Below are 72,089 nucleotides of genomic sequence, written 5' to 3'. Positions count from 1 at the left end.
TCTTTCCAGGCTTTGCCTTTGGTTTAGGGTTAGGGAAAAAAACCTCTAAACAAGGTTAACTCGACCTCAACTTCAACCAGCCCAGTTCTTGGAATGGAAAGAATGCCTCTAGGTCCCCCTCCCCTTAACCTAACCCACCTTGATTGTTCAGATAAGGACTGACCATTAACAGGTTGTAATCTGGCTCCAACTGGCGACACCACATGCTTATGGTAAACCCTGCCTTTTGCACATGCTTACAGTAAACTCCGCCTATTGGCCACCTGTGTGTGGTCTGGTGTGACCGTACAATCCTTTGTGTGTGTTAGGATCCCATTGGTCACCTGCGCATGACCAGGCTTGAACTCATGGATTTTGCCTTTAAAAACCAAAGAATGGGGGCTGCTCGGGGTGGCAGTATCAGCTCCCGAGCCTGTGCTGCGGCCCTGGCCGGTCAGTGTAGGAGCCTTCTCAATAAAGTTGCTTCGTTATTAACAACTTTGTTGCGGTGGGCTCTGTCACTCCGGATGACTAGGTGGGCTTGCCTGGCTGAGTAGGGGTCTTCCTACTACATCATAACCATTCCATTCCCTCTCTCTCTGCATCCTTCCACGTGGAAGGGTATTGGATTTCAGAAGAACATAGGAAAGAATAGGTACGAGTATGCAGAGGATGGAAGATATTGTTGGGGATTTGGGGTAATGGAGGGGCTGTTAATGCAGCCCCATAATCAAACTTGAAGTGAAATATGAGATAGTTCATTGTTATGTGGTCAAACTTGTTTACATTGAAAATAGTCATTTTCTTGGAAGTTCTTTGACTATCTTATTTTCAGAAAGCAATCCCTGGTTCTTTCTGGATTTCTCGTTCCCAGGCTCCCATCTTCTATCACACAGCTTAATCAGCCCTCTCTCTCTCAGGCACCCCCTTTTCTTAGGGGGTTTCCAAACTAGGTTTCCCTTCACCTTCACCATGGAGCAGGTAGCTCGCCACTTCCTCTCCTGTTAGGGTCCGCTGCTGCATATGTGAAGACAGGTTCATTACTTTGCCAAAAAGGCCATCTTCTCACCCCTGTGTAGCACTGAAGAATGAAGACATTGCCATCCGTGTCTTTCCTCTGTTAATGCCCCCTCCCGGCTAACTCCTTCAAAGTTCTGTAAGTGGAAAAATTTAAGGCAAACATTCCTTTTCCCATCGATAAAAGTTACTTAAGATCCGATCTACATCTAGAAATGAAGTAGTTGCTAGTCAATTTTAATACTTAAAAATACTTTATATTGAAACATGAAACCTTTACTGAAAAGTACACGGTTCACAAATCTACAGGTCTTTATTTATTTGTTTATTTATTTTTGAGACTGGGACTTGAACTTGAACCTGATGCTTTCACTCATTAGTGCTCTACCAAGCCACACCTCCAATCCCAAGCTCTTTAATTATTAGCTGGTTCTACTTGTGTAACCAGCACCCAGAACAAGAAATAGAATGTTACAAGCATTCCAGAAGCTTCTTCATTACCTCTCTCAGTCAGTGCAGCAGTTTTTATTGACTAAGAGCCTGTACATGTTGCTTCTGTATTCTCTCTAAGGGGTAAAGGCTTTGCCAGGAGGAATGTGGTTTTATTGTTGTGCTACATTTAGTCAGCGGTTCAGACATGAAGCACAATGTCTAAAATTAATTTGTCTTCAAATTATAGAGAATGCAGTCAATCTTGTATATACAGTGGTTTGCAGACTCAGCAGGGAATCTGGGAAACATCATAGGCCTTTGTGTTTGGATTTCTTTCTTTATGTGCTGATCCTCAGGCTTGAACTCTGGGCTCTGTCCCCGAGTTTTATTGCTCCAAGCTAGCACTCGACCACTTGATCCACAGCTCCACTTTGGCTTTTCTGGTAGTTAATTAGAGATAAGAATTTCAGGGGCTGGGAAGGTGGTTCAGTGGTAGAGCGCTTGCCTTGCATGCCTGAGGCCCTGGGTTTAATTCCTCAGCACCACATAAGCAAAAAGAAAAAAGCCAGAAGTGGCGCTGTGGCTCATATGGTAGAGCGCTAGCCTTGAGCTGAAGAGCTGAGGGACAGCACCCAGGCCCAGAGTTTAGGCCTCACGACCGGCTCCCCCCCACCAAAAAAAAAAAAAAAAAAAAAAGAATTTCATAGGTTCTTGCCTGGGTTGGCTTCGAACTGTCTTCCTCAGATCTCAGCTTCCTGAGATCAGGCCTGTAATCGCTCAGCCCATGTTTTAATTTCTTAGAGTCTATGAAGTCTTTCTTAAGTGGAGTTCTCTCCCAGTCATCTAAGAAGCAAACTTTTCCCTGAGTTACATTAGTCAGCTTTTTATCATGATAACAAAATTACTTGAGCTTATCAACATAGAATGAAAGGTTTACTTTGGCTCATGGTTTCAGAGATAGTAGTTAGCAGTCAGTTGACTTGTTACAGTGCATCTGAAACCATTCTTTGTTCTTCTGTTCATCCCTGTTGCTTTTGGCTGAAAAAAAGCCTACTTTTAGGCTTCAGCTAATTAGCTATTGGAGATCAAAGTCCATTACAATGTTTCAGCCAGAGAAAGATGAGACATGCCTTTGGATAAAAGCACTCCTACCAGTGTGGATGGATTTCTGCTCATCATGTCATTGTGCACCCCTTTTCTCCCATAAAAGCTCTTTGTGTGCCGAGACCCCTGAAAATGGAGACCCAACACACACACACACACACACACACACACACACACACACACACACACACACACACACACACACACCTCTTCTATTTTCTTCAGGTCTTTGAATAAGTCTATTTCCTTCCACTATTATCTGTCTCCTACATCTTTAGCTGAACAGGGATCAGCATGAACTTTAAATTCTAATAGTAGGTTCTGTTGCTCTGGGGCCTGTGCCAAATATTATGGCAGGAGCACATGGTGGAATAAAGATCTTATGGCAGCCAGAAAGAGAAAGAAAGGAAGAGGCAGCTGGATTCCCAATACCAGGTCACGCCCCTGAGGACCTCACTTTCTCCCACTGGGCTCCACCTCCTAAAGGTTTCATCCGATCCCAATAGTTCCCAGGCTGGTGACTAAACTTGTAATACGTGTGACTTTGGGGAACATTTATCCAAGCCATAGCTGGTTCTATGGTTATGATCTATTGCGTTGGTTCTACGGTTATGATCTATTGCTCTACCAGCAGAGTGGAAATTCATTGATCCCAGAATCACTAACACCACTATTTTACATTGCACCTGTCTCTGTCTGAAGCTGTGGAATTTTCTGCCTTTGTAGATCTTATCACTGTCAGCACCTTAGAATTACCTAAAAAATTAAATTAAAAAATAATCCTCAGATCCTACCCTAAATCAAAACACCAGAATTTCTTGAAGAATGGGATCTAGAATGGCCAATCTGAAAGTTTTAGGTATTTCTCAAATGTAACAAATGTTGAAAAGCAGTCATATTTAGGCCCCAAAGAAGAATGAAATGTCATTTGCAAGGAAATGGGTGGATCTGGAATCTCTCATATTCAACAAAGTAAGCCAGGTTTGGAAGGACAGAGGTCATATATTTACTCTCATTTATGGATACTACACTTAAAAAAGAAGCATATACATGAACACAGAAAGGATCATATATGCACATACGTATAGAAATATATAAAATACATATATAAATATATATGTATCTGTACCTCTCTTTGAAAAATATATATATATATACACATATGCAGTTAATATATGGTATATCCATTGTTAGATGCCATGGTTAAGCTCCTCTTAATAATTAACGTATACTTGAACAAAAAAGGAGGCTGGGTGCTGGTTCATGATTGTAATTCTAGCTTCTGAGGAAGTTGAGGTCTGAGGATCATGGTTCAAAATCAATCCAGACAGGAAAGTCCATGAGACTGTTATCTCTAATTAACTACCAAAAAATCCAAAAGTGGAGTTTTGGCTCAAGTGCTAGAACACTAGCCTTGAGCAAAAAAGCTCAAGGCCCAGGACAAGTGCACAAACAATCACACACACACACACACACACACACACACACACACATACAACAATACTTAAGAGGATCATTTGGTGTATAAGAGCCAGTGGGAAGGAGTTGGATGAAGGAAAAAGTGAATATGATCTATAAACTTTATGTGTTTGTGTGAAAATGAAACAATGAAGCTTGCTGAAACTGGCTTGGTTGGAAGGAGAGGGAGGGAAAAGACAATGTGATTCTAGGTTAAAATGCATGTAACACAAATGGACATGGCAAAAATGAAATCCCTTTGTGCACTGATTGATGCAGATATAAGACAAAATAATGAAATAATTGCAACTTCTCAACCTTTCCTTGGAACTCCCTTCCAGCTCAATTGAAAATATCAAGAGCAGATGACCAAAAATTTAGCTTAGATTCAATTTTTTCTTGTCAGTTGTGGGACTTCAACGCTTGGTCTGGGCGCTGTCCCTCAGCTCTTCAGCTCAAGGCAAGCTCTCTACCACTTGAGCCACAGTGCCACTTCCTAGATTTATTCTCTAATTAGTTAAGATGCTAAGGCATCTTTTTCTCTTATTCCATTTTTAGATAAAAGTCTATACTTAAGTAGTGATGAACCGGAAAAATACCCTGTTATTCAACTATTTACTTCTATTAAGCACTGGGCAGGAATGACCAGATCTTCTGAAATCCCCTTGCGTGTGTGTGTGTGTGTGTGTGTGTGTGTGTGTGTGTGTGTGTGTGTTCATGTTTCAGTCCTGGTGCTTGAACTCAGGGCCCAGTTATTGTCCTGGGCTTTTTGGCTCAAGATTAGCTCTCTCCCACTTGAGCAACAGCTTTACTTTCAGCTTTTTGGTTTTTAATTGGAGATAAGAGTCTCATGGGCTTTCCTGCTCAGGCTGGCTTTGAACCACAATCCTCAGGCTTGTCAGCCTCATGAGTTGCTGGGATTGTAGGCATGAGCCACCAGTACCCAGCCCCTGGAATCCCCTTGGTAAAGACCTGGCCACTAGAATCTACTCCTAGAGGAGATTGTCTTCTTCTGTACACTTCAGTGTGTCTTTCTTTCTCTGGTGGCATTCAGCTCAGGACAAAAGGTCTACTTGAGCAAAGCCCCACAACTAGCATATACACAAAAATGATTAGCTTCCAGAGTGGCATTCTTGACAGGTAGTGGAACCCCTGGTAGGTAGGGACTGATAGGAAGTCCTTAGGTTGCCTGGGGCATGAAGTATTGCCCAAGAAGGCTCTTTGGTAGTTCTTGAAAGTGAATGTTATGAAAGGTGTCACTCTAGTCCTTCCTGTTGTCTCTTGGCTCATTTTCTGAGAAGCAATCTTTCTTGTTACTGTTCAAGCTCCTGCTGGGCTAGAAGCAGGGGAAAGATAGCTCTTACCATGAAGGCTTGTCTATGATGTTTGAACTTTGAATCACGAAAATAGAGAGCTAAAATAAACCTTTTTTGTTCCATAAGTAGTTTGTGTCAGGTATTTCATAATAATCAAGATAGCCTATTTTCCCCCTCCTTTTCAGTTGCTCTTCACGTGCATTTTAATCTAGTGTTTTTCTCTGTATGGATTGGGAAATGGATACTACATGGGTGATTTATTATTAGAAAAAGGACACTTCCTGATACTCCTTCCCCTCCCCTCCCCCTTTAAAAGCCGGCTTTGGGGCTGGGAAGGTGGCTCAGTGGTAGAGTGCTTGCCTTGCATGCATGAGGCCCTGGGTTCGATTCCTCAGCACCACATAAGCAGAAAAAGCTGGAAGTGGAGCTGTGGCTCAAGTGGTAGAGCATTAGCCTTGAGCTGAAGAGCTCAGGGACAGCCCCAGGCCCAGGGTTCAGCCCCCATGAACAACAATAACAACAACAAAAAAAGCCTGCTTTAAAACTGGTCTCAGGGCAAGTAGTTCTCAAGGCAGATCTCCATAGAAAATCCACAGGGAATCACCAATCTCACCACAGATTGGCCTGGATGCTAACCACATAGCCATCATCTACTGCTCGCTAGATACTGTATGCTCATGGTATTACACAATACAGTCAATACTAAAAAGTATGATTAATTTCATTCCATGGATAAAGAACTCAAAGCTCAAAAACATGAATGGCTTGCCCTCGACCACACAGGCAGTAAAGGAGTGAGGCTTTGAAAACAGGTCTAACTGATTAGACCTTGTGATAAAGTTGGTGTCTCCTGTTTGGCGTCAAGGCAGGGCTGTTAGCCCATTGGGGTTGCTCTTTGCCAACCCAGGATTCTCAGAGTCTCCTCCAGTTGCAATCTCACTCAGGTTTGCTCTCTTCCTTCTAAGCCTCACAGGAAAACAGTTACTTACTGCTCTCCATCCAAAGTGGTAACAATACTATACTGTGTATATGACATGATCATCTTTGGTTCTTCTGGATAATGCTCTCAATACACGAGAGCTTTCTAAAATCAACACCTTAATCAAGATGATTTTAGGGACCTTGAAGGGAGAAGTTTAAGAGGAGCTTCTAGAGATTTTCTCAATGGGTCAAGCAAGACTCTTTATTGGAGAGTAAGAGGAAAGGAAGTTAATTAACAAAACATTGGAAATATAAATTCTCTTACATTCTCTGGCTGGGGAACTGTGAATTAGAGTAATTAACAAGAGGAAAATGGAAGTTACTAGCTTGGGTGTTGGGCATAGATGTGGAGAAACAATGAGTAACTCACTAGGGTAGTTACAGCTTGGGCCTATGTAATATCTTAACAAAGACGATCAATTTGTAAGAAATGACAACACCAAGGAAAAAGTCATAGGATTCTAAAGGGTGAAAAGTAAATACATATGGAGAAGAATTGGAATAGGATAAATTTGTGAATGTCCATCTTGGCATTAAGTTTCTATTTTTTTATGGCCATAAAACATCTCCAGGAAAGGAGATTGATTTATTGAAGTCCTCACTTCTCAGAAATTTTGCTTTTAATCAGATAAAGGAAGTTCTAGGAAGGAATCTTTATGCATTTATTAAATATCAAATACCTTCCACTAAAAATAATTCTGAGCTGGGCACCAGTGGCTCATGCCTATAATCCTAGCTACTCAGAAGGCTGAGATCTGAGGATCGCAATTCAAAGCCAGCCCGAGCAGAAAAGGTCATAAGACTCTTATCTCCAATAAACCACCAGAAAACGGGAAGTGGCACTGTGGCTCAAGTGGTAGAGCATTAGCCTTGAGCTGAAGAGCTGAGGGACAGCGCCCAGGCCCAGAGTTCAAGCCCCATGACTGACAAAATAAATAATAATAATAATAATGATAATAATAATAATAATTTATATTTTCAGGGGGAATATTTTGGTATATGAAAATGTCGAAGATAAAAAGAATTGATTAGTATATAGCTTTAGAGAATGTAGAATACAACACTACATGAAGCAACAACTACATCTCTCAATATAAGTAAAAAGATGAGTTGTAGATATATCTAAAATGTAAAATTGTATAGATTGGGTCCTCTGCCCTTCCCCATTTAACAAGCACTGCCAGCCGTAACCCTGATGCAGGATAGTGAAGTTTAAAGTGCACAGATTGGGCTCTACTGAATACCGGACCCATCAAGATTGCCTTCTATGTTGACCTCAGTTTCATGGTGTGCATGAGTTAGTATGATTCCACTGATGACAAATTCCCTGACAGTCATGGCTGAGAATGTAATGTTGAGTTCCACCTGTTGGGTGGAACTCAAAGGAACTCTGTCCTTTCTGATGATGCCTCCATGTTGGTGACAGGTATGCACCATAAACATAGCAACTCCCTCATGATTATCAGCAGCCCATCCTGTATCACTGACTGCTTAGTCTTCTCAAGATCATCCGTGACAACTCCGATATCACTGAGGGGTTCATGACCACAGTACATGCCATCATCACCACCCAAGATGGATTTCAAAGACCTCTCTGGAAAACTGTGGTGTGAAGGCCATGGAGCTTCCCAGAACACCATCTGCTTGTCCCCTGGTGTTGCCAATGTAGTGGGCCAGGTCACCCTACAGCTGAGTGGGAATCTCACTGTCACGGCCTTCCATTTGCCATTCCTCCCCAGTGTATTCATTGTGAATCTGACGTTCCCTCTGGAGAAAGCTGCCAACTATGGTGCCCTCCAAGAAGATGGTAAAGATCATTCTAGGGCCACTAAAAATCATTCTAGGCTACAGAAAGGACCAGGTTGTCTTCTGTGACTCACAGTAGCAACACCCACCTTTGATAATTGGGACTGGTATTGTCCTCAATGACCACTTTGTTAGGAAAGGAACAGTGGTGTAACAATGAATTTGGCTATGGCAACAAGATAGTATTAGGGTTACTTTGGCCAGTAAGGAATAAGATCTTTGAATGACCCATGCTAGCAAGAACATGAGATGACCTCAGCTCTACCATCTCAGCTGCTCAACATACCGAGAAGCTCTTCTCTTTCTACTCTCGCAGATCCCTGATGAAGGGGGAGGGGCTGAGGGAGCCCTACTCTGTCACATACAGAAAGTCCATCATCCCCTCCTCAATTTTGTACAGTTGATTTAAGAATATATAATTTGGAAGTAAAAAATACAGCTTCATGTGTGGGCATAATAAAAGGTACATTTATGACAGTAATTATGGCTGGGTGAGAAGAAAAGAACCAGGGAGGAGCACAGAGTGTCGTAAAGTTGCCTTTGGTGTTTAATGTCTCATACCCAAACATCTAACACATAAGATGCTTGACACATTTGATAAAACTTGGTGCTCCCTTTATTATCCACCGCTTAGATGTGTCTGGCTAAATATTCCATAAATTTCTTTACAAGGGGAATCTACTAGCTTAGATCCCAGAAAGATCAATGAGTATCTAAGTATGAGTCAATTCGGAGAATCATTCAGTGTTACTAGGAGCTCTCTGACTCTTCTCTTGGATCTCTAGTTGCATGCTTATTTAGGTCCTTTATTGATGACTGCACAAGGGTTCCTAGCAGGTCTAGGTCTGTGTCTTAATCATCTGACATCTCTTGCAAAATGTACTTCTCTCTTCTAATTACTTCAGTAAGAGTCCTTGAATTTCATCTTACTGAATCATGTGACAATCCTTAAAGTCACTTTTACCTGAGGAGTGAGTTGATTATCAGGGCCTTGGTTATATGCCACCTCCAGAATTAGTGAGATAGGAGATAAATGTTCCAGAAATAACATTAAAAGAAAGGTTTTCTAAAGAAACAAAGGAGAAACAGATTAGAGGCAATAAGAAGCAACTAGTGTCTACTACACAAATCTTTCCAAAAACTCTTACCTGTGTTCTGCATCCATAAGTATAAAAAATACTTTGCTCTATCACTCCTAAGTGACAGTAATTTATAGGAAAATATAAAAAAAACGCACACATTTATACATACAAAATTATAAATATAAACCAGAAAATTTAATTGGCTAGTAGGTAAAGGGAGGTAAAGAAATAATTTATCAAGATTAATGTCAACAAAATTAATATAACAAAATCTACTAATGTAATTCATTACATTATAAATAATATGAAACAATACACCATAGGTGAAACTATATAGATAATTCTATGAAAATTAAGAACAAGAATCTGGATGTTGATGGCTCATGCCTGGAATCCTAGGTACTCAGGAGTCTAAAATCTGAGGATTGGTGTTCAAAGCTAGATGGAGCATGAAAGTCTGTGAGACTCTTATCTATAATTAACCATTAAAAATCCAGAAGTGGAGTTGTGGCTCAAGTGGTAGAGTGCTAGCCTGGAGCAAAAAAGTTCAAAGACTGTTACAAGTCCTTGAGTTCAAGCCCCAGGACCAGCACACACACACAAAATTAGGAATGAGAAAAATCAGGCCTGATAGCATACACCTATAGTCCCAACTACTTAGGAAGCTGAAGCAGAAAGATTACTTGAGCCCAGGAACTCCAGGCTAGGCAATAGAATATAGAAAGAGCCCTGTCTCCTAAAAATAGGAGAAAAAAAAAAGGAAGAAAGAAAAAGAAAACGGGGGGGGGGGGGGGGGGGAATGTATGTTACTGTCACCATTATTTGTTTTTCCAAAATGCTTCAATGCATGAAGGGAAAAAGTATATAAAAAACATATCACAAATAGATAGAGGGAGGGCTGGGAAGGTGGCTCAGTGGTAGAGCGCTTGTCTTGCATGCCTGAGGCCCTGGGTTCGATTCCCCAGCACCACATAAGCAAAAAGAAAAAAAGCCGGAAGTGGCGCTGTGGCTCAAGTGGTAGAGCGCTAGCCTTGAGCTGAAGAGCTGAGGGACAGCGCCTAGGCCCAGAGTTTAGGCCCACGACCAGACCCAAAACAAACAAACAAATAGATAGAAGGAGAATTTTTCTAGTAATTAATAGGTGGGTAGACTGAGTTCAGTTCATTAACAAGGAGAACTTTTTCTAAAGGACAAGTTCTCAGGATTTCTCTGGAACAGGGAAGTGGGAGTGTTAGGTACAGAACCAGGTTGTTCTAAGAACTCTCTCAGAACTAGAGAACAGGACATGGACAATGGAGCTGTCAGTAGTGAATTGGAGGAAGGTCACATCCAGGTAGCTCCATCCATGGGAGCTGGCATCCTAGAACTGGGGGTAGGAAGCCCTGACTCTCTAGATAGAACAAAAGAAAGGGCTCAGACTTCTTATGAAGTGGATTTATCAACACCTCCTGGTGCACTTGAACCATAGACATGTTTGACATAAGCACTCTGATGACCGTAGAAAGACTAGAAATTTAACTGTGGTTCATCACTGCTCAACAGGAGGGAGGCAGGCAGCCTATCCAAGTAGATATTTCTCAGAGTATAACATAACAGTGTGGGAAGGGCACCCACAATGTCTTTCATGTGTTTCAAACAATATATAAAATAACTATTTATTTATTTATTTACTTACTTACTTACCTACTGCTGGTCCTGGGGCTTGAAATCGTAGTCTGAGAGCTGTCCCTGAGCTTCTTTTGCTCAAGGCTAATGATCTACCAACTGAACCACAGCACAACTTCTGGCTTTTTGGTAGCTTATTGGGGGTAAGAGTCTCACAGACTTTCCTGCCCTGGTTGACTGCAAACCGAGATCCTCAGATCTCAACCTCCTGAGTAGTTACGATTACAGGTATGAGCCACTGGTGCCCAGCTAAATCATTATATTTTAAATATCTTCATGAAATACATTCTGTTTCATTTTTGAACTTTTGCCATGGGAGCTATTACTTTATTACTCAATAGTTTAGTCTAATGGTAGACTAAAGACCCAGAAATTCCAGCACTTAAAAGTCATGGGAGCTGGGCGCTGTCATTGGCTCACACCTGTAATCGTAGCTACTCAGGAGGCTGAGAGCTGAGAATCATGGTTCAAAGCCAGCCCAGGCAGGAAAGTCTGTGAGACTCTTATTTCCAGTTAACTACCAGAAAACCAGAAGTGGTGCTGTAGCTCAAAGTGGTAGAGTGCTAGCCTTGAATAAAAATGCTCAGGGACAACAACCAGGCCCTGAATTCCAAGCCTCCCATCTGACAGGAAAAAAAAGTCATTTCTCACATGTTTGGTGTGAGAAAGTCAACATACTCCATCCCGTCTTTTTCAATAACTAAAGTAATAAAACCTGGAAATACAGTAAGCATGGGAATTCAGTTGCGAGAAACAGAGAAGCAACATTTTGAGAGGTCGAATTGGGAGTCTGTATTAGAAAGCCAACAACTGCAAGCAGACACATGTCACCAGAAAACGTGCAGCCTTGAATACACTGTTAGAAAACTGAGCCATGAGAGTAGTCGAGTAAGAGCAGAAAAACACTATCAACAAACCAGATCAACTCCAATGGAGAGCTGAAGTGGAATGCCATGGTGACCAGAGGAGGGAGCCAGATGTGAGACATGGTACAATGGCGCCTGAGCTGGTCCAGGCCTAAACAGGATCAGGGAAGGGGGCCCATAGGGACACAGGGAGCTTGGGAGTTCATGACCCAAGACTGGCAGGTCCAGTGACCTATTGTCCCAACCTCTGCCCCTGCCTCTAGGAATTCAGGCACTCCATCACCTGGGGGGTGAGACTTCACCTTTCTCCACCATGAAGACAAGATGGTGCCAGTTAAACCCAATCCCCTATCATCCACCATGCAGCCAAGATGGCCCCAGTTAGACCCAGTATCCTTATTTCATAAACAGTCCTCTGTAAGAACTTGGACAAGTAAATAATGGCACATCATTTGGGAAAGAAGGATAGCATTTGAAATACTATGAAAAGCAGTCAATTAACCTTTTCTTTTTTTCTCTCCTCCGTTGTCTTTTGTGTAAGCTCAGTGACCTGGAAGTGGGCAATGGAGTACAGAAAGAGAGAGGTCCAGATGGCTCCCAGTCGCCATTGCAGGAGTGAGAGAGGCAACGTCTAAGTTCGTAGTGTGGAAATCTCTCTTTGCACCTTTTCTTTCTCCCTCTGTGTTTCATGTGTCCTAGCCTCAAGCAATCTCACAGTGGCAAAAATAGCCAGTGGCCACAGAAATCTGCACCAGGTTTTAAAAAAAACCTGTTGGGGGAAAGAATTCTCTGTTCAGTGGAGCGTTAGGTTTGAAGACATTGTGTCCAGTCACCTTCTCTCTCCTTTTCTCTCTCACTCCCCCCCCACTCTCTGTCTCATGCTCTCTCTGTATGTCTCCCCTCCCAATGTGAGCACAAATAGGCACTCAGTCATGAAAATTCAGGCACAGCATAAGTAACAAAAATCTCAGCTTTCTTATCCGAAGGCTGACATGAGAATCTATGGGGAATCAGAAAGTGCCAGGTAGATTATTAGCAAGAGAGGAGCTCAGAAAGATGTTTTACACAGTTTACCACCCACTCCCAGGAGTATAAGATTGAGTCTCATCTTCTCCAGCATACCAACCCCTGGGAATGGAAGCTTGATTTCCCCCATACCAGATTAGCCACTGGGAGGTACATACACTGGATAGACTCAGATACCTCTATAACAATTGAAAACAGAATCCAACTCAGACCCACACCAAGAGAACTTGCTTCCTTATTCTAATCAGGTATGCTCCTTGTTTAGAAAAAAAAATTAATGTTTTCATAGGATTTAAGATTCATAGTCTCATAGTCTATTTAAACTCTGTCTAAGGTGCAATCTAAAATTACTCAGTTTACAAAAAAAATTGGAGAATTTCAACTCCAAAAATTAAAGGAGTAAATTCGAATGATAAGATGACAAAGATTTTGAAGTTAGTTGAGAAAAACTTTAATGTAGCTATTTAAGAATGCTCTAGCAAGCAATTGTGAACTTTTTCCCTCCTTTCCTTCTGGTATAAGTACTGGAGTTTGAACTTGAAGTCTGTTGCTATGTAACTTTAGCCCTGCCCCCAGCCTTGCTAATTATCTAGCAAAGGTTTCTGCATAAGCTGTCCTAGAACTGTGATTCTCCAGATCTCAGCCTCCTGAGTAGCTTGAATTACAGGTGAGAGCCACCAGCTCTCAGCTTATCTACACTATTATTGTGTACCTTTGGTATCAGGGTAATGTTGACCTCATAAAATGAATTAAGAAGTGTTTTCTATTTTCTAAAGGGGATTATAGAGAATTGACTTAAACACGACTTAAAATGAACACTTTCCTAAATATTTGTATAAATTCAGGAACGAAACCATCTGGTTTTCATGCTTTATTTTTGAAATTTTTTTAGTTATTTATGTAATTTCTTTTTAAAAATTATTATCTTTAAGTAGTTGTACATAGGAGTTGCCATTTAACAAAGCAGTTTATGAATACAATATATCTTTTTGTTGTTGTTGTTGTTGGTCGTGGAGCTTGAACTCTGGGCCTAGGTGCTGTCCCTCAGCTCTTCAGCTCAAGGCTAATGCTCTACCACTTGAGCCACAGCGCCACTGCTGGGGGTGGTTATTTGGAGATAAGAGTCTCATGGACTTTCTTTGCCTGGGCTGGCTTTGAACTGTGTTCCTCAGATCTCAGCCTCCTTAGTAGCTAGGATTACAAGTGTGAGCCACCAGTGCCCAGTGAATACAACATATCTTGATCAATGTCACCCCTTTCAACATTCTTACCTACCCCTCTCCTGCTAACCTCTCCTCTCACTTTTCTTAATTTTGTAGGGTATATATTGGATTTTTGCCTACATTTACCACCTCTTCTATAATTTCTTTAGAAACTGGGTGGAATTCATATCATTCTTTTCTTAAAAGTTGGGTAGAATTTGCTAGTAAAACTATTAGTAAGTGTATTTTTTGGAAGAATTTTAAGCAGAATTATTAATGAAGCTACAGGGCTATTTACACCATCTTTTTAACCATGACTCTGTTTTAGTCATTAGTGCTTTTCAGGATTAGATCAGGTCTCTAAACTGTCCAAGTTATGTGACTGGAACAGTTTGTTAACTTTCTAATGTATGCAAGATATGCTAGTAATGTTTTTTCTATTTCTTTTCTGAGAGTAATTTATGAGCCTCAACTTTTTATTCTTTGGAGGCTAAGATACAGAGGTTATGATTCAAAGCCGGCCCAGGCAGAAGAGTCCACAAGACTCCATCTCCAAAGTAACTAGCACAAAAACTTGACTGGAGGCTTGATTCACGTGGTAGGGTACCAGCAGAGCAAGCAAGCTGAGCAAGAGTACAAGGCCTTAACATCAAATCCCACTGCCTCTTTCCCTCTCCCAATAGTTTAAAAAACCCTTAAACCATTAGCTTAAAGAAACATAAATTTAAAACTCTCAAGAAATTACTAGCACATGGACTATGAATTTGTAAAATAAATAATGCAACTAAACGAACTGTAGTTTATCTAGAAATGTAAGACTGATTCAATAGCCAAAATTAATCAGTGTCTTATAATCTTAGCAAATACAGAAAGTGGAGATAGAAGAATTGTCCTTCAAGGCAATCCATTCTCAGAAAACAAAGATGGGCTGGTACTGGTGGCTCACACCTGCAATCCTAACTGCTCAGGAGGTTGAGATTTGAGGATTGCAGTTCAAAGCCAGCCAGGGCAGAAAAGTACATGAGACTCTCTTTAAAACACTTTTATTTTGGGGCTGGGAAGATGGCTCGGTGGTAGAGCGTTTGCCTTGCATGCATGAGGCCCTGAGTTTGGTTCCTCAGCACCACATAAGCAAAAAGAAAAAAGCCAGAGTGGCGCTGTGACTCAAGTGGTAGAGCTGAAGACCTGAGGGACAGCGCCCAGGCCCAGAGTTCAGGCCCCATGTCTGGACCCAAAAAATAAAAAATAAAAAAATAAACACTTTTATTTTTATTTTATTGTAAAGATGATGTGCAGAGGGGTTACAGTTACATAAGTAGGGATAAGTACATTTCTTGTCCAACATTGTTTCCCCCTCCCTCCTTTCCTTCCTACTTTCCCTCCCCAACCCGGCTTTTCTCTCCCTGCCCCCCAAGCTGTAAAGTTCATTTCCAACATAGTGTCTTGTGAGTATTGCTGTTGCTTTGGCTTTCCATTTGTCTTTTGTGACAATTTTGTTATTCTCCTTCCCTTCTCCAAATAAGATAAACATATATACAAGACACAGCGTACCAAAATAAAAAATATGACAATAGGGGATAAACCAAAGAGATAAAAAATGAAAGAAAAAAGGAAATAACAAAAACAAAAACACCCTCTTGTTTCTATATCTTGGAGTTCATTTCAATTAGCATCATTTTATATGGTCATATGTACATAGCTATTGAGCTATTGTGATCCTCTGCTAGGACTATCCTAAGCATATACTAATTATTACAAATGAAGGAACCATGAAGCGTATGTTTCTTTGGTTCTGGCTTACTTTATTAATGTGATTTTTTTCCCCCAAGATTTTTCCATTTCCTTACGTCTAATTAACCACCAGAAAACCAGAAATGGTGCTCTGGCTCCAAGTAGTAGAGTGCTAGCCTTGAGTAAAAGAGCTCAAGGACAATGCCCCAGCTCCAAATTCAAGCCCTACTTCTAACAAAAAAAAAACCAAAAACTAAGATGGACAGGGTAGGAGAATACTGGCCTTAGCAAAAGCACATGCCCCTATTTAAAAAATAATAAAGCAAAAAGGGATGGGTAATAGCTCATGTGTTGTGTTCTTGTTTAGTAAACATAAGGCCCTGTGTTCAATCACCAGCAACACTAGAAAAAAACTTAATGTAATCCATTGAGTTGTCCAAATAAATATGTGTGAATTCCTACAGAGACAGGAAACAGGAAATGAACAGTAGGCCCAAAAGTCTTTTCTTAGGGGAATTATTTAACAAAATTAGTAAAATGAAGGTATTGTGCAGAAAAAGTGTGTTATACAGAAAAATGATGTTAAGAGGTATAAGGGAATTTATCAATGCTCCTATTATGGGCTGGGAAGTAACATTAAGAAGACAACATTTGTGCAAGTCCCAGGAGACAAGCAAAACATGGCTCATTGGGTATATGAGAGAAGGTTCAGTTTGGCTGGAACAGAGCGCAAGGCAAGAAATTGCAAAGGCGAAATTGGAGGGCTTCCAGTAAGAGAACAAACACTTGTAAAGGCAGTAAGGAGCCTATGGGTGGCTGAAGGAAGGCAGGATGACTCATTTCAATTAAAGATACCATTTTGGCTGCAGTGTAGTGTGAGGGACAGACGCTGGAGGCAGAAAGGCCAGTTGTGCAGATGATACGGTGATCCAGCACTCGGATGGAGGAGGATGACTTCAAAGAAAGAGAGTGCAGTGCTGCCACAGTTGCCCAACAGTATTGCAGGCTGCCAGAGATAGGCCTAGATTTACTGTTGCGGGGTTTGACTTTTTTTCTTCCTAGTGTGAATAGTGCAGTGTAGCAATTCTGAAGCTTTCCTAGGACCTGAAAGAACTTTTCATTTTGTATTTATATTTAATAACATTTGCCCTATCAAAAATGAGAACAGAAGAAACTTTAGTATTTGTTCTGACATAGCAAGCACATTATAAAAATAACTAGTTCATTTTAGATTACCTTATTTTTAATTAGCAATTCTGCACATTCTTTAGTTGTCTTAATGTTTAGACAAATAAAATGTATAACGTAAGTGCATTTATTTAAAAAAGAACCAAATTTGAATAAAATGATCTTCCTTCTGTCTCTCTCTGTCTCTGTCTCTCTGTCTCTGTCTCTCTCTCTCTCTTTCTCTATTTCTTTGCTGCTGGTCCTGGGGCTTGAATTCAGGTCCCAGGCACTGTCCCTGAGCTATTTTGCTCAAGACCAGTACTGTATCAATTAAGCAACAGCTCCATTGTGGGCTTTTTTGGTGCTTAATAGAGATTAGAGTCTCATAAACCTTTTTTCCTGGGTTGGCTTTGAACCACAATCCTCAGACCTCAGCCTTTTGAGTAACTAGAATTACAAACATGAGCCACTGGTGTCTAGCAACTGTCTTAACATTTAGACCAAAGCAACAGATAATATGAATGCAGGTGCTTAGAAAAAGATACATAAATTTGAATAAAATTATGATGTGCATTTTTCCATGCTATCTATGTATGTATATATATATATATATATATATATATATATATACTGTAAAGGTGAGGGGTTATATATATATATATGTATATATATATATATACTGTAAAGAGGGGTTACAGTTACCTAAGTCAGGTAATGAGTACATTTCTTTTTGAACAGTGTCATTTCCCTCATTTTCCCTTCTGACCCCGCAACATATGTATTTTAATAATTGGAAAATAATATATATATATATACACACATACACAGTTTATTCATATTTGCTTATAGGGGTACTTTAAAAGTGTTGGTAATGGGGCTGGGAAGGTGGCTCAGTGGTAGAGCGCTTGCCTTGCATGCACTCAATTCCTCAGCACCACATAAGCAGAAAAAGCCGGAAGTGGTGCTGTGGCTCAAGTGGTAGAGTGCTAGCCTTGAGCTGAAGAGCTGAGGGACAGTGCCCAGGTCCAGAGTTCAGGCCCCATAACCAACAACAACAACAACAAAAGTGTTGGTGAATGGTGGGCTCCATATGAGGCGCATGGTTATTTCTGGAAAGAAAAAGAGTTGACTAGGATTGGGGAAGGAGATTCCAGTGGACATCAACTGTATATTTAAATTGTTCATTTCAAATTAGGTCAAATAAATCAACAAAATAACTGTTGCTTGATTAATGAAGTCTAGGTTAGCTGCTGAAACAATTACCATATCCCAATAATTTAACACAATATTTTATTTGTTGCTTACGTTATACTGAGAGTTAGCATGGGACTTCTGCTCCAGACAATAGTTTGGGAATACAGGTTCCTTTCATGTGCAATGCCTCAATATGTCTTATAATCTTGAAGTTTTCTAATTTTTTTCTCCTCAAACTGAATTACAAGATTCAAAAGTGAGAACTATCATGATTTTTTTTTTTCATTTTGAGCAGCTGTTCCTAAAAATAACATACCGTATGTGTGTGTGTGTGTGTGTGTGTGTGTGTGTGCATGTGTGTGCTAGTACTGGGGTTTGAACTTGGCCTGGGCACTGTCTCTTATCTTTTCACTTGAGCTACAGCTCCACTTCTGCTTTTTTGGTGGTCAATAGGAAATATGAGTTTCCTGACCAGGCTGGCTTTGAATTATGATCCTTGTATCTTAGCCTCCTGAGTGGCTAGGATTATAGGAGTGAGCCACTGGTATCCTGTATGTGTGTGTGTGTGTGTGTGTGTGTGTGTGTGTGTGTGTGTGTGTGTGTGTGTACACATATATACACACTTTTAACTATATTTGGTTATTTGATTCGGTGAATGCAAACAGCCATAGTTAATTTATTGAGAATTTGACTCTTGTTCTCTGGTCAGAAATAAATAGAAATAATACTTAGTAAACATCTAGCATTCTCTAACTCTATTAAGTGCATATGAGAATGCTGGCCCAATGTTGCCAAAATTCTAAGGATGTGCTGAAATTTGGTTTTCTCTTTAAATATGACATTCCCTGGAAAATAACTACTTTAGATCAAAACTAAACAAAATAATGAAAAGAATGACATTGTTTTGCATTGTAGCAACTCTAATATTTGAGCTGGTTGAAAATAGATAAATTCTCATATTGGGTGTTTCATTCTGATTTGCTACGAGCTTTATGTACCTTCTGGAAAACGCCATTGTGTTATCACGAAAGAATAAGTTTTAAAAAAGTAAATACTATTTTATTTTTATTTATTTATTTTATGGGTCATGGGGTCTGAACTCTGGGCCTGGGCACTGTCCCTCAGCTCTTCAGCTCAAGGCAAGAACTCTACCACTTGAGCCACAGCACCACTTCTGGCTTTTTCTCCTTATGTGGTGCTGAGGAATTGAACCCAGGGCCTCATGCATGCAAGGCAAGCGCTCTACCACTGAGCCACCTTCCCAGCACGTAAATACTATTTTAAATAACTACAAAAATAGTTGAGTCTTGTGGACATCCAGAAAGATTCTCATGAATCTCTAAGAATCTGAGGACTAAACTAGAACTATTGCACCAGTGCACGATAACTTGAAAATATTGTGAATCTCTGAATGAGGTTTTGATTTCATGGTCAAAAGTAAGCTGCTAATGGCTTGAGACTTCAAGAAATACTTTATGAGTGGTTGGTGTTGTCTCACTGACATCATTCTCTAAGATTAGAACTGAGCTTGACCATTTATTTACTCATCAGATATTTAGTTTATATTTTGTGTCAAAAATACTCTAATCATTGAGGATATATAAGTAAGAAAAACAGAAAAAAATCCTTTTATCAGTAAGAACTCTTTTGGGGGGAAGATGAGTGAATAAAGATTATTAAATAAAGTGTTAATTTGGAAATATAACGCAAAGAATAGGCAATGCTGGAGAAATTTGTAAATTTAAATAGTATGAAAACAAAAGTACCATTAGGAAACAACATTTGAGCAAAAGACCAGGTGAAAGTATTATTTAGATTATCTGATGAAACAAATTATTTTCATAACTTCCTCTTTCACTTTTGTGCATACCTTAATCACATATCTGTTGCATATGACCTTCACTGCAAGTATAAAATGAAAACACAAGAATTCATGTTCGTTGAGTGCTTTTGTGCTGGGTGGTTTATGAAGTTTGTCAAATCCACTAAAAACCTGCAATTTAGGCACATACATACAATTCTTGCCATGCTGAGGTAGCAATTCTTAATGAATGGAAATAGCTGCTCTGTAGTTGGGTCAGAGATTTACATGCACCTGCTCTACCACAAAATCCCTTTCACGATGAATTAATGCACGGACGAATTAATGCACGGATGAATTAATGCTAGTCTTTCGATCTAACAGAGGGAGCGGGAAGTCAGTGATATCTGCTCATGTCTTTTATTAACTTTAATTAACTCAGTCTTCCTGATAATCAAGAAGAATGATTGTTTCTGAGATGGGCGAGCAGGCCGAGGAGGCAGTTAGTTATATACGGTAGAACTGGGTCCATATGTAAAACAGACTGCTTCCAGGTGCAACGCTTTTCCCACTGTAATACGGCTGTCACGAACAGCTGCTGACATAAGAACTGCTTTTCAGGCCTTCCCTCCCCAGTCACGGGTCAATTAAGCGACCAGGGGGGTGAGGTAGGGCTGGAGAAGGAGGGGCGGGGGGGGGGGGGGGGGGGAGGAGTAAGCGCGTTCACCCATCTGCGCTTGCGCAGGGAGGAACACGCTTTCCGGAAGATGTCTGGGCCTGTAGGTGCGCGCAGGCGCAGAGCTTCCTCTAGGCGGAACGGAGACGTCCCGGGCTTCGGGCGACCCAAACACCCGGTGCGAAAGGAAGGTGGCAGCCGTGGAGGCGCTGCGCATGCGCAGGCAGCTCTCTGGGGCTGAAGGGTTGAGAGGCAAACAGGGACGGGCGGCTGGGCTCGGCTCCGAGTGGGGTCAGGATGGACGAGGACGTGCTGACCACCCTGAAGATCCTCATCATCGGCGAGAGTGGGGTGGGCAAGTCCAGGTGAGGCGAGTCTGCGGGCCGCGGCGAGGGCGAGGCCCGCGGCGGGGATGGCCGCCGCCGCCGGCACCGGGGCCGCGACGCGAACGGTCACCGGCCCCGTCGGGCCCAAGTTCTGCACACCGCCGTCCGCCCGCTCCCGCCAGGGAGTCCACCAACTCGAGGCCGCGGCTCGGCCGGCCGGGTCGCGGCTGCTGGGGCCCCGGGCGAGGCGTGGCGTGGCGTGGGGGAGGTTCGAGGCCGGCGCCTCGCCGAGGGCCCCGCGGGGCCGGGCGCCCGCTCACCTCGGGCCCGCAGCTGGGCCTCCGCGGGGCTCCCGGGGGCCGGCTCCGAACACGGGCCTGGGGGGGGGGGGCGGTGCCACACACGGAATTCGGTGACACGCTCATCACGCTCAGGTCAGCTGAGGCTCGGCCTGTTGTGATGCCTTTAATTCAGCCATATGGGGTGTGTGTGTGTGTGTGTGTTTTAATGAGTCAGCTGTGAAAGAACTTACTAGGTCCGGGTGATGGAAGGGGCGAGCACGGAACGGGTGGATCCCCTTTTGAAGATTTAAAAAGTGAGGTTTGATCACCCAGGACGGAGCTCGGAGGACAGATCAGTGGGGTCCTGTCGTTCGTTTTCCTCTTTTCCGGGGGGTGGGGTGGGGACAAGACTGTGAGTAGGCAGAGCTGGCGTCTTAGGTGAGAGGTGGAGCCCGGTGGGTGGGGCCGGAGGGCGATGATTTCACCCCGGTCTTTGCCCCGTCCTCCAGGTGAAGTCATCCTGGTCCGACTGTGTATGAGTTGGTGATATTCAGGGTCGAATGACTCTTTTTAAACCGTATCTTCTTAGCCCTACCTTCTCATAGTGTGTGTGTGTGTTAGCTCTACCTTCTCATAGAGTGTGTGTGTGTGTGTGTGTTAGCTCTACCTTCTCATAGAGTGTGTGTGTGTGTGTGTGTGTTAGCTCTACCTTCTCATAGAGTGTGTGTGTGTGTGTGTGTGTGTGTGTGTTAGCTCTACCTTCTCATAGAGTGTGTGTGTGTGTGTGTGTGTGTGTGTGTGTGTGCGTGTGCGCGCGCTTGATCTCAGGGTCTGGGCGCAGCCCCTGTATGTGGATTTTGTTCCTTTTTTTTTTTTTTTTCTCCTTTTTTCTCAAGGCTAGCGCCCTACCACTTCGGCCACAGCTCCATTTCTTGAATTTGGCGCTCAGTTGGAGATAAAACTCTCACCAACTATCCTGCCTGAGCAGGCGTTGACCTCCTGTCCTCTGATCTCAGCCTCCCCCGCTGTTAGGATTACAGGCGTGAGCCACTAGGCGGACAGCTATACAATCCCCTCCCCCCCCCCTTTTTTTTAAAGAAAAAAAACCTCACGTTTCCATTTCCTGGATATAAAATCATTTTTATGATCACTGTTTTGTACAAATGTTAAAACGTTAATATCTTGTTTTATTAGGAATTCCACAGTCTCATGATCTTTTCTTTTTTCCTTGAGATAGGGTTCTCATTTTAGGTTAAGACATGAGATAACTAGGTGTTTTTTGTTTTAGTTTTGCTTGAGACAGGGTCTTCTTTGTAGCCCAGATACCCCTGCCTCAGCCTTCTGAAGGGTTGGATTACAGGCGTACCACCATGGCCTCCTTAAAGATTGTTGTTTATGAATTCATGCATAGTGATTGGTCACTGCAATCTAATGCATGATTGCTTGACACTTTATGTGTTGGATAGATGATGAATTGAAGTGTTAAAATTTGTTGGAAAAAAAATTTGTTGGGAGATTAACTGGTGGTATAGTACACCATAATAAATAAACAAAGTTCCCTTTTTAGAGTAAGTTCTGCTAAGTGGATGTATTCAGCTCCCTGGTTCACTCCCCTTACAATGGTGTTTGGGCCTAACAGTGCTTTTGTTTTCACGGCCCATTATTTACCATTCACCACCACAAAAATTTAAGGTTGTCTATTTTAATAAGGATTGCATTTAAGGAGACAGTTGTCTTTGAGCTAGATACACATTATTGGTCTATCTCATCTAATAACAGCCTTGAACCTTATTTTTGTATGAGAACAAAGGGTTCCACTATAGTAGAAGCCTATGACTTTAAGGCCATAGTTTGTTTTTAGTACAAAAACATTTATCACAGACATGATCTCAATGTGTTCTTCTACCCAGTACTTTCTGTTTTTTTACAGACTGGAGTAAGTGTGTGAGATAGCACTTATGATGTTGAGTAATTATTACACAAAAAAGGATTTCTTCGTTTTGTTTCATTTTTTGGGTAAAACTAGGGTTTGAATTCAGGGTTTGTGATTGCGAGACATGCATTGTACCACTTGAATGGACACTCCCACCTCCAAAGAATATCTTAAATAATGAGAGCAATGGGTTTCTTTCCAGTGCATTTCATATAGTTAGTGTCTAGCGTTTGGGATAGTAGCCAAGAGATCACGATTATGAAACTAGTGCTGCCCCTTATGTAACCTTATGAGTGATATTGGACAAACTAGATCTTCACTGGAGGTGTGACCGGGCTGGCATAGAAACTTTTCAGTCTGACATCAATTGTACGGTTTAAGGTTATGGTTCTGTGGCTAGCCTTGGTGAAGTAAAAATGTAGCAAAGACTGTCAATAACTGGTAGGGATTATAGAAACCTGTTACATACATTTCTATCTCTTCTCTACCCTTTCCATTTGCATTCTTTAGATGAACTTCATTTGTAAATTAAGAAATACAGCTTATCTATTATCTGTTTATTATAAAATGGGTCTTATCTCAGGGACCTACTAGTAGTTACTTGTTCTCTTGATGCTCTTCACTGAGAGCATTTTGCTCTCTAACTTAGAAAATATTATGCCTTTAAAATACAACATAAAAATGGTGATTCTTAATCATTTTCTGGTTGTAGATTTCTTTCCAAATCTAATGAGAGAAAATGTTTCTTTGCCTAAAAAAATGGATTCATATTGTATGGAATATATTTTAGGCTAATGACTTAATCTCAGATAAAGCTAAGATCTGGCTTACGTTCAGAGCTTGTATTAAAATTTATTGTTTGCATTGTAAGAATTCTTGTCTTTTCAGACAAAGTATCACTAACAACAGGCATGCATATCTTCCTAGCTACTCTAGGAGGCTGAGGCAGGAGGATCATAAGTTTGAGGTCAGTTCAAAGCCACGCTGAACTACATCACCCCTATCTCAAAAAGCAAAGAAAGAAAGATATTCTGAAGAAAATCTGGAATTTGGTTCTTCTGTTTTACTTCAGTTTTGTAGCATCTTGTGTTTAGGGCAAATGAAGAAAACAAAATAAAAAAAAGGGAGAGTTAAATATAGTTAAAGCTATATTTTAAAAGCCAGGTTCTGGTGGCTCACCCCTGTCATCGTAGTTACTCAGGAGGCTGAGATCTGAGGATCGTGCTTCAAAGTCACCCCTGGGGAGGAAAGCCCGAGAGACTCTTATCTCCAATAAAGCATTCAGAAAACCAGAAGTGGCTCAAGTGTTAGAGTGCTAGCCTTAAAGAGCTGAGGGACAACGCCCAGGCCCAAGTTCAAGCACCAAAACTGACAAAAAAAAAAAAGATGTATTTTACCATCTACTCTGTGGACAGAAAATATACCTAGCAGTAATAACCATTACTCATAGATTTAAATGCTCGGAAAAAGTTGTAATAATTCGGAAATCTGATAGCTGTTTATTTGATTTCATTACTGTAAATAAATCAATAGACTATTCTACTTTAGAAGTTAATATAAAGGAAGATAGATTATTTTGTAGACTTAGGGCTTTAACAAAAGCTTGGATTTTATTCTTGAAGAATTCATAATGAACATTTCTGCCATATATTAAGTAAAATAATATTGAGAGACATAAAAATACAAATACCTGGGGCTGGGAAGGTAGCTCAGTGGTAGAGTGCTTGCCTTGCATGCATGAGGCCCTGGGTTCGATTCCTCAGCACCACATAAGCAAAAAGAAAAAAGCTGGAAGTGGCACTGTGGCTCAAGTGGTAGAGCGCTAGCCTTGAGCTGAAGAGCTGAGGGACAGTGCCCAGGCCCAGAGTTCAGGCCCCACGACCAGACCAAAAAAAAAAAAAAATACAAATACCTTTTTACTCTAGTATCTTTCTTGCATGCACTTTAGCTCTCCCCTTTCCTCCCCTCCTTTTTCCTACCCACCTCCAAAGTTTTGTCTATCATTTCTTTCTACCACAATCATAGTCCATGGTAGCTACCTTCTGTTGGTTTTTCTCCAGCTTTTGCCGTCCTTGGCATTTTATTTTATTTTATTTATTTATTTTTTTGGGTCCAGTCGTTGGGCCTGAACTCTGGGCCTGGGCGCTGACCCTCAGCTCTTCAGCTCAAGGCTAGCACTCTACCACTTGAGCCACAGCGCCACTTCTGGCTTTTTTTCTTTTTGTTTATGTGGTGCTGAGGAATCGAACCCAGGGCCTCATGCATGCAAGGCAAGTGCTCTACCACTGAGCCACCTTCCCAGCCCCAGTCCTTGGCATTTTAGAATGTAGAACAGGTTTATCATTCTTTGTCATCAGAGGCTTCACTAGCGACCAGTTGCCTACTTGGCTTCATATTCTGCTTAGTATTTTTGTGTGCTTACTCTGGCAGTAACTGCATCTCCTACCTTCTATTCTTTTTAACTTCTCACATATATAATAGCCCTACTACTAGTTGCAAAATGATATGGCTTTTCACCTTTTGTTTTCACTTCAGACTGGATTGCACAAAAGGGTTTTTAAGACTTAGAAAAAATTATATTAAGTGAAGTAAGCCAGGCCCAAAGAAACATAGGTCCCATAGTTTCCCTTATTTGCAATAACTAGTATATGTCTGAGACAAGCAGAAAAGGTCAGATAAGATGATGTTAGGTGAAATGAACCCCAAGATAAGTATTCAAATGTTTTTTCTTTTTGCGATTATTTCTAACGTATTTATAAGATGATTTCTTTGTTGCTTTGTATGCCCCTCCCCCATGGTATAACCCCTGCTTTCATTGTATTTGATGTTGGTATAATTTGTGGAGGGGAAGGGCAAAAACAAATTGTTTAACTAGGGATACAGGTGGACCCATTGCGACAATGAGATGTACAAGTTGTTGTGTCGAAAAACGAACTTTTCAACTTTGGCTGGGGGTGGGGGTTTTAGGGGGGGATAGAGGGGTCAAGGGGGGTGGGGAGGAGATGGGAAGGGGAAACAAAGGAGGCGGCAACAATACTTGATTAGAAATGTACTCATTACCTTGCCCATGTAATTGTAACTCCTTTGTATGATATTTTAAAAATTAAAAAAAAAAGGGCTGGGAAGGTGGCTCAGTGGTAGAGCACTTGCCTTGCATGCCTAAGGCCCTGGGTTCGATTCCTCAGCACCACATAAGCAAAAAGAAAAAAGCTGGAAGTGGCACTGTGGCTCAAGTGGTAGAGCGCTAGCCTTGAGCTGAAGAGCTGAGGGACAGCGCCCAGGCCCAGAGTTCAGGCCCCACGACCGGACCCACCAAAAAAAATTTTAAAAAAATGACTGTGTACATTTCAAGAGACTTGTATATTTTCTCTATCCATCCATTTCAGCCTGACCTTTCCAGAATCATTTTCTCAGAAGGGCCTACTGATAGCAGTGCAGCTTTGAAACAACAATTGGGTAGAGGAGCATGGGAATACATTGTTAATAGACTGCTCTTGGGGTTTTATTTGAATTTATTTATTTATTTGGTGCTGGTCCTGGGACTTGAACTCAGGACCTAGGAGCTTCTTTTTATTTATTTGGTGCTGGTCCTGGGACTTGAACTCAGGACCTAGGAGCTTCTTCTGGCTCAAGGCTAGTGTTCTGCCACTTGAGCCACAGCACCACTTCTGGATTCCTTCCTCCCTCCCTCCCTCCCTTCCTTTCTTTCTTCCTTTCGTCGGTTGTGGGGCCTGAACTTGGGTCCTGGGCTCTGTCCTTCAGATCTTTCAGCTGAAGGCTAGTGCTCCACCACTTGAGCCACAGCACCATTTCTGGCTTTTTCTGCTTATATGGTGCTGAGGAATTGAACCCAGGGCCTTGTGCATGCAAGGCAAGCACTCACTGAGCCACCTTCCCAGCCCACTTCTGGCTTTTTCCGAGTAGTTTATTGGAGATAAGAGTCTCACTGGTTTTTCTGCTGGGGTTGGCTTGGAATTGTGATCCTCAGATCTCAGCCTTTTGAGTAGCTAGGATTAAAGGCATGAGCCACCAGCACCTGGAGCTCTTGGGGTTTTAAAATAGTCTTTCTAATAATTTGTTAGAAATGTGTGTATCGCTTGAGGTAGTATTTTTGGGAGATCCTACATCAACAGCTCGTGTGTGTGTGTGTGTGTGTGTGTATATAAATTTGTGACAAAATACAATAATGAACACATAATATGATTAGAAGTAGAAGTGAAGTTCCTAATTTGCCTTTTAAACTCTATTTTAGCCTGCTCCTGAGGTTCACAGATGATACTTTTGATCCAGAACTTGCAGCAACAATAGGTAAGCCTATGTCTAAACATTCAATAGAAATGTCCTTTTTTTTTTTTTTTTTGTCTTTGAGCTGTTTTGTGTAAATCCCCCTACCCTCCTCTTACCACCCTGCTACTACTGTATCTCTTGAAATCTTACTGACTTCTTAGGAATTAACTTGCATTAAATCTTTTAAATCTACCTAGATCTCTTGAGAAAGAGAATATCTCTGTCTGTCATAGCCAACAGTAAAGTGTGTTACTTCTGTACTTTTAACATTTGCTACACTATTTAGCATATATCCTCAATTCCACATATTTATTGGTATTATTAAAGATGATTAGGAACAATGATACTCAAATACTTTTTAAAAATAAAATTTAAGATTGCCTAAAAATGGCTTTGTCACAGTAACTTTGGAATGTGTGAGAAGATAGTAGGTAAATTTGGGTATATCATGTTTTATATCATGAAGATGTTAGGAGAGCTCTTTTTTTTGGCTAGTCCTAGAGCTTGAACTCTGGGCCTGGGTACTGTCCATGAGCTCCTTTTACTCAAGGCAAGCACTCTACCACTTGAGCAAGGCACACCTTCAGCTTTTTTTGTGGTTAATTGGAGATAAGAATCTCCTGGCCTTTCCTGCCTGGGCTGGCTTTGAACCATGATTCTCAGATTTCATTCTCCTGAGTATCTAGGATTACAGGCATGAGCCATTGGTTCCCAGCTCATGTGGAATAGTTTAAGGGCTGAGGAGTCAATTGTCTTAGCTGTGCTTTGACCTAGGTATTATCCTGAGCAAATCCTTTGTCTTCATTATCCCCATCTATACATTGAGTTTAGAGGAGAGATAATGCATTTCTCTTCCAATTCTAAAATTTTATGATCTGCTGAGTAGGCTATAGTAAAAATAATCTTAGACTTATTTATTGTTAAGGAAAGTAAAAAAGTTCCTCTTTAACTGACTCTATTTTTATTGACTGTGAAATAATTTTAAGTTTGGAGATAAATTATAATATAAAAATATTTCCAACTCAAAATTCCACAAATGTTAATATTTATCATGTTTGCATTATCATTCTTTCATTATATACACATATAGTAAGTTGTAGGCATGATGTCTTAAAATCAGTACTTTCATGTGTATTTCCTAAATGAACATGAATATAATTCTGTTGTCCACTGACCTATTTCATTAATTTTCTCATTAGTGTCCTATATAACAAAAGAAAACATTTTTTTGTCTAATATCCTGGTCAAGATCAAACATTAAATTTTTTCCTCATTTCTCTCCATTCTCTGTTAAATGTGACCAGTTCTGCCTTTCTTGCTATTCCATGGCCTTTATAGTTCTGAAGAGTACAGGGTAGTTGTTTGGTAGACTATCCTTCAGTTTTTGCTTGCCCACTCTGTTCTTGTGGTTAGAGTCTAGTTTGGGTAGGAATTCTACAAAAGTCCTTCTCAGAATATTTTTAGTCCTATTGGTGGGACTTTAGCCATATGTGGTGATGGTTAGTTCTTTTTCCCTTTCTGACTGATAGATTTTTTGTGGACAGTTACTTTAAGACTATTAGCTATCTTACATTCTTGTTTTACCACTCATTGATTATTCTTCTCCCCAGCAGGTAGGACAACAGGTGATCCTCTTATCCAGCTATGGTTGCCAAGCAGCTTTTTGAATTTCCTCTTTTTGTCTTCATTTGTTATTTGGTGTTCTGTAAGGAGAAGCTCTTTTTTTTTTTTTTTCTATTAATTTGAACTCTGAGTGCCCCTCATTTTTAGTAAATTATATCAGCATTGCTTAGCTTTTAAAAAAAAAATCATACCATATCATTTTTATTTAAAATTCTCTGATCCTTATTTATTCATAGAGACCATTTCATTAAGTGAAAGTCTCTTCTTATTTCCAATGGCACATAGAGATAGTAAGTGAAATTCACCCACTGCTCTGTTTGGCTGCCAGCCTCTTGTCCCTTTCTTCAGCGATGGTGAAGTGGATCCCCCTTTCTTCAGGGAAGAGAAATTCAAGGTTTATTGCCTTTGCCAATAACAAAGATGTTGGAAAATCGGGTGGCAAAGCTGTTGCCATTGGCATCTTTCACATGAACCACATCGAAAGAACCTGGGTATCTCTCTGTTGGTGATCACACCAGTTCTTCCCAAGTTAGCACCGGGTCCCATCACCATATATAGGTTACTAGTGTCAAATTTGATGAAATCTGTTATCTTGCCGGTCTCCAAATCAATTTGAATTGTGTCCATTGACCTTGAAGAGGGGATCTGGGTAGTGAATGGTTAGCATCATGAGTTACTAGATGAGGGATTCCTTTTGTGCCCACAAAGATTTTTCTCACTTTGTACAACTTGTACTTGGCCTCCTCTAGTGTTATGCAGTGAACAGCCAAGCGACCCTGTTGTGTCATAGATCAGGTGGAAATTCTCCCCAGTCTTATCGATGCTGAAGACATCTATAAAACTAGCAGGGTAGGTGGTATCAGTTCTGACTTTGCAGTCAATCTTAATGAAACGCTGCTGCATGCAGATTTTCTTCACTTCATCTCCTGTCAAGGCATACTTAAGCCTGTTCCTGAGGAAACTGATGAGAGGCAGACATTCTCTCAGCTTGTGGGGACTGGTAGATGGACAAGGAGCAAACACATCGGTCAGTTTATTCAACATTCAATGCTTGGGAGTGGCTACCCACTTCAGGTGCTTTTTGGGACCACCAGCCATGGCTGCACTAGGAACTGAAAGAGCTGCTTAGCTTTTATAACATTGTTATTTATAGATTTTCTCTTACTGGTGTCATAAGAAAGGAAATAATCGAAAACACTAGTAATTCAAAGCCCATTTTAATTCAGTTTCAGAATATTGTTTCTTTAAAAAACAAAAACTTTGGCCAGGCATTGGTGGCTCACATCTGTAATCCTAGCTACTCAGGAGGCTGAGATCTGATGATCATGGTTCAAAGTCAGCCTGGGCAGGAAAGATAGTGAGACTCCTATCTCCAGTTAATCACCAAAAAAGCTGAAAGTGGAGCTGTGATTCAAGAGGTAGAGCACTAGCCTTGAACACAAAAGCTCAGAGACAGAGCTCTGGCCATAAGTTCAAGCCCCAGGACTGGCACACACACACCAAAAAATTACTTAGTAATAAAACTTATTTTTATTAAGAACAGGCCTAGTAATGGAAAGTGAGGAATAGAGGAGGAGTAACTAGCAGGAAAATAAGCTTGTTTAGAATTAAAATTTTACTGAAGGACTAATCCTGTGTGTGATACCAAAATAGCATCATTTTAAGTTGAGTACCAGTAGCTCATGCCTGTAATCCTAGCTTACTTAGGAAGCTGAGATCAGGCGTTATCAAGGTTTGAAGCCAGCTTTGCAGAAAAGTCCATGAGACTCTTATCACTAGTTATCCAGCTAAATTCAAATATAAAACATTCACTCAAATGGTAGAGCTGTGAGCAAACCAAGCTGAACAAAAACTCGAGGTCCTGAATTCAAATCCTGATACCAGCCTCCCCGTCCCCAAAAGGAAATACCTTAATTTCAAAAACTCCAGTAACCTATGGAGGCTTGCAGAATGACAAAAAATGTAGATTGACTTATTACAAAAAAGATTATTTTATCAGAACAAATACTAAGGCATATGCTGATTAGAATACATTCAGTTTGTTCTTTAAATAGGCCCAGCATCTTAGATATCTTTAAAAAGTTTCTTTTGTATCTGGGTATCATCCTACCATCTGCTTTTGATTATTATCAGTGAGTTTTAAAAGTCAGGTAGCTCAGTCAGTTGTTAATGGCCTTGTAAAAGTTAATGTTTTTATGCAGAATTAGTATGCTACCTCACAGTAAAATGAAATGGACAAACTTATTTTTCAATAATAACGAGACACTTCAGTTTCTCCCTTGTATAAAAACTTTGAAGACAATTGTTGGATTTTATGTTTGATGATGGCCTTTTCTTTAGTTTCTTTTTGGCATATAGCACAATAACAAAGAGAAGGAAAGGTAAAACACAAATTCTATAAAGACAGCAAAACCCCAGGCAAACCACAAAGTACGTAGAATGGCTGCCAAAAAGCAGTGGAGATTAAGCTGCATTTGGGAAGAGAGGATAGAGAGGGTGCTCAGGGATAGCAGGAAAGGCTTCCAGAAGCTAAGCAGTTTTAATGAACCTAGCATCCAGTGAAGTTGTGGAGAGGAAGCTGTGTAGTACCACAAACCATTTATGCCACAGTTGCTCTGTTTGTCCTTGTGGCAGTAGGGAAAGATATGACTACATTTGTCTCTCTCCACTGCCTATTGAGAAGCAAAATACTTGACTGTCTTAAGGAACAAAATGAACAGATCTTTTAAACAACTTACTACTTTAAAAGCCAATTTTATAATCAGTTCTGGAGTTGGCAACAAAGTAAATGTTCAGTTGAAAAGTAGAGACCCTATGCTACATACTCTAATAAACATCTTTTCAGTTAATATTCTTGACCTATTATGTTGCTGGTGTGTGAGTAAAGGACAATATTTTTAAAATTGTAATACCTGAAAATAGATGTTTTTGATAGATAATTTTTTTGAATTTTAACATAATGTATTGTAACAAGTATATGATCATATAATCATCACTATAGTTGGGATAAGAAACAGTTCCATCCTCTAAAACTACCTGTTTGTTCCCTTGTTCCATTTTATCCCAATTTCCCTCTCCCCTCTTTTTTTTCTGTCAGTCCTGGGGCTTGAATCTGGGCCTGGGCACCTTCCCTGAGCTCCTTTTGCTCAAGGCTAGCACTATACTACTATGAGCCACCACTTCTAGTTTTCTGGTGGCTAATTGGAGATAAGAGTCTCATGGACTTTTCTGCCTAGGCTGGCTTTGAACTGTGATCCTTAGATCTCAATTTGCTAAGTAGCTTAGATGACTGGGATGAGCCTCCAGTGCCTTTTTTTTCCTCTGTGTGTGTGTGTTTGCACGTGTGCGTGCATGCATGCACTGGTATTAGAGCCTGAGCTCAGGGCCTCACATACTCACTTTGCTTTCTTGCTCAAGGCTGGCCCTCTATCATTCGAGTCACATCTCTACTTACTTTTCCCTTGATTCTAAACACTGGCAACAACTGATGTGGCAAGAATTTGTATAGAATGGATTATTATTTAAGTATTTAGTAGAATTCACTTAGGACGTGGAGACATTTTTCACAGAGAGAGCTTTTTTGTGTATGACTGTGTGTCAGTCCTGGGGCCTGAACTCGGCTTGGACACTGTCCCTCAGCTCTCCAGGTCAAGGTGAGCACTCTACCACTTGAGCCACAGTGTCACTTCCAGCTTTTTTTTTTTTTTAGCTTATGTGGTGCTGAGGAATCAAACCCAGGGCCTCATGCATGCAAGGCAAGCACTCTACCACTGAGCTACCTTCCCAGCCCCCAGAAAGGGCTTTTACTTTATTTTATTTTGGTGTATAATACTTGGAATTGCTTTGTTTCATACATCAGAACTTCATTCCTTTTTATGTTTTAATGTTGTTTCATTGTACCTATCTTCCATATTTTGTTTATCCACTGATCTGTTGATCTATTGATGAACACTTAAGTTAGCTTGACTGTTTGGCAATTGTGATTAATTTTACCAAGAGCTTTGTGGTCCCAGTGTATGTATGTTTGAGTCCCTACAGTCAGTTAATATGTATATATAAACAATAACCTTCAAAAAGTAAAAGCATAAAGGGCTAGGGATGTGCAGGACCCTAGCTCAAACTTAATTACTGTTAAAGAGGAAGGAGATTTGAACAGGCATTTCTGAGAGAACATAAGCAAATGGCCAATAAGCACATAAAATAATAGTTAACAACCTTTAGGCCTTAGGGACATGTGTATCACAACCACTATGAGATACTCTTTAGCATACATTAGGATGGCTCTTATGTATGCTAAAAATAGACAATAAGAAATACAGACAAGCCGTTGGAGTAACAGGAACTCTGCATTGCTAGTGAGAATCTGAGCAGTACAGTTGTTGAGGTACACAGATCAGTTTCCTCAATGTTAAAATGGTTGCATATATAGGTAGTGCCACCAACTCTAGCTTCATTTGATGACTTAAAATTCTGATAAAGTTATCAGAATTTTTATCTGTATTCTTTTTTTCTCTATTTTTGTGTCATATCCAAAAAATCAATGCTAGTCACATTACAAAGTCTTTCCTCTTATTTTCTTCAGATCTTAATAGATTTAGCTCCTATATTTAGATCTTTGATCTGCTTTCTGTTTCATTTTGTTTATACTGTAAGATAAGGGTTTAGCTTCATTATTTAGCATTTAGACATCCAGTTTTCCCAGTAGCATTTATTGAAAAGACTATTTTTCAGCTGTCAAATAGTTCTTGGCTCTTTTGTCAAAAACCAATTAGTTGAATATGTGAAAGTTTATTTCTGCACTATTTGATTGATCTATGTGTGTTCATACATAGTACCATTTTATTTTAATCATTGTAGCTTTATAGTACTCTTTGAAATGAGGAAGTATGTATTCTACAAATCAAATCTTGTGTGTGTGTGTGTGTGTGTGCGTGCGCGTGCGTGCACGTGCACATGTGCACTTGTGTGCCAGTCCTGAGGCTTGAACTCAAGGCCCAGGTACTGTCCCTGAGCTTTTTTTGCTCAAGGCTAGTGACTAACACTTGAGCCATAGTTCTCCTTTGAGCTTTTTGGTGGTTAATTGGAGAAGAGTCTCATGGATTTGTGATGGGGCTAGTTTCAAACTGTGATACCTCTTGAGTAGCTAGGATTACATGCATGAGCCGTCAGTGTTTTTCATTGCCCAGTGTATAGAAATTGAATTGATTTTTGTCTGCTGAATTTATATTTACGTATTTACTAAAATCAGTTATTCTTACAATTCTTTTGTGTGTGTGTGTATGTATGTGATACTAGATTTTGAATTTAGGCCCGCTCTTTGGCTTACATAGGCATTCTAGTTGTATTGCTGAACTATACCTCAGCACTGGTTATTTTTAAGTTAGGGTCTCATTTTTCCTGGACTACAATCCTCCTCCTTTATGTTTACTAAAGTAGCTGGGATGACAGACATATGCCCTCACATCCAGGTTCTTCTTTTGAGATGGAATTCCATGAACTTTTCCCCCCAGACTGGCCTTGAACTTTGATCCTTCTGGTCAGACTTCTGAGTAGCTAGAGTTACTGTACCTCCTGGGTGAATCTCTAGATCTGAAGTGTGCCTCTCATAGACAGTATGTCATTTTATTATTTTTTATTCTACCAACTTAGGCCTTTTGATTGAGAATTTAATATGTTTATATTTAATGTAGTCACCAATAAGGAAGGACTTCTGCTATTTTTTTCCTTAAAGTTTTAAAATTTCTATTTTCTGTATTAGTGTTATAATTTGTATTTAGTTGATTTTTCATGACATGTGTTGATTCCTTTTACATTTCATTTTATATATATTCTATATATTTTCTTCATAGTCTGTTTCTTCTTGAATTAATTCTGGTAGATTTTAATCTTTCCAGGAAATAGTCTATTTCATCTGAATTGTTAAATTTTTGGCATAATTAAAAATTTTTATAACATTTTTATAACACTCCTATAATGAACAGAATAATTAAGAGATGTTATAGAATAATGAATGAATAGAATAAAGAATGTGGGTTTTTTGTTTGTTTGTTTTTGTTTTTGCTGGTCCTAGGGCTTGAACTCTTCTTGGCTTAGGCACCATCCCTGATCATCTTTTGCTCAAGGTGAGCACTCTAGCAGTTGAGCCACTGTGACACTCCTGGCTTTTTTGAGTACTTTATTAGAGATAAGAGTCACTTGGATTTTCCTACATGGGCTGGCTTTGAAACAAGATCCTCAGCTTTAAGCCTCCTGAGTAACTAGAATTACAGGTGTAAGCCACAGCGCCTGGCCAAGAAGGAATGTTATAAGAAATATTCCTGTCAGGTGGCTCACACCTATAATCCTAGCTACCCTGGAGGCTGAGATCTGAGGATCATGGCTTGAAGCCAGCCCAGGCAGGAAAATCTCTGAGATGCTTATCTCCATTTAACCACTAAACAACTGGAAGTAGAGCTGTCCCTTGAGTGGTTGAGCACTAGCCTTAAGCAAAAGAGCTTAGGAAAAGTGCCCAGGACCTGAGTTCAGTCCCCAGGACTGGCAAAAATACAAACAAAATTTGTTCCTCAACAATCTATAAATAATATATTATTTCTTATTCTTTAAATGGTAATTTATGTCTTCTTTTTCCTGATCCGTTTAAAAGCTTATCAGCCATATTCACTCATTTTTCTTCTCAGTTGACACATGACACGTGTTTATGGGTACAGTGTGATAAGTTAGTACTTGTATTTGTATTTCTTAAACATTCATTGTTTCTTTGTGCCAGGAAGCTTTTTATAAAATATGTAAGTAGTTTTGAACCTTGTGTGGCGGGCAGAATCACAGATGTTGGTGTCCTCAGGGAGCCTGGAGGAAGAAGAAGGGTATAGTATGGGCTGGAAATGCAGTGGTATGGATTCCAAGGCAGTTCTTCAGGCTGGGTGAAGGTCCGTGAGGGTGCAGTCTTCTCCAGAAGCAAGCATTTCAGATGGTGTTAATGGAGACTCTTTGGAGTATCTGCCTTACCTTTTCCCCATGGTGGAAAGTCCCACATGGTTTAGTATTGGTATCAGCTGGAGAAGAGGATGGTAGGTGCTGCATGCAGTTTGTTATAATTCCTTTAAGAGTCTCCATACTCTGTAACATCCCTGCCACATCCACAGCAGCATCCTGCAGCTGGCACAACATGCCAGTACAATAACAATTTTTCTTTGTTTGGGTCTTTTCTGTGGAAAGAAGCAGGCTAGGCAGGTCCCATCAGCTATCACGTGGATCTTTGATCTTGTCTCTTTGTTTCCTCTTGAGTGATTTCTATTGCCACTTCCTCACATTTTTTTCCCCTACAGAGTCTAAATTTGTTGTTAATCCTATCTCAGACTGCTATTTTTATTTCTAGAAATTTGAATATGTCTTGGATCACTCATGTTCTAGGCACAGTTTATCATCCTACCCTGAAATACAAATTATTATTATTTTTTGGGGGGGGGGGTCCGGTCATGAGGCCTAAACTCTAGGCCTGGACGCTGTCCCTCAGCTCTTCAGCTCAAGGCTAGCGCTCTACCACTTGAGCCACAGCGCCACTTCCGGCTTTTTTCTTTTTGCTTATGTGGTGCTGAGGAATCAAACCCAGGGCCTCATGCATGCAAGGCAAGTGCTCTACCACTGAGCCACCTTCCCAGCCCCACAAATTATTTTTAATATACCTTTGTCATACAGGAAACAGTGCCACATGTTAAATATGTGTTTTATTACCTAATTTTTTTTTTGTTTGGTTTTTTTTTTTTTTTGGTCCAGTCCTGGGGCCTGAACTCTGGGCCTGGGTGCTGTCCCTCAGCTCTTCAGCTCAAGGCTAGTACTTTACCACATGAGCCACAGCGCCACTTCTGGCTTTTTTCTTTTTGCTTATGTGGTGCTGAGGAATTGAACCCAGAGCCTCATGCATGCAAGGCAAGCGCTCTACCACTGAGCCACCTTCCCAGCCCCTGGGTTTGTTTTTTTGTTTTTTTTTTAACTGTATTTTTTTTTGTCTTTTCTTTTTTGGTACTGGGGATCGAACCCAGGACGTTGCACTTGCTAGGCAAGCGCTTTGCCACTGAGCTACATCCCAGCTCTTATTACCTAATTTTTGTCTGTAATGAATTACTAGAAGTCAGTCAAAAGTTCCTACTCCTTTTCCTTATTGGGGACAGGTGTTGTATTAGGCATTTAGTACATTAGGATGCTGTTTGTTCATCTTAGTTGTAGCTTTTCTGAATTAATTGATCCTTTCTACATTTATATCCAAACTTCTTGAGCTATTATTTTCTCTCTGCCAGTGGGATGAACTGCACATTATTTTGATACTCTTTTAAAGACATGTGGGAGGTTACTGTTCATTTAAGCCAAATGGCTTGTGTCAACTCCTTTTCCTGGAAAGGCGTGAGTTTATTTGGAGCTGCTGTAATAAAACTTTGTGTGACTTCTTTTGAAGTTCTTTTTGTACATGAATTAGTATTCATGGAAGCTTTTTATAGAACATTGAGCTAACCTCTTTCAGTAAGAGTCTGAGGATTCTTAAAAGGTTGGGCATAATCATTTTATGTATATAAATTCCATTTTGAAATTGTACAGTATCATGATCATTGGTTATGTAAAATAATAATCTTTAGGATCAAACCAAGAATTCATAAGACAGAGAGTGAGTGGCCCTTCTGTTTGCTTGCTTGCTTGTTTTTTCCAGCCCTCTAGGCCAGTTACATGAGATCTGATCTAGCACTTGGCTGTAATTGAATGCAAAAGGAATCCCTGGAAACAGCCAGGATTCACAGTCCCTAATGTTCTTTCTGTGCTAGCACTGTTAGAATTCTAGCTCTTGATTTTAGATACACATAGTCAATCATCACTTTACATTGAGTTTTAGCTTTTATTTTTGGAAATAGGCGAGTATTTGAATTCTAAAGTGTTTGTTTTTCATTTAAGCTAATTAATTCTTTGTGACTGATCATTAGTGACATTTTTTTTCTTTTAGCTTCATATCCAGAATTCTGAGACCTTAAGTGTGCAATTGAGCATTTGATAAAGTATCTTTTTCTTTTCTACTTTTCTTGATAATGGATTTTAAATGTATACTTTACTAGGACTTACCAGAATTTTCATTTCTTCAAGGTGTTGACTTCAAGGTGAAAACAATTTCAGTGGATGGAAATAAAGCTAAACTTGCAATATGGGTAAGACAGTTTTTCAAATGTATTTTTATAAATATTAAACCAATACTTTTCAGGAAAGCAAAAGCTGATTTCAGTGTTCTAGAGGTGAATGAAGACCTTGTATTTAATAACTTTTACTTAGGAAAGTTGATGTTGGTGAAAGGATAGTTAGATCATATAATTGATTAGAGACTTGTTTCCCTTACAGTTATGAAATGCATAATTTCTCCAGAGGATTCCCAAACAAAGCAAATAGGCATGCCATCACTTACTCTGATGAGGAAAATCCATGTCACTGGATGGTTTCACTAGAGTTTTAAAAAGACCTCTGAGACTGAACCACACTAAAAGCAGCTGTTAAGGGAAAGGAAAATGAAATGATACTTAGGAAAAAAATTATTTTTCTGTCTATTGATGTGTAATGTTTATAAATTTGAATTTGCCAACTTGAACTTTTTTTTTAATACTTTTGTCTCTCCTTAATAACTACTTTTCATTTTACTGTTTTTTCTACATTCTGATCCAACTTGCTTTGCTGACAAGACCTTTTTAGGCTAGTGCTCAGTCAGGTAGCATTTCTGTTGAAAACATACAAGAGGCTTGGGGTCTGTCTGGCTAATAGTCTCTAATATAAGTACAAATTGTGTATATTATTTGTAAAGACCTGTTCTTTTATATACCGATTTCTACGTATCATATATACGTGTGTATTTATATATATCCATATATTCATATATGGATATATATACATATCTTATAGCATGGTAAATAATAATAGAACTGATTGCCAGTCATCAAATTGAGACTTCCTTCCACATGGAGGTTAGATGGTAAATGCTGCCTTGCACACTAGTCACAGGTTGAACAGCATGTTTTATGTGTCATACAATGAGAGTCTCTGGATGGCATGCTATTTCTAATATACATTTTCTTTCAAGACAATAATTATGTGTCCGTGTTTAATGTTTTTGTGTAAATTTTTTTCTGGCATGTAATGTATTTGTCTCTCTCTAAATATGTTTTACAGCAACCAGACAGTACTATTTAACAAAAAACATTGTGGAAATTAAACAATATTCTAAGTATATTGGACAGTTTAGAATGTGGACTCTACTAGAATGGGGGCTGATTAGTTAGCTCATCACCTCTCATCACCCTTGCTGGGGCTAGTGAGATTTTTCTCTCACACATGAGAGAGTTCTTCAGCATTTAATTTACATTTACTTTCTACTTGCTGCTTAGAGAAAGGCTACAGGTATTATAATAAATATTTTTTAAAGAAAAGAGGTTTCCCTTTTCCTATAGGAATAACACTGGCTCATTCCTCAAAGGATCAGACTATAGAGAAAAAGTTTATCTTTAATCATTGTAGACATTTTAGTAAATGTCCTTTAAAATATCTAGATACCTGCATCCATGCTTGTTACACGTAGGTGTAAGTGCAGTTTTCCAGAAGGCAGGAATATACCTTACATTTTTAATTGTGTGTCCTCTCTTTTCTCTACCCAGTCACATATGGTGTACATGTTTCTGTGCCAATAAAGTGTACGTGGCCACTTGTCATTCAATTTCATGACTATACTTTAGTTAGCCCTTAGTGAAAGGCATTATTTGAGGGTAGTTTTCCATAAAGGTAAGCATCGGTCTTGTGAGCATCCTGAGTTAACACACCTGTGTACTTGCCTAGTTATTGTAGGATGAACACCTTCTGGGAGAAACATAGGCTTCAAGAATGTGAAGGTTTAGTATCATTGTATGGTAAAAAGCATTTATCTTTTAGTTTTAGCCCACCATTTATATTCTCCCATTTATATTTTGGTATTCAGTCATCTACCTTCTTCATCCTTATTTCTCATTTTTGCTTCTCTGAGGCAATTTTGTTGTTGTTGTTTGTGGAGCTTTAACTTGGGACTTGGCACTGTCTCTGAGCTCTTTTGCTCAAGGCTAGCGCTCTACCATTTTGAGCCACAGCACCACTTCCAGTTTTCTGGGGGCTAATTGGAGATAAGAGTCTCATGGACTTTCCTGCCTGGGCTGGCTGTGAGCTGTGACCCTCAGATCTCAGCCTTCTGAGTATCTAGGATTACTGGTGTGAGTCACCAAGGCTCAGAAGAGGCAAAATATTTTACTTTTATTTGCACTTTGTTTTTCATGTGTTTACTGGTCATATTTAAAATGATTTTTCTTTTTTCTTTCTTTCTTTCTTTTTTTTTTTGAATCTGGTCGTGGGGCCTGAACTCTGGGCCTGGGCGCTGTCCCTCAGCTCTTCAGCTCAAGGCTAACACCCTACCACTTGAGCCATAGCGCCACTTCCGGCTTTTTTCTTTTTGCTTATGTGGTTCTGAGGAATCGAACCCAGGGCCTCAGGCATGCAAGGCAAGCGCTCTACCACTGAGCCTCCTTCCTAGCCCCTTAAAATGATTTTTCTTGATAGCCATTGCTCATTTTATGTTAGTATTCATATTTTCCATGATTAAAGTCTTTATGTAATGAAACTGTGAGCTATTTGTCATGTGCTACGTTTTCCATGGTCATCTATCTTTAGAATTGTAAGATGCATATGTTTATGTTCTTATATATTTGTATAATACTAATTCTGTTTTATGCTACAGATGGTTTGTTTTTCAGTCTTTTGTATGCTCAGATCTTTATAGAGATCAGATGAGGAAAGAAGCTGGTGGTGATGTGGTTGACATAGAGGAGGTTTTAATTTTTACATTTTCAGGTCATTTCCTCTCCTCATGGCATCTGAGTGTTGAGTGTTCTGTTATGGCTAGGCAGGCTGAATCCATAGTTTACGATAATTCTGCTTTGGGTTTATTTATGTAAGTAACACGGTTTCCTCTCCCATTGGAGGCTTTTGGGAGGCAGAACAGAGTTAATCACAGTCTGACGCCATGGCCTCCTGAAAGTGCACACTGGTCATGACCTCCCAGGCTCTGCTGGTTGTTGCCTCACTTCTGCTCTGTGCATCTGTTAACCTAGCACTTGAGATTCTTTTTTCCCCCTTGGTTGCTCGGTGCCTGTCCTGGGGCTTGAACTTAAGGCCTAGACACTGTCCCTGAGCTTTTTTTTTTTTCTCAAGGCTAGCATTCTATCACTTGAGCTACAGCTCCACTTTGATCTTTTTGTGTGATTAATTGGAAAGAGTATCACCGACTCTTGGGTAGCTTCGAACTGCAATCCTCAACCTCTTGTATAGCTAGGATTACAGGTGTGAGCCATCAGCTGTGACTTGAGACATTCAGATCCTTGGCTTATCTATTTTTCTCCTCACCTTACTTCATTAAAAAGTTACAACATAAAAAGAAGCATAGATGGCATTATACCTAACCCGTTGTTGAAAATAACTTCTGACCATTTAAGCATATCGTTACTACAAATTTTGATTCAGTGCTCTAGGAAATGGTTTTGGTGTTTTTTTCCCCCTCTAAATCATCTTACCTATTTGAACATTTTTGTAAGTGAATCAAAAAATTTCAAGAATTAATATCTGATTTAACTAGTCATAAAGTTATAGTGACTTTCAGTGTTAAAACATTTGCTTTGCATTGGCTTAAAAATTAGGTTTTATTAATATCTTGATTAGAAGTATACTTCTGATTTTAACCTTGTTTGTAATTACAGCAGATTTTAAAGTTGACCTCATTGAAGACTAGAAAGAGTGAAGTTTATATTCTTAACTTCTTTCTAGCTTTGGAAATGAACTTATGGAAGTTATGGATGACCTTCAACTATACAAATACAATGACGTTAATAACAAAAATGTCTGGTATTATTTTTTTTTTTTTTGGGGGTCTGGTCGTGGGGCCTGAACTCTGGGCCTGGGCGCTGTCCCTCAGCTCTTCAGCTCAAGGCTAGCGCTCTACCACTTGAGCCACAGCGCCACTTCCGGCTTTTTTCTTATGTGGTGCTGAGGAATCGAACCCAGGGCCTCATGCATTACAAGCCAAGCGCTCTACCACTGAGCCACCTTCCCAGCCCCGTCTGGTATTATTTTATACTTAGCCTTGTCCCAAATCATTAGTTATGAGACTGAAACAATGTTCCATATATGAAAAACAGCTAGTTCTTAAATTTTCAGGTTTTTTATTCGACACCAGGTCTTTTTTTTTTTTTTTTTTTTAAAGTAATGACTCTTCCTCTTCTTTCCTTTCTCTCACAAAAAAGATGCTCTATAGTATTCAAAGCTAATTGAGTAACATTGAAACTGGATTTTTAGACCCCAGGGGTAGAGGGTGAGAAAGGTATGCATATAAGAATGTCCCAAGTCACAGATGTGGCCTGGTTGTTCATCAGCTCAGTCGTCTTTGGAGGAATTCTGGAGAAATTGTTACCACTTTACCATTGGGACAGAGCAGAAACAAGTTTCCTGTCTGGAACTTTCCTGAAGTTTTAGCTGTTTTCTTTCAAGATGATAAGAAAGGCATTGCCTCTTTGAGTGGGTAGTTTGCCTTCCACACAAAATACTTACCAGAGCTGGGTGCTGGTGGCTCACCCTGTATCTAGCTACTCAGGAGACTGAGGTCTGAGGATCCCAGTTCATAGCCTGGGCAGTAATGTCTGTGAGACTTACCTCTAAGTTAACTACCAGAACATTGGAAGTGGCACTGTGGCTGAAAGTGGTAAGGCACTAGAGCCTTGAGCAAAAATGCTCAGAGACAGGGCCCAGATGCTCAGTTCAAGCCCCAGGACCACCATCACTAAAGTACTTATCAGTTTATTTTCTCTTACCTGAGCTTAAGCTGGTTGCAAAGGGACGGTAGCAGAGAAAACCTCAGATCAAAGGGCTCAGATACAAAGTTGTATCTGAATCAACTTCTAGTCAATTCATAGGACCCAGGAAGAACACTTGTACCTTTTTGATGTATAATTGTCAGTTACTTTCTAAGTTGATGGTATTGCTAAAAGAAATTTATGAGCATGGTTGATTTTTTTTTTTGCTACAAACTTGAGTTGATTTGGTCACTTGATTATGGTTATCAAAAAGAGGTTCCTGGCCAGACACTGGTGGCTCAAGCCTGTAATCCTAGCTACTCAGGAGGCTGAGATCTGAGGATCATAATTCAAAGCAAGCCTGGGCAGGAAAGTCTGTGAGACTCTTACCTCTAATCAATCACCAGAAAACCGGAAATGGCACTGAGACTTAAATGGTCGAGTGCTAGCCTTGAACTGAAGAGCTTGGACAGTGCCCAAGCTCAGAATTCAAGCCCCACAACCAACATTTTATTCTAGTAACTATTACAGTAAAACATAGGTGAATGATTCCCCCACATACATCCCCATTACCCAGATAACTCAAGTCTATTAACAATGAAGTTGATAAAGTATTACTGAGGAAAAATTAAGATTATCTAAAGGAAAAAACCCAGGAATTTATTTGGTGTGGCCATCTTACATGCTTATGTCTCCTACAAAGAAGCTTATATAGCAATGGTGTAATGAGGAATTACATCTTACTGTTGATGTATGTATGCTCTGGTACACAGATGTCATTTTGTTGTCAATGCACTACAGTGAAATACATAAATAAAAACTTAAATTAAAAAAAAGGTTGCTGGACATCCATGTTATGTTTTATTAATGGTTAAAAAATGTCAAATTATTGGCCTATAACTTAGATAGTAACTCTGCTTTATGTAACTTTAAATTTATCTTACTATTCTTGAAAAGTTAAACATATATGCAAATTAAGTGACTTTAAATATTAGAGTCAGGGCTTATAAAAAGAAAAACCTTTGAAGCCAAAGGAATATTTAGAGAGAAATCATGTTTTAGCTTACAAATTTATCTGTGTAGAATATTTAATTTTTAAAATGTAATTTTTTTACTTAAGCGTGGCAGAATAGGGGCTAGGTTCTGTTCTAGTGAGAATCTCAAGAAGGGTAGCCTGCATTTTTTTTGGGGGGGGGGGGGGTCTGGTCATGGGACCTGAACTCTGGACCTGGGCACTGTCCCTCAGCTCTTCAGCTCAAGGCTAGCGCTCTACCACTTGAGCCACAGCACCACTTCTGGCTTTTTTCTTTTTACTTTTGGTGGTGCTAAGGAATTGAACCCAGGGCCTCAGGCATTCAATGCAAGCGCTCTACCACTGAGACAACTTCCCAGCTTAAGTATATCTTTGGAAGAACAGTTAACATACAAAGTGATTTAAATTGAAAATTGTTTTCTCTTTCAGTTTTATTTCTGGGACAATGAATTTGACCAAATACTCTGTTGTCCTACAGCATTCTCTCCTTTGGCCCAGAAAAGAAACTCACTGTTGCTGCATCTCTCATTGCGGTTTTAAAGTTCCTTTCCAATCTTGTAAACCCCTTTGAGATTAATAACATCTATATCTAAAAGTTCTATCTAAAGGAGTTTCTGCTGGAGGCTGGTGGCTGGCACCTGTAATCCTAGCTACTTAAGGAGGTTGAGTTCTGAGGATCATGGTTTGAAGCCATCCTGGGCTGAAAACTCTGAGACTATTACCTTCAATAAATTACTCAGGAAAAGAAGCCAGGAGGGCACTATGGCTCAAGTGGTAGAGTGCTAGCTTTGAATACCAAGAGGCTCAGGGTCAGTGCCCAGGCCCCAACTTCAAGCCCCAGAACCAGCAAAATAATAAATAAATAAATGAATGAATAAGCTTCTGCTTGTCCTGTAACAAAAGTTGCATTTACACTATGAGACTGGTAGTTAAGTTGAGGTTGATATACATCCTTTTATTTCAAGATACTTTTTGCTGGCTGCAAACACTTTGTCCACCACTGCTTTGCTAAGATCTTAGTTACCCTGAAGCCACAATCTAAAGAGAGTTGTAGCCAGGAGACAAGAGAAACATCCAGGAAGTAGAGGCTTGTTAAATTAAGTTCATTCTTCTCTTCCTCCTCCCCAAGACTTTTAATGAATTCTGAACTACTGGCCTATGGCAAGAATTGCTCAATCAATGGTGATGTTCTAGATGAAGTCTCTGCCTTAGACATTTTCATTTCCTGCAAGTTATAGCTCCTTTATAGTTCATTAACCCTATCGAGTCAGAATCATAATGAGTATTTGGTTTTATGCACTTACCTGAACATGAATATATAGAAATCCTTAAAATAGCCCAACCTAAAAAATTTAGTACCAAAAATAAGACAACCATATATTGCTCTTGAAGTTCGTAGTTTTCAGCATTGATTCTACAACTTGAGATTTTTTTAAAAAAATTCCATCCTTACCCTAGACCAATTAAGTTAGAATCTTTTGAGGGTGGACACAAAAATTATCAGAAAATTTGATTGTGCCACTGGAGTAGAAAAGTAATGGCTTCCAAAGAGATGGATGTCATGTATGTTAAATTTTTTAATCTAAAATTTACTTAGTGCTGTTTTCTAGACATGAATGAGTGCTTACTAAGTTTATTTTGTCTGATGTTTCTCAGTAAGAAACAACATGATAGGTAGTCTGACAGCCCATTGTCTCCTTGTTAAAATAAGAGACCTGGATACCTCACAAGTGGTCAGGTCTCCTATTTGTTCCTTCCCCTGCTTCCAAGATAATACAAAGTGACTACTGGAGACTGGCTCAGGGCAGAGGATGTAGTTACAGTATGGAGGCTAGTTTTGTTCCTGTATTTGTTTATTTATGGGCCCAAATCATTTTTTAAAGTCTCTTAAATTAGTGTATTGAAGGTCTCTTCTTTATACTTTGTTTTATTTAATAATAATTGTCACTTTTAGGATACCGCTGGTCAAGAGAGGTTTAGAACCTTAACTCCCAGCTACTATAGAGGTGCACAGGGTGTTATATTAGGTAAGTTTTTTACTTTAATATATTGTTTAAAATATTTATTGGAATTTTGAATTTTAATAGTCTTGGAGGCTGTAAGTTTTAGTTTTAGTTTTCTCTAGGGCTACTTTTATAAAACTTGAAATTAGAGTGACTTCATTGGCATTAATGACTATTAGAATTAAAAAATTTTTTCAACCTTTTGCCTGCCAATAATAAAAACAAGACTCCTTTCTCAAAGGTTTCTCAAAGTTTTCTCCAAAGTGCAAATTCTGGTCTTGTCAAAAACAATTATGAAAGTCACTGATGTTTAAAATTATATAAGTTCTTTTGATATTTTTCTAAGATTTCAATCTGTTTTTTGGTGTTTGGATAGCCCACCAGCCTCCTTTTGCTTACATATATGGCATTGTTGCTTTACTGTATGGTTTTCAGTTATAACACATGATATAATTTAATTTCCATCACAGTGGGGTTTTAATAAAATTGTATTTGTGTTGTTCTGTTAAAAAAAATTGTTTCTTCCATGTGGAACAAGATACTCATTGTTTATCACTCAAAGTTTATAAAAACCAGGCTTGCCTATAAACATTAGCGTGTAGTTACATATCAGTAATATAATGCCATTGCCTCTTATTTTTATGCTTATTTATTAGACAACTTTGCTTTTATTTCAGTTTATGATGTCACAAGAAGAGACACTTTTGTTAAGCTGGATAATTGGTTAAATGAATTGGAGACATACTGTACAAGAAATGACATAGTAAACATGCTGGTTGGAAATAAAATTGACAAGGTAAGAGACAGATCTGTGTAGTTTGGTTTCTACTTGTTGACTACTTTTCCTAATCATTCCATTTATCTTTTAGGAAAATCGTGAAGTTGATAGAAATGAGGGCCTGAAATTTGCAAGAAAGCATTCCATGTTATTTATAGGTAAGTATGGCAATGAATTATTGTCCTTCCTTTTTTTTGTTGTTTTTTGTTGGTCGTGGGGCTTGAACTCTGGGCCTGGGCACTGTCCCTGAACTCTTCAGCTCAAGGCTAGCTCTCTACTACTTGTCTACTACTTGCTACTATGTCACTTTCCATTTTTTCCATTTTCTGGTGGTTAATTGTACATAAGAGTCTCATGGACTTTCCTGCCTGGCCTGGCTTTGAACCGCGATCCTCATATCTCAGCCTCCTGAGTAGCTAGGATGACAGGCCTGAGCTACTGGTGCCCGGTTGTCCTTTCTTTTTTAAAGAGGAATTTTAAAATGCAGTTTTTGTTCAATTTCTTATGAACCAAAGACTCTATTCTTTTCATAGTTTTATGCTACAAAATTGAAAGTGCCTTTTCTTTCTCTGAAAACAAAATAGCATCTTACTATGAGAAGTTACATTGAACCTAGCTTACCTGTTGCTCCTAGGAATACTGGCATTCAGCCAAGCTGAGACCCCAATGCTGAAGTTTTGCCTTGCTTGCCCATGTACTAGCAGGTTAGCTAGCTTAGCACCATCTGAAACTTGTCAGAAGTGCTTCTTCACAGCTCTCCCCTGGACTTCCTGAATTAGAATGTGCATTTTAACAAGATCTTCATACAGCTCACATGCACATATGTGTTTCAGGAGTGTGGCAGAACAGGGGTTGGCATACTACAGCAGGACCAAATCTGGCTCCTGAGTTGATAGTAAACTCAGCCATGTCCATTCGTTTATATTTTGTCTGTGGCTGCTTGTCTGCTACATGGCAGAGTTCAGTGATTTCTACAGAGGCCATATGGCTCACAAAGCCTAAAATATTTATCTTCTGACCCTTTATAGAACATGCTTGCTCTCCTCTAGACAGGTGGCTTACCAATACCCCAGTCATCCAGGGAACTTTTTAAAATTACAGGGCCCCATTCTTTTTTTTTTTTTTTGGTTGGTCTTGGGGCCTGGGTGCTGTCCCTGAGCTCTTCAGCTCAAGGCAAACACCCTACCACTTGAGCCATACAGTGCTACTTCTGGCCTTTTCTGCTTAATGTGGTACTGAGGAATCAAACCCAGGGCCTCAGGCATGCAAGGCAAGCGCTCTACCACTGAGCCACCTTCCCAGCCCCAGGACCCCTTTCTTTATCATAGGATTGAGTACCCAGAGTGATTATGGTGTGGATCAGCTTTCAGAATTAGTGACATAGTGATTCCATGGAATTGATTGGGAATCTGTAGATGGACTTGGGAGCACATTATACATAGCAGCAGTAGGTGCTATGAGTGAGGAGTGTAAGGGTTTTCAGAAGGGAATTGGTACTACCTTTACTAGTTTATCTGGTAATTATTGAACATGACAATAAACAAGACAAAACTCCCTACCAGATAGAGTTTACACACTCTTGTGGAGAACACAGATTTAAGTAAATACTGCTATGAAGGAAAGGAAACACTAGAAAGGGAAAGAGAAAGGGGTGGAGGCAGGGTAGGGAAAGTTCTCTAAGCTGTAGCCACTTGAGCAGAAACTTGTCAATGTGATGATCTATAGGCGAGGATGCTAGTAGCACTTCTTAACATAGGAACTAGTTTAGGGTGTTTAAAGTACAGGAAGAAACCTTGAGGGCTGGTGCTTAATTTGAGCTGGGAAGAAAGTGATGATAGGGAGATTAAAAGAGTCATTTAGGGCTCAGAGGTGGATTTTTACTAAGTGAGGGCAGGGGACTAGTGATAAGATCTGCTGGATACTTTTAAAGAGAAGAGTCTGGCTCTTCTGCAGTAGCCCAGATGAATGATCCTGGTAACCTTGACTATGTAGCAGTAGTAGATGGTGAGCAGTTGGCAGTTCTGGGAGAAACTTAAAAGGGAAGATTTACAGAATATGTGAGTAAATTGGATGAGAAAGTCTATGCAATCTGTATTTTGGGCATGAGTAAGTTGGTGGAATTTACTGCCATTAATTACTGTATGAAGATTGAACCTGTTTGGGACAGAAGTGTAAGGAATCAAAAGTATAGAAAGAGGAGCTGGGAAGGTTGCTCAGTGGTAGAGTGCTTGCCTTGCATGCATGAGCCCCTGGGTTCGATTCCTTAGCACCACATAAGCAGAAAAAGCCGGAAGTGGTGCTATGACTCAAGTGTTAGAGCGCTAGCCTTGAGCTGAAGAGCTGAGGAACAGTGACCAGGCCCAGAGTTCAGGCCCCACAACCGACAAAAAAAAAAAAAAAAAAGTATAGAAAGAGACATTTTCCAGATAACCAGTGGCCTTGGGACTTAGGTTCTATTGAAAAGAGCTGGTAGTTGGAGGGACCCCTTTAAGAATGTGGATGGAAAAGGGCTGAAGGTTGAACCTTAGGGAACCACAAGAACTAGAAGTCAGTAAAAGGAGGAAGTGCCAGCAAATCAGGCAGTGAATGACATGCCTGTGAGATGAAAGGATTACCAAGAATAGACAGTGTCCTGGTATTTGAAGAAAGAGGAAATGATTGGCAGCAAATGCCAAAAGATGTTAGATATGGCTGAGATGTTGGATTTGATCAAGTAAAAAGTGTCGGTGATAAAAAGGATGGGTTTAGTGGGTGATGGGGAAAGAAGACCTAGCTTAAGTATAGCAGAGCCCTGTGGTACATGTAGTTTCTCTTTTCATTCTTTTTACACAATCTCAACCTTGGTGTGAAAATAGTAAGTGGAAGATTTTAAATATAAGCAGTCTGTGGTCTTAGAACTATTTATTGTTACAGAATATTATTATAATTTTACTTATTTCTTTTTTATTTGTCTTGAAGCTTGAACTCTGGTGCTGGGCACTGTCCTTGAGCTCTTCAGCTCAAGCTGAGTGTTCTACCACTTGAGCACCACTTCCATTTTTCTGGAGGTTAATCGGAGATAAGAGTCTCAAGTACTTTCCTGCCCAGCCTGGCTTTGAACCTTGATCCTCAGATCTCAGTCTCCGGATTATAGGTGTGAGCCACCGGCTTATAATTGTTCATTGTATTTAATTAGTTTTGTTAATCTCACACTGTGCCTAATTTACAAATTAAGCTTTGTCATAGGCATGTGTACATAAAAATAGTGTATATATCTTTGTACGTATTCCCTGTGGGTAAAGGGGACTGCTGCCATTCAAAGACAGAATGTGAGATAAGAAAGTAGAAGCACAGCCAGGCATGATGGACTGTGCCTGTAGTCCCACCACCTAGTTAAGAGGAGATAGAAGGATTATGAGTTCACGGGCCAGCCTAGGCTACCTAGCAAGACCCCGTTTCAGCCAAACAAAACAGAACAGCTTATGTAACTTTACTCCCTATGGTGTTGGAGAGTATGTGGGCTGTAGGGCAAGTCTGTTTGAGTTTAATAAGTTGAAAAATTAACCTGACATCCTTGTAGACTTGTTAGCATATTAGATGAGAGAACATACGCTTGAGAAGTGGTGGGGTTCCAGAAGCTAGAATGGGCCCAGTGTAGGTAATGTGAAGGAAGGTAGCAGTGAGTGTCCATGCAGTTAGCTCGATAAGTTTACACTGGGACGATCAGGTAGTTGTGGCCAGATTGCCTCTGTTTTCAACATGAGGCTAGATCTTGAAGGACTAAGGTGTAGTTCAGTGGTAGAGTATATCCTTTATGCAAGGCTTCAATTCATTTCCCAGCACCAAAACACTCTCACCCAAATAAAAACAAGCTGGATCAACAACTGAGATAGAGGAGCAGTAAGAAGGCATAAAGTTAGTCACCTCCAACAGTGTCATAGGGAATCACCGGCAAGTGGAGGGTTACAGAGCAGTGCTGAGTATCCACTTGAGTTTCACAGGCAAAAGTAGAATAGAGCCAGTGTTCAAGTTTGTGTTTTATTTTAAAACAGGAATATATGCCTTGGGGGTTTGTTTTAAAGGCAAACAGAAATCAAAGGAGATAACTTTGATTCAATGTTTGATTATAGCCTTAGTAAATATAATTCTATATGCCATTGTTCTTTTTTTTTTAATTGGCGCGCATTAGTTATACAGGAATGGATTTCATGATTACATCTCCACACATCCCGTTATGCTTTTTTACATTTTGTGCCAGTCCTGGAGCTTATACTCAAGGCCTGGGTGCTGTCCCTGAGCTTTTGTGTGCTCAAGGCCACTTGAGCCACACCTCCACTTCCAGTATCTTTTGCTGGTTAGTTGGAGATAAGAGTGTCATGGACTTTTCTTCCCAGGCTGGTTTTTGAACACTGATCCTCAGATCTTAGCCCCCTGAGTAGCAAGGATTATAAGCATGAGCAACCCGCACCCAGCACTGTATGCCATTATTCTTAATAAAATTTAACTCAATTTTGAGAATTTGGAGAAGTTCATTAAAGTTTAACCTGTGGGGAGAAATTACTGATGTGCTTTTTAATATCTTATAGGCTGATCCTTATATAATGATAGTGTCCCAGATAAAGCCTGGGAATATAACCAGAAAAGAACAGACTGATTTACCTGTTGTTTTCTTTCTTGAATCCCAGAGGCAAGTGCAAAAACCTGTGATGGTGTACAATGTGCCTTTGAAGAACTTGTTGAGAAGATCATTCAGACACCTGGACTGTGGGAAAGTGAGAACCAAAACAAGGGCATGAAGCTGTCACACAGGGAAGAAAGTCACGGTGGAGGAGCCTGTGGTGGTTACTGTTCTGTGTTATAAACTCTGGGAAATTCCATCTCTTGCATATTTGATCAGATAGTGACATCTTTCTGTATATAAACTCACTGCTATTTTAGGGACCTTGCAGTTTGCACATAATTGTTTTGTATCATGGCAGTAAATACTTGCAAGAAATCCCACTCATTGGCTTTCCCAGGTAGAATGTTATGGTATGCATGCCCAGTTCACAGTCTCTAGGTTTTTATGTAACATCAAATAGCTGTACCTTTAGGAGTACATTGGATTTTATGATTTACATTTATCATGTAATTTTTTAAAAACATCCACCTGTCTAGTATACATTGATACAGAGTTTACTTTTGGTCTCCTTTTTTTGCTTAAATACTCCTGTCAATTACTGAATTACTTGGTATACAGGTATCATACCTGTCAGATTTCCTTTGAGGAATAACACAAATTTTCTAGAATGTAGGAGATTCTCTTAGTACTAGACAAAATTCTCAGAATGTAGCCCAGGTCAATTCATAATTAAATCTATTTGTTCTGATGATGCCTCTAAAATGTACTTACATGTTAAAGAAGTTTAAGATTTTTTTATTTACTTCAATGATTAGTTCAGTTATTTAACTGGAGTTTTAATCCTGTAATGTGTCATTGGACTCATGATCCTTTCACAGTGTTTTAGCTGCCTGGTGTTTGGCAGAATGGCAATAAGGTTTTCCCCATTTTGGTCCCAGAAGAACAGAGCAGAGCAGTGTGCTTCTATAATGCCTTTCGTTCTTTCAACTTTGAAAACCAACATCTTTCCTTTCATATGCTGTTAGTGTGCATCCAGGTACCTCAACTGTACCCATGTAATGTCTTTGAATATCTGTGTCTTATGACTTCCGTAAGTGGCTAGTTGATTCTCAAAAACCTATTTCTGTATTTTGAAGGTGAGGAGAAAAACCATTTGAGAAAGGCATATTGCTTCCAGATTCTGACATGTGTGGGAAAATGCTGTTGCAATGAGAAGGTAGATAAGTTGCTGTAACATGTAACCAGTAGTTTATCAAAACCAACTTGTACAGACTAATAAATTTTTTCCACAGTATTCAGTTTTCTAACCTCTATTGTACATTATATTTTATCTTCACTTACCTATTATTTAATTTACTTTGACCTCTGCTATATTAAGCCCCAGATAAGTACTTTGGTTTTTTTTAAGGCTGGTCACTATAATACCCCTCATTAAGATTCTGATATTAATTTCTTGTCAGTTCTCTATGTACAATTGCAAATGATAAAAGACTTTTGTGAATCTTTGCAATATGTGTGTTCATGAATTTACGTCAGTTGGCTTCCTTCTATAAATCTTCATATGAAAACCTCATATATTCTACTTGGTTTACTCTTATGATTAAAGGTTTTATAAATTTTCTATTTTTATGAAACATCAGTCACTTCTACAACGTTAGAGAAAAGTAGCTGATGTGAGTGCTAATGATTCACTCGTGTTACTTTAAACTTTAGGTTTCTGTGTTTATTTAGAGTCTGTACTGACAAGATTTCTGTTTATTTCTTTGCTCCTTGAGCTATGTAATATTTTTGTGTATTGGATTATTGTCTTGATTGAGCCAAAATTTTGATCTGTATGAGTCACTTGAATATAACTTTTAAATACTAGTTTTGTCAGGTTTATATTGTAACTTTTTGAGTAAATAGGGCCTGCTTTCCTTAGATGCATTCATGCAGAAAATGTTACACATTTCCCTGTTATTCTCATCTGCAGAAGAAAATTTGCATATAGTATTATTTAAATTCTTTTATATCTGTGTGGCTTTTATTTTACTATTTTCTTGTAAGTCTGGAGTTTGTTTCATAGTGGGGATTTTTTAAGAGATTACTGTATCCAAGATCATATGTTATCTAATAGTTATAATACCTAAAATGAGCCACCTTCATAACAAGATTTTGTTAATTCTTCTTAGAATGATTTGATATAGTCTTAAATAGTCTTTGCAGATGATGCAAAGTAGAACAATTAGAACTTAAGTATCTTGAATTTAAAAGTACCAACCAACATAGACCTACACAAATAAATACTTTTCAATTTATGAGTAATAGTGCATATTTATTGATAGCCTCCTGGATGTTAGATGCCATTCTAAGTCCTGAATTGTCTTGTTGAAGCTTACAGATTGGTGCTTCTATTCTGCCCCTTTTTTTTTTTTAAATTCAGATTTTTGAGACAGTATCTTACTGTGTATCCAGGATTGGCCTTGAACTTTGGCTCCTTCTGTCTCTTCCTCAGGAGTGCGGGTGTTCTGGGTGTACTTGACCTTGTCTAGCTATGCGCATTTTAATGAAGACACTATGCAGCAGGTCATTTCCCAAAGGTTATTAGCTAGCAGTAGTCAGGCTGGCTCCAGCCAACACATAATCATTTTTGAACTGAAAATCTGTACCATGTACCCTTTATTATGGTTAGTTGCTATCTATTTCACATACCCTGTAGTTGTAGGTAATAGAAGCATTCCAGATTTATTCTTCTAGAATAAATCCCTTTGATATAAAACTACCCCATAAGTCATTTGACTTATGTAAATGTTTAGGCAGAGGAATTGGCGGTTTTTCAGTTCTACCTTCTCACAGTGGAATAGAAGTCTCTGCTTTAGTAAAGGTATGAAGTTAGGAGACTTACAGAGCTTAACTTCTCCCTGTTTGTAATTGGACATGATGAAAGAAGTCTTTGGTTTGAAATAAAAATCGGGATGGGGTCCAGCTGGGGGTAAAGGAGTTGCTACTTAATTAACATCTTCAGGCACATAGTCATTGGCATTCTGGTTGAGTGCAATGGAATAAGATTTGATTTTGACTCTTTATAGTTAGCATACTCAAATAACTGGACACTCATGGTTCATGCCTATAATCCTAGCTATTCAAGAGGCTGTGATCTGGGAATCATGGCTCAGAGTCAGCCCAGGCAGAAGAATCCATGAGATTCTTTTTTTTTTTTTTCCCATGTGATTCTTATCTCCACTCAACTAGCAAAAAGCTAGAAGTGGAAGTATGGTTCAAGTGTGGTTGAGTACCAGCCTTGAGTAAAAAAAGTCAGAGAACAAGGTCTTGAGCTTAAGCCCCAGAACTGGCACAAAGGGGGGAAAAAAAAAGAAAATATATACCATTTTCTACTAGGTGTGGGAGACTTGGACTATTTGTCTTGTGATAGTATAGACTTACCTCATTTACACACTTTTTTTTCTTTTATGCTGGTCGTGGGGCTTGAACTCAGGGCCTGTGTGCTATTCCTGAACTTTTGTTTGTGCTCAGGGCTAGCACTCTACCACTTGAGCCACAGATCCACTTCCAAAGATAAGTCACAGACTTTACTGACCCAGTGGCTTTGAATAGTGATCTTCAGATCTCAGCCTCCTGAGTAGCTAGGATTACAGCCTTTACTGCCTCCCCCACCCCCACCTACTCTTTTTTTTTTTAACATGATAATAAATTATGTAGGTTTATTGGGTTGTTTTGCTTTATATCTCTGATTACTAGTGAAGTTGAGTACTTGCAGTATCTTAATGGATTTTCTTTTCATCTTAATCCCTTGTTCTCACAGTGTGTTATCAGCCTACACTTCCTCCCTTTCTTCAGATCACCCTCCTGCTAGTTGTTATTTATGTGGTTCTGGGGGCCTTGTTACTGTCTTAGCTATCAAGATTGGCCCACTTACCTTTAAGCAGTTTCCTCTTCCTCGGAGTAAATGCTTCAGGGCTGACACACGACCTGGATCAGACCACTGAAATCTAAGGAGGTACTTGCTGAGGCTTCTTTAGGTTTCCAGAAGATAAACATCTTGGTTTGTGTGCTATGAGGAGTTTTCATTTCATGCTACAGCTAATTCTTGGAATATATATATGTATGTATGTACACACACACACACACATACACACACACACACACACACATATGGAGAAAGTAAGAGGGCATCTGAATTGGAATCCCAAGGCAATCTGGAATCTCTAGATCAAACTACACTTGAAGTATTATGTATAGCTAGACTTTTACTGTGAACTAAGAAATTTTTTTTCTTTTTGGTTTAAGCCAGTATGACATTTTCCCCAGCTAAATATATATTAATATATCACTTGAAAAGCCACTTCTTTCATATGCCTGATAAAATTTCAGTGATATTCTACATTTTTATGGGTATGTACATAGAAAAACTGTATATAAAATAATGGGTGTCAGTTAAGGGGCTTGATCTCAGGGACCTGGGCACTGTCCCTGAGCTTTTTTGTTCAAGGCTAGCACTCTACAGCTTTGAGCCACAGCTGTACTTCTGGTTCTCTGGTAGTTAATCGGAACTAAGAGTCTCATGGACCTTCTTACCCAGGCTGGCTTCAAACCATGATTTCAGATCTTAGCCTCCTGAGTAGCTAGGATTAAAGGTATGAGCCACCACCACCAAGATTGTAAGAACCCCTTTTGTTTGATTTTCTGTATCAACCAAACATTCCCTATCATGGCCTTCCTTCCTGAGGTGTCAGTGGCCCAGCCTTTGGAGAATTACACATTTGAACTTACATGTACAGAAATATTTATTTTGTATGTAGTTTGTCTATAGAAAATGTTATGAAAGAGATCATTTATGATCATCTGTGAATTATACACGTTTTTTCTTAACATGGCACAAATCAGTTGCATACATATAATAATCATTTCAGTAATTGCGCAATATTAATCTTTGGTTTGGAGGTATAACAGTCTAATACTCTAGCAACAGGTATGGTTTCCGTTTTGCTTGCTGCTAACAATATATCTTTGTACACATATTTTTATTTGTGAATCAAAGAAAACATGTATTTTTAATTTTGCTGACATCTTTCCAAAAGTTCATGGTAGTTTGTGGTTTAGTTTGATTGAGAGTTCATTTGTTTTTGAGTATTGGTTTATCCTTGAGCTCTCAATCCTCCTTCAGCTTCCCACGTGCTGGATTTGCAAGTGTGCACTACTGATCCTGGCAGCAATTTATATTTCCAGTGGGAGTGTGTGGAAAATAACTTACCCTTATCAGCCTCAACAGATACTTCCTTGCTTTAATTTTTGCCACTGTGAGCATTGTAAGATATAATTTGTAAAATACAATTTACACTTTTGTTGTTTTTGGGGCTTGAACTCTGGGCCTGGGCATTGTCCCTGAGCTCTTCAGTTCAAAGCAAGTGCTCTACCACTTGAGCCACAGCTCCACTTCCAGTTTTCTGGTGGTTAATTGGAGACAAGAGTCTCATAGACTTTCCTGCCTTGGCTGGTTTTGAGCCGCGATCCTCTGATCTCAACCTCCTGAGTCACTAGGATTTCTGTTCAGTTTTTTTTTTTTTTTTTGGTCCGGTCGTGGGGCCTGAACTCTGGGCCTGGGCGCTGTCCCTCAGCTCTTCAGCTCAAGGCTAGCGCTCTACTACTTGAGCCACAGCACCACTTCCGGCTTTTTCCTTTTTTCTTATGTGGTGCTGAGGAATCGAACCCAGGGCCTCAGACATGCAAGGCAAGTGCTCTACCACTGATCCACCTTCCCAGCCCCTCTGTTCAGTTTTGTTTGTGGTTTTACTGTCAGCTATTTGGGCTCAATTGTAGTATTGATAGTAGTCCATACAAATCTCTTATAAGCATTGCTGCTGCTTTGGTTTATCCAGTTTTCTTTACAAATAAGTTTGTTTTCCATCCTCTGGGTTCCTTGACTGCTGGATTATATATGCAGTCTCCATCTCTTCTGAAATTCATTATCTGCAAGTCTGTAATAGCTTGGACTTCACTTACGCATAGCACTAGAAGCTGCCTGTCCATCCTTTTGTGTGAGGACCACACATGCCAGTACTTCAGGAAGTATTCTTTCCTTTTCCACTGAGCCTCCATCAAGATGAGGTTCTCGTCACCATAATTACGGTGAGCCGCTTGTCCTGCATTGGGATACTTAACCACGGGGAAGGACATGCGCCTGTGGAATTGCTTTTCCTTACTCTGATGCATTGTATCTCCCTGGAACAGTGCTGCTGGCTTCACTGTCAGATGTGTCAGGGGCCTGATCAAGCCAGAGGTTGATGGCAGTTTGTATGTTTTGTGGTATTTAAAATGAGTTTCTCTCCATTGTCTCTCTTTTTCTTTTTCACAACAAAATCTCAAAGATAACTATGTCTGCTCATTTTTCTTTTTTGGTGGGAATACAGTCATACAAAGATTTTTTCAAAAAATGAGACAGGCCCTTTGATATCAGGCCCTTTGATACACATCACTGATTAATCTGCACCAGTCAATGATTTGTGGTTTGAATTTGAAATCTTGCACATTAAAATTATTTAAAACAAAAAATATGATCATTTGCATTGATTTTTCAGATTGGAACTCAAATTGGAATCATATTTTTGCATTAATTATGAGAAAAGTGGATTAAATTTACATTTAAGTACATACATGGGTAATATTTTGCATTCAGATTCTTTGTTCATTTTCAGAATTTTTTTCACATAGATCCTGCATTTTTTTCATTAAAATCATTCCTTGAACTCTGTGTGTGTGTGTGTGTGTGTGTGTGTGTGTGTGTGTGTGTATACTCACTTTAAAACATAAGAAAAGCTATTGACTTTTCTTGGTTTATTTGGACATTTCAGTATTGTTAACTTGGCACTTTGATTTAAAATAGGGTTTCTTCAGTTTTCTAGGTAAAATTGCAAAAACATAACATGTGCTTTGTACTTGTGTGTGTGTGTGTGTGTGTGTGTGTGTGTGTGTGTGTGTGTGTGTGTGTGTGTGTGTGTGTGTGTGTGTGTGTGTGTGTGTGTGTGCGCGCGCATTCTAGTCCTGGGGGTTGAATTCAGGGTTTGGGCATTGTCCCTGAGCTTTTGTGCTTAAGGCTAGCACTTGAGCTATCGCTCCACATCTGGCTTTTTGCTGACTGTATTCTCTCTCCTCCTCCTCTTCATTTTTATGTGGACAGACTCACTCATTTTTCATTGTATAGTCTCTGGATTTTTCTTTTCAGCTAAGAAGGTAACTCCACCCCAAATGACACAAATAGTCCTGTAAATTTCCTCCCACACCTTCATAGTTTCATTTTTTGCTTGTTTTTGTCTAAACGTGTAATTTCATGTGGAATTTATTTGTGTTTATAGTATTTTCATGATACTTATTTTCCTCCAGGATGATCTCAGCAAACCTACTTCCATTTATAAAACAAACACGTCTTCTCTTGAGTAGTAGCAGTGCTATATTGGGCTCATACTACCTTTCAGACACTGTTCTAAGACCTCAGAATAGAGTGATTAATAAATCACCACTGCCATATGAAGTAGAGTGGGGAACTTAGAATAAACCACATGACTAAAATAACAATGAGTAGGAAGAAAATAACTACAGAACATAAAATAGCCTCGAGCAAATCCTCTGAGCAAGTGTTACTTGGTCTGAGACCTTAATAACAAGAAGGAATCCTGCTGTGCATAAGAGAGGAGGGGCATCTTATAGTGACTGGCAGCAGAGGAAGGGTCTGCACAGATATAGCCTGGTGAGCCCAGGGAATAGCAGCTGCTTGAGGAACACAGGCAGTGAGCTGGAGTCTGACCTCATTGGACTTTGTAGACCCAGGTGGAGTTTGTGCTTCCTGCCAACTGCGATAGGAAGATCTGAAGGAAGGTAGTGGATTACAGTAAAGGTGGTAATGGGAGGTGGTGAGTAGCAATCAGATCCATTAAAGCTTTAGTTGAAAGCAGAGAGGCCTGGAAGAAAGATGTTGCCAAAGGCTACTGAAAGGCCATGGTAGATTGGGATAAAAGTGGTAGCAGAGGAAGTGGTGAGAAGGAATCAGATCCAAGACATAAAGTCATGAGCTGCATAATGACAGGTCAACACTGGCCCACTTACATGACTGGGTCCCATAAGGTCATACTGCCACCTTGATTACGTAAGCACAATGATGTTTGTGCAAGAAAATCACTGAGTGGCACATTCCTCATTCCTCAGGCACAGTTCACTCAACAGTGCATGACTGTCCTGAAAGTGGATTCAGTAAGACTTGAGGCTAGTCTTACTGAATGAATGAGGGCGATGAGGAGTAGGATAATTCCTCGGCATTTGGCATTTGTGTCTGGAAAAGGGCTCTCCATTATAAGATGGGAATTACAGAGGGAGAAAAATTTGCAAAGAACAATTACTTTGAATGTAATAAATTTGTGGTGAGTATAGGATATCCTATATATAGGATATCCCAGGGAAATTTTTTATTTCTGTGTAAAAGTTTGGTCAGAAGAGAGGAGAGAGACACAAAGTTCATATATTTGAGAACTCTCAGAATCAAGATGAACCTCAAATCAAAGACACATGTGATGCATAGATCACCAAGGGAGAGAAAATATCTATAAATAGGAATGTACTGCTAAGGAATACACCCCACTTCCTTCTACTGCTTAGACACTTGGAGGAGGAGTTGTCCCCAAACCTAGGAATATGTATCTTGAGAATCAGAAGGAGGGGACACTCAAGAGCAATTTAGCCAATGCTTGTTGAATGAAGATTGTTTACCAGCCATTTCCAAAGTGTTGATGTGTATGAAATCATGGATTCCTTCCAGAGCCCTTTAACACAGTAATAGAATAGTACTGGCAACTGATTTATTTTACAAATGAACCAACTTTGGCATTGGGAGGGAAGAAACTTGCCTACATATGTACAGATGATTCCAGGCCAGCAATCTTGCTTCCAGGCTGTGCTACCCTGTGGTAGAAAAATGCTTTTAGACATTTTTCCCTGTTGGAACATACAAGAATGGAGAATTTATGTTCGGGTTGGTAAATAGAGGGGTCATTGGTGATCTTGACAGATTGCAAAGACATGGGGGCAATGAGGGCCGGTGGGAGTGGGTTAAAATGAAGATTGGGAGAGGAGAAAGTGGAGGCAGAGAGAACGGATACCTTGCTGGAATGGAAATTTTAGATGGAAGGGTTCTGAGTCCAGGAAGAGGTAGGAGGAGAGAGGTTACAGAATGTTTATATGTGGATGAGAATGTCCCTGAGCTTTAGTGCTCAAGACTGGTGCTCTACCACTTGAACCACAGCTCCACTTCTGGCTTTTTGTGGTTAATTGGAGTAAGCATCTCACAGACTCCCCTCCCCATTTCCTTTGAACTGCAGTCCTCAGATGTTGGCCTCCTGTGAAGCTAGGGCTACAGTGTAAGCCACTAGTGCTTGACCATGTTACACACATTCTTGAGAGCAAATGGAGAAAAGTTGCACTTTGGCTCATGACTTCAGAAGTTTCAGCGCTTGTTTGGCTAGTTCCATTGCAGTGGTCCTGAGATGAGGTTGATCATTGCAGTGTTAAGCCTGTGTTGGAGCCAAGTAGCTCCCCTCGTGGTAGACAGGAAGCAGAGAGTGAGAAATGGACCAGAGACAAGATACCCTTTCTAATGACCCACCAAGTGACCTAGTTCCTCCAGGTAGGTCCTACCTCCCCAAGTGTGCTGTATGTCCTAAAATAGCACCACCAGATGGGGACTGATGGTTTAACCAATGAGCCTATGGAGAACAATTCATATTCAAATCACAAGATTCTTCTGGGCCCCAGAGGATCATGGATTCTTCTGAGAATCAAGACAAACTGGGGGCCCTTGTAAAATTTGAAGAGCAAATTACATGCTTCCAATACAGTGGCATTGAGTAAACATTCTTATTCCAAAAGGGAAGAATGGGGTATAGAAAGAAGGAATGTGACCAAAGTCACATTGAAACCCATCATTAAATCCTGTACTCCATGCTAAGCATAGCCTCTGGGGATACCTCAGCAGTCAGTTCCTACTATTTATCTTTTGCAGCCTATATGACCTCTCTCCTTGGATGACCCTGTTTGCTGCCTTCAGCTTTTGTCAGCAGATCTTTTACATTTCTAGCATCTCTACCTTCCTGGAGTTTCCACTGTGTCTTTGACTTTCCCCTCACAACGTCATACAATGCCCTGTCAGGTGCTGCCATGTACCTCTTCTGCCTCTCAGATCTTACTTTGAAGTCTGGGTGTAAGCTGTTATAACTTGCTTTTTGCCTACCCCATAGCCAACATCGTGTGGAGGCTGCCAGGGTCTGCCTCAACTTGAACTGTAATGGGTCCCCTCTCCTCTTTGGAACATGGCTGAGTATCTGATGGTTAAATTTGAGGAGACGCTTCCCTGTCATCCCTACAGGAGCAGGGTGTCCTGGTGCTTCATCTCAAAAATCTTTTCAGATGAGTTAAAAACTTTACATTCTTGAGCTTGCAGTAGGTAGACTGTCTGATTCCTGAGAAGCCCTCAAACTAACTTTTCTATTATCCCAATTTCCAAGTACATTGCCTCTTTTTAATGGCCTTAACCTCTTCTGGAGTCAAATTTTCCATAGCCCCAACTTTATAGTCTTTACAGTCTTTTCCAGGCAAACATTCAGGTTTTTCAAACTTTTTGACTACTTTTTGCTCATAATTTTTATTGCAAACTTGGCTAAAATCAGGAATAACTGTGCCACAGCTTGAATGTTGAATGGCCTTCAAATTCCCTCCACCCCTATAACCTTAAATTAACTTCTCACAAAGTCTAAGGGCATGGACACAATGTAAACAAGCTATCAAGCTGTTTGCCACTATGTAACATGAATGATTCCCAGCCCAAAGAATCCTCCTTCCCATTTCAAATCTCATGAGCACACTCTTTTCTGTTTGGTTCTGGTCTTCGGAGCTCCCATCAAAATTGATTAAGCTTAGGCCAGGTGCTGGTGGCTCACATTTGTAATCCTAGCTACTCAGAAGGCTGATATCTGAGGATCATGGTTCAAAGCCAGACTGGGCAGGAAAGTCCATGATACTTAGTAACCAATTAGCCAGTGAAGAGGTAGAAGTGGAGCTGTGGCTCAACCAGTAGAGTGCTAGCTCAGGGATAGCACCCAAGCCCAGAGTTCAAGCCCAGGACTGGCAAAAAAAAAAAAAAAAAAAAAGGATTAAGCTTGGTTTACAGCACTTAAGGCTCACACATCTTTCTAAACTCCTTCCATAAGCCAGGTTCAAAGGCATCTTAACCACATCATCATCACTGGATAGTCATAGCAACAGCTCCTCTTCTCTGGAACCAGTGTCTACACTGGATTATGGTAGTCTCAACTCCCTGAGAGAAATAATTTGAAAGGAGTGAGGATACATTTTGGCTCATGATTTCAGAGGTTTTAGTCCATTTTTTGCTGGTTCCATTGCTGTGTCTCTAAGATGACATATTATGGAATTAGAACTGGATGAAGTCAACAATGGCAACAACAAAAAGTGGGATCAAAGGATAGGTATTCCCTACGAGGTGCAATATTTTGGTATGGATACGACAAGGCAGGTGAGCAAGAAAGAGAGGCAAGGTCTGTTAGTATGTTTGAGGTATGAAAGAAAATAGTTAATGGTTAAGAGGCCGAGTTGCCAGACAGACAGTAAGTGAGAAACCTATTTTCAATACCCATGAATGAATGCAGTTGAAGATAGTTGAATCTACTTCTAGAACACATTTCCATTTCCATCAATGTGGATGTGCCAAGACCATAACCATTTTGATTTACAGTGTACTCACATCCTCTCTTATTCTTAAAAAACTACTTTGGCCATCATTCTACAGTTACAAAATAAAGCCCTGAGGAATTCTGAGAGCTGCTGTATTAAATTTATATATTAATTTATAAAAGTGACATTTTAATAAGCCTTCCCATCCAGAAACATGGCGTAGCCTTTCACTTACTAAGTTCTTCTTTTATGTCTGTTAATAAAATTTTAAAGTTTACTTCAAGTAGGTCCTCTTTATTTTTAATGTATTTTGATACAGTTTATCACTCATGTAACTGATACTATGTCAAGTTATTTTATTTATTTCTCTCTCTCTCTCTCTCTCTGTTGATAACGAGGCTTGAACTCAGCATCTCATGTTCTTGCTTAGTTTCAAGGCTAGCACATGAGCCGCAGCTCCACTTCTGGATGTTTGCTGGTTACTTGAGTTGACTTGAACCATGAAGCTCAGATCTCAGCCTCCTGAGCAGTTAGGATTATAGGTGTGAGCCACCAGCACCCAGCCTATTTTTTTTAAATTTATCCTAATTCTCATGTATTTACCTTTGTAATAAAGAGAAATGACTGTTTATGTATTTTTTATAAATAGTCGCATCAAATTTAGTATTAATATTAACCTTCTTTTGGTATTTCTCATTTTCTAAACTTACATGTGAAAAATACAATTTGGGCTATTCCTTATTTTGTGATGATAGTTTTGGCTTTGAGTATGCTGTTAATTTTTAAAAATTTACTTCCAAAATTATTCTTTACTATTTACAATGTTGATTTAGTTTCATTATTTTAATATTTAGCATTTAATGTTTAATATTAGTTCTAATATTAAACATTTAATTAACAATTTTAATATAATTAATATAATATTTCATATCAAATGTTTAATATTTAATATTAAATTTAAACATTAATATTAAATATTTTAATATTTTACTCCAATCTTCTATGGACAATTATGTATATTGTGGGGAAATAAGTGTGATTACTTTGTGGATTCATGTCACTCCATGACTTTTTTTTTGGTAAATTTTTTTGTGTGGGTCTTGGAGTTTGAACTCAGAGCCTGGGTGCTGGTCTTAAGGATGCCACTCTACTACTTGAGCCACAGCTCCACTTCCAGCTTTTTTACTAGCTTATTGGGGGATAAGTATATGAACTTTCCTGCCAAGCTGGCTTTGAACCATGATCCTCAGATATCAGCCTCCTGAGTAGCTACTAATACTGGTGTGAGCCACTGGTGACCATCCCTCTGATCATTTTGCTCAAGGCTAGTGCTCTAACACGTGAGCCACAGATCCACGTCTGGCTTTTTGGAAATGAGGGAGGGGGTAACAAGTTTGACAAGAAATATACTCACTACCTTACTTATGTAACTAACCCCTCTGTACATGACCTTGACAATAAAATATTTTTTAAAAAGAGCCTCATAGATTGTTCTGCCTGGGCTGGCTTTGAGTGATCCTCAGATCTCAGCCTCCCAAATAGTGAGGATTATAGTATAGAGCCATTGGTGCTCAGCTTGTGACTTACTTTTGATTTATCATAAATCAAAAAATTCTTTACTGATTTATTTACTCTATCTTTTTTCCCCTGTTGGTTGTGGTGCTTGAACTCCAGGCCTGGGCACTGTCCCTGAGACTCTTTTTACTCAAGGCTAGTGCTCTACCACTTGAACCACAGTTCCAATTCTGGTTTTTGAGTGGTTAATTGGAGATAAGAGTCTCACAGGGACTTTTCTGCCTAGGCTGGCTTCAAACCACAGTCTTCAAATCTCAGCCTCCTGAGTAGGTAGGATTATAGGCATGACCCACAGGCACTGTCTGGAATGTATCTTTTTAATAATAGAAGCATTTGAACTATATATATTTTTACTGCCTATGTTAGGACCTATAAATATGTATATTTATACATATATATGTGCATATATATATATATATGCATGTGTGTGATGACTTCTCTTTTGCTTTTTGTATTTTGGTGGCATTTGATTGTGAACTTGGGGCCTCACATTTGCTAGGCAGATGCTCTACCAATTGACCCACAACCCCGAACTGGGATCCTCTTATTTATGCTTCTTATGAAGCTGGGATTACAGAAGTGCATCACTACAGCCAGTCTTTCTTTCCTTTCTTTTCTTTTTTCTTTCTTTTTCCTCCCTCACCCCCTCTTTCTCTCAAAAAGAAAGATGAGGTTCAAGACCCAGTGTTTCAAGATATGGTTTTGTATGTGGCCTAAGCTGGCCTTGAAGTCCTAGACTCAAATGATACTTCTCTTTTGGAGTTACAGGCACTCTGTACTGTGTTCATCTCCAAATATTCTTTTATCTTTTGGTATCAGTTTGAGTTGCATCTTTGAACAGGAACCATTTGAAGAATATATTTCAATTTCATAGTTAAAGGACTTATTCCCCTGTAAAGTTATTGTTTCTGCTTTTTGTAAACTTAAAGTTATAGTTACAGAATCCCTTTGTGTTTTGGTCATCCTTAGGATTTTCTTGGCCAAGAGTTTGATTTGATTATTTTTTGTTAACTTGTTCATGTTTTTTCATTACTTCTTTTGTTCTTAGAGTTGAGTCACACCAGTCAGCCAAGGGCAAGAGCAGGTCATCCGGCTGGCTTGTGAGGCCAGCTGGCTCTGACTCTAAGCTGCAATGCTGTAGCATGGTGGATAGCTCAGTCTGGGGCATATAAATTGTTTTTTCAAGTAGCAGCAGAGAGCAGTGACATGGAGAGGTAAGAAGTACATACTACTCAAGCTGAGAAAGAGAAAGACTGAAAGAAAATCCAAATTCAGAAAGAAAAAAATTATTTGTTGTCTCATTGATATTAGGTCCTATGCTTCTCCCTTATTCACATTATATCATTAGCTCACAATAATCCAAGGAGTAGGTATGACTATTTGTATTGTACAGAGAAGTCAATGGAAACTCAGAAAGATTAAGAAACTTTTCCAAGGTCTCTATTATTCTAATAGAGAATAAAATTGAGATTCTGATTTAGAAAAACTGCTTCATGGATATAAGAACTTGAATGTAGACTACTTACAGAAATCAAAGTTTTATAATGATAAATTTATTAAGTAAAACATGTATAATTCACATTAGACACATGCTATGTACTTGAATTGTCAATTCTGAAAAGGTTGCATTATGAATATTATAATAATAGGAGATGATTTTTATCAGGCTCTACCAGACGTTTTCACCCTGTGTCATTTAGTTGATGGGGAAATATGAGGTATACATTAATTATTATTATATCTTTATAAAAGGAGAATATGCCTAATACTCTCCTTTTGTATTGCTTAAAATTTGCTTATTTTGACAGTAATATTGCAATTGTGTTTTTAAAAAAAGTTATCTCACTTTGAATACAGGTTTTTTTTGAGGGGAGGTGAACTCAAGGTGTAGAGTTTGGTAGGCAAGTTTTCTAACAGTTGAACCAAGCTTCAGTCCTTTTGCTTTTAGAATTTGTTTTTCAGATCAGGTTTCAAGTTTTTGCCAGAGCCTGCCTCTGACTGTGATCCTTCTACCTCCACCTTCCTAGTAGGTGGGATTACAGCTGTACACTAGCATAGCAGTTTGATTTTCATCTTCATAAAAGAGTATAGAGCCAGGCACTAGTGGCTCATGCCTATAATCCTAGCTACTCACTCAGGAGGCTGAGATCTAAGGGTTGCGGTTCAAAGCCAGCCCAGGCAGGAAAGTCTGTGAAACACTTACCTCCAATAAACCATCAGAAAACTGGAAGTGGAATTGTGGCTCAAGTGGCAGAGCTCTAGCCTTGAGCTGAGGGACAGCGCCCAGGCCTAGAGTTCAAGCCCCATGACCAACTAAAAAAGTAAAAGTATAGATAATGTTGATATGCTATAAAGAATGCAATGATGACCAACTATTGGAGTCTGATTGTGTGTGTGTGTGTGTGTGTGTGTGTGTATTTGTAAGAGTGTATTTACTTACATACATTGTATTACTTATTTTGGAGGTTTCTTAAACTTCTTTATAAACTAGCCTTGTTAATAAAATTTTTAAAAGGCTTTTCACATTAAAATTTTTATTACATTTGAAAACATTAGAGGGTATGCAAAAATCCACATTCTAGAATTCTGATTTGTTGTTAAACTTTACTAAATAAAAATGTTGCTTAGGACAGAATTGAGGCTATTCTGTCAGGCTATTTCTCTGCACATGCATGTTTGGGGAACAGAATTTGAGTGAAAGAATAATTAAGTCCATAATTTAAAGCAAGATTATGTTTTGTTCCTTTCCAGGGTATGTGCTGTATAATACTATGGCAATCCAAAGTAGAAGGCGTTATTTTACAATTAAATTACTTTCGAATTGATACATTAAAATAGGAAGAAAGCCTGTATATACTAGTACAAAATCATGCAATGCTTGAGTTATTTTATTTTATTATGCTAATACTGGGTCTTGAGCTGGGTCTTGAACAATTAGTGAATCTCATGCTTTTACTAGGCCTCTTCACTCATGGCTGGTGCTCTACCACTTGAGCTACAGTTTGATTTCCAGCTTTTTTTTCTGGTTAATTGGAAATAAGAGTCTCATAGACTTTTCTGTTTAAGCGAGCTTGGAACTGTGATCCTCAGATCTCAGCCTCCTGAGTAGCTAGAATTCCAGTGTGAGCTACCAGCGTCTGATGTGAATTCATTATCTTAAAAGAGAATTGTATCTAAGGAAGAGAAGGTCTTTTCTAAAGAAATACAGGTCACATTTTCAGTTTCGTTTACCAGTAAATGGAAAGGCTTGTGGACACAGGCAGTTGCGGGGCCAGTATTTCTAAGTGAGATCTTCCACTTCTCCATGAGGTGGCAGCAGCTTCCTGCAGTGAAGGTCAAGTTCAAGGAGGCCTTAGACACTGCCCAACTGAGAACTTTTACAAGGCAGTACTTTCTTCTGCCAGATTTCTCCAGTGACTTTGTTTCTTTTCTTTTGGCAAAATTCAGCCATGAATCACCTTTTTATTAGATGTGAGCCTTTCTATTCTGAAACGGCCCGCTCATGTTGAAGTCAATCGACAGACTTGAACAACAGTCCTGCGGCTGAATTACAGTTCAGTATCTGGAGACGTCCACTGAATCTAGAGGACACAGAGTTTAAAATTTGGGAGGCCAGCGTTCTCCCTTCCAACAGTCCAACTTTATCATTTTTAAAGAAAGTTTGCATTGGAGTCATTCCAAATAAAACAAGGATGTCAACAGCATTTTGTCACACTGATTTAATTTAGAGCATTAAACTCGCTTCCTGATTTATTGTTGCATTGAAACTGTTCTGAAGATTTCAGGTGAGATTATACCCATCTTTCTTTTGAGAGAAAAGAGAACTGTTTTCTGGAAACACTCAGTTAAAATAAAAGATCTTAAATTGCACTTCATTTTCCACCAAACTTTTAACTCTAAATCGCTCAGTGATTTTGACTCCGGTCTATTGAATAGACTTAATTGTAATAGGCTTCTTTCTCCAAATGGTTTAAATTAAGAAGACAACTCTGTCATTGTATTCGTCATCAGAATCTGGCACTGTCCCTCTCTGCCCTTCTTTCTTTGGTTAAATAATGTTCTTCCTAGATGAATAATGACAGACTTTGTCATAGAGCTATGTGTGTGGAATGACAGAGTCATTTTTAGAAGGTTCAGAAGTCTTTGTTTCTTTGCATTTAACATTTCTAATCACACTTTATAATCATGGCTTTATTGATAAAGTTTACAATGGTATTGTGGATGTTTTTGCTGATGTTTGTATGTCCTTATTTTTGCTTCAATATTGATTAATACCTCATCTATGTTAATAAATTCATTTACTTTTTATGTTTTTTATTGTGAAAATATTGTACAGAGGGGTTACAGTTACATGAGCAAGGTAATGAGTACATTTCTTATCAAGCTTTGTTGCTTCCTCCTTTGTTTTTCCCCTCCCATCCCTTCCCATCCCACCTCCACAACTACACTCTCCCCCCCCAAATTGTAAAGTTTTTCAACATAGTTGCAATGGGTCCACCTGCATCCCTATTTAAACATTTTGTTTTTTCCCTTCCCCTCCCCAAATTATATCAACATCAAATACAGTGAAAACAGGGGGCTAAACTCAGGTGTGCTATCCCTGAGCTTTTATGCTCAAGACTAGTGCTCTACCATTTGAGTTACAGTTCTATCTCTGGCATTTTGTTGGTTAATTAGAGATAAGAGTGTCATGGACTTTCCTGTCTGGGCTGGCTTTGCCCAGATGTCCTCACATCTCAGACTTCTGAGTAGCTAGGATTACAGGCATGAGCCACTGGCACCCAGCTTATTTATTTACCCATTTATTTAATATTTTGGTTCATAGCAAAATTGAACAGAAAGATTCATTCCTTAATTCTCTCCTCTCACAATCATTTGAAACAATAAATGAATCCTTATTGGCAGTGGTCAACCAAAGCCCATAATTTAAACTGGGCTTCTCTCCCGGTGTTGTACATTCTGTGGGCTCAACAGGTGTTTAATGACACATCAAATAAGACGTGCAAAACAATGTCATAGAGAGTGGCTTTCTTGCTGGCACAATTCTCGCCCTCCTCCCTTCCCTTCACTCAGACACTCACTTACAATGTTAGAATCTCCATGGCTTCATCTTCTTCAAAATATCATCCCGTTGAAATCATCACCTCAAATTGTTTCCTTTCACTTCCACACAGATTTTCAATTCATTTGGATGCCTGTCCAACGGTCTCCAGAACTAGCTACTGTGTTTTGTATTCCTACCAGCAATGTCCGAGATGAGCATTTCTGTAAACGCCCCCGCCCCTCGCCTCTTTGCAAGCATACAATATGGCTGTGTTTTGGAATCTGGACATTCTGATAGGTGCAAAGTGGTATCTTTGCAACTCTCAATGTGATGTTGAGCATGTTGTTTTTTAATCTGCTTATTTGTTATTTTACTATCTTTAGTGAAGTATTTGTTAAGGTCTTTGGTTTATTGTTTAGATGGGTTATTTGCTTTCTTATGGTTGAATTTTAAGCGTTCACTCTACATTTTGTAACACAGTCCTTTTTCTGATAGAATAGTCACAAATAATTTTCTTGCATTCTATAGCTTGTCTCCCTCCCTCTCTCCTCTTTCTTTCCTTCCTTCCTTCCTTACTTTCTTTCTTAATTTCTTTCTTTCCTTCTTTCCTTCCTTTCCCTTCCTCCCTCTTTCCCTCCCTCCTTCCCTCCCTCCCTCCTTCCTTCCTTCCTTCCTTCCTTCCTTCCTTCCTTCCTTCCTTCCTTCCTTCCTTCCTTCCTCCCTCCCTCCCTCCCTCCTCTTTCTTTCCTTCCTTCCTTCCTTACTTTCTTTCTTAATTTCTTTCTTTCCTTCTTTCCTTCCTTTCCCTTCCTCCCTCTTTCCCTCCCTCCTTCCCTCCCTTCCTTCCTTCCTTCCTTCCTTCCTTCCTTCCTTCCTTCCTTCCTTCCTTCCTTCCTTTCTTCCTTCCTTCCTTCCTCTTTTCTTTTCTTAGTGTACAGGTCCTGGGGCTTGAACTCAGGGCCTAGGCATTGTCTCTGACAATGTTCAAGGCTAGTGTTCTATCACTTGAACTACAGTGCCAATTCCAGCTTTTTCTGAGTAATTTGTTGGATATAAGAGTCTCAAGGCCTTTTCTGCCTGGGCTGGCTTTGAACCATGATCTTCAGATCTCAGCCTCCTGAGTAGCTGGGCTAACAGGCATGAGTCACCAGTGCCCAGTTTCATTTTTCTTGATAGTGCATTTTGCTAAATATAAAATTTTCATTTTAATAAATTCCAGATTATTAATTCTTTCTTTCATGGATCATTCTTCTGGTGTTATAGCTAAAAAGGTATTGCTAAACCAAAGTCATTTACATGTCTCTTCTATGATATCTCTCAGGAGTTTCAGACTTTAGGTCTGTAGTCTATGTCAGTTAATCTTTTTTTTTCCTTGCTCTTTTTTTATTATTAGTCACAAGACTGAGATTGTTTAAGTGTCATTACTTATCTGAACATAAGCTACATTGAAATAAACACAACAGAAAGGCGCGTCAGGTATGGCTTCGATGGGATGTGCCACCCCAGGACAGAAAGCAGGCAGAAGCAAAACAAAGCAAATTTCCAAGCTGCCCAACCACGTCTGCTTTGCCATCAACTCAAAAAGGCCAGAATAAAAAATAAAAAACAATCAGGGTCTTTATGAAAGTTATTAGTTCATTTTTTTGTGGATGCATGTAGTAAGTGAAGGCTGAGAATATTTTCTTCCAGCTATTTAATGCAAGTATAAAACACGTCTTTTATGGCAGGTGGGAGCATGGTGTCATAGGGTAAAAGTACCCTACGGCAAGTGTGCAGGTAAGGAAAGAAGATGGCTCTTTCTCTCCTACCATTGAAAAACACACTTTTTTTTTAACTATGAAAATATCAACTATTATTAAGCGATTTTAATGTTATTATGTCATTTTGGAAGCATTATGCTACTTATTTTATACTACAGATGTCTTTTATAGAACATTATTCCTACAATTTCAGATTACACTTTTTTTTTTTTTTTTTTTTTGGCAATACTGGGGATTAAATCCACATCTTACATGTGAGAGGCGTAAGAGTCATGCCTTTGGTCCCTTTATTTTTACTTTATTTTTGAGACAGGGTCTACCTTTGCAGATGGTAGTCTTGAACTGTGGCTCTTCTACCTCTGCTTCCTGTGTAGCTGGGATTACAGGCATATGCTACCATGCCTATTTTATGCATTTGTCTTTAAAGCACTTGGAAACATTCATAAAAGTGAGCCATATGCTGAGCAATGAAATGCATTTCAAGGAATGAAATTATATGGAACATGTTCTTAGACCACAATAGAATAAAAACATAAATCAGTAATAAGAAAATGTTTAGAGGAAGTCCAGCTTTGTAAAGTAGTGTATTTCTGTACAGCCCATGAGCCAAAGGAAAAATTGATAAAATTGAAAAACATTTCAAATTGAGTCATGAAAATACAATATATCAAGACTTGTGGGATGGAGTAGCCGTAGTGCGTACAGGCAAATGTTAGCTTTAAATGAATAACTACAA

General features: G+C 39.5%; 1 protein-coding gene and 1 pseudogene across 1 annotated transcript; one reads left to right on the top strand and one right to left on the bottom strand.

The window, feature by feature from the left end:
- The first annotated feature begins 20,633 nt into the window (after positions 1-20,633).
- Rab18 (RAB18, member RAS oncogene family) lies at positions 20,634-52,757 on the top strand. The gene is made up of 7 exons (XM_042685983.1): positions 20,634-20,868; positions 27,296-27,351; positions 38,077-38,138; positions 45,821-45,893; positions 46,547-46,665; positions 46,739-46,805; positions 51,312-52,757. Exons 1-7 carry the CDS (start codon positions 20,801-20,803, stop codon positions 51,485-51,487), a joined length of 621 nt encoding a protein of 206 aa, XP_042541917.1. The 5' UTR covers positions 20,634-20,800; the 3' UTR covers positions 51,488-52,757.
- On the bottom strand, positions 29,149-30,051 carry LOC122113073 (annotated as a pseudogene).
- Positions 52,758-72,089: the final 19,332 nt, after the last annotated feature.

Source organism: Dipodomys spectabilis, unplaced genomic scaffold (assembly GCF_019054845.1).
Source record: "Dipodomys spectabilis isolate Male_0828 unplaced genomic scaffold, ASM1905484v1 ptg000096l, whole genome shotgun sequence".
In the NCBI taxonomy this organism is placed as follows: Eukaryota; Metazoa; Chordata; class Mammalia; order Rodentia; family Heteromyidae; genus Dipodomys; species Dipodomys spectabilis.
The sequence above is the reverse complement of the archived record's forward strand: the minus strand, read 5'-3'. Positions and strand labels throughout refer to the sequence as shown.

Coding starts and splice junctions, on each gene's coding strand:
- Rab18 (XM_042685983.1), top strand. CDS start 20,801: ATGGACGAGGACGTGCTGACCACCCTGAAGATCCTCATCATCGGCGAG. Junction 20,869..27,295: donor AGTGGGGTGGGCAAGTCCAG/GTGAGGCGAGTC, acceptor ACTCTATTTTAG/CCTGCTCCTGAGGTTCACAG. Junction 46,666..46,738: donor TTGGAAATAAAATTGACAAG/GTAAGAGACAGA, acceptor TTTATCTTTTAG/GAAAATCGTGAAGTTGATAG.